At 41.7% G+C, this 51276-nt stretch overlaps 2 protein-coding genes, 1 long non-coding RNA gene and 1 pseudogene across 9 annotated transcripts; 1 reads left to right on the forward strand and 3 right to left on the reverse strand.

Moving 5' to 3' along the window:
• Nucleotides 1-13820: 13820 nt before the first annotated feature.
• Nucleotides 13821-36128, reverse strand: LOC116676239 (major histocompatibility complex class I-related gene protein). 4 transcript variants are annotated; one of them, XM_032507494.1, is made up of 7 exons: nucleotides 19311-19402; nucleotides 18833-19102; nucleotides 17914-18192; nucleotides 17174-17476; nucleotides 16491-16592; nucleotides 16143-16160; nucleotides 15232-15422 (listed from the first exon to the last, which is right to left on the reverse strand). In XM_032507494.1, the coding sequence occupies exons 1-7, from the start codon at nucleotides 19357-19359 to the stop codon at nucleotides 15373-15375; spliced, it is 1071 nt and encodes a 356-aa protein (XP_032363385.1). In that variant the 5' UTR covers nucleotides 19360-19402; the 3' UTR covers nucleotides 15232-15372. The 4 variants fall into 4 exon arrangements, with proteins under 4 accessions (XP_032363387.1, XP_032363385.1, XP_032363389.1 ...); XM_032507498.1 differs by lacking the exons at nucleotides 18833-19102; nucleotides 19311-19402 and adding an exon at nucleotides 36084-36128; XM_032507495.1 differs by lacking the exon at nucleotides 16143-16160 and having other exon boundaries at nucleotides 19311-19401.
• On the reverse strand, nucleotides 23272-34879 carry LOC116676238 (major histocompatibility complex class I-related gene protein). 4 transcript variants are annotated; one of them, XM_032507490.1, is made up of 7 exons: nucleotides 34782-34879; nucleotides 34394-34663; nucleotides 33462-33740; nucleotides 32509-32811; nucleotides 30085-30192; nucleotides 29477-29494; nucleotides 28549-28739 (listed from the first exon to the last, which is right to left on the reverse strand). In XM_032507490.1, the coding sequence occupies exons 1-7, from the start codon at nucleotides 34828-34830 to the stop codon at nucleotides 28690-28692; spliced, it is 1077 nt and encodes a 358-aa protein (XP_032363381.1). In that variant the 5' UTR covers nucleotides 34831-34879; the 3' UTR covers nucleotides 28549-28689. The 4 variants fall into 4 exon arrangements, with proteins under 4 accessions (XP_032363384.1, XP_032363381.1, XP_032363382.1 ...); XM_032507491.1 differs by lacking the exon at nucleotides 29477-29494 and having other exon boundaries at nucleotides 34782-34878; XM_032507492.1 differs by lacking the exon at nucleotides 30085-30192 and having other exon boundaries at nucleotides 34782-34877.
• LOC116676240 (uncharacterized) lies at nucleotides 27732-35307 on the forward strand. The gene is made up of 3 exons (XR_004328617.1): nucleotides 27732-27742; nucleotides 29679-29685; nucleotides 35253-35307. It is a non-coding gene; the product is annotated as an uncharacterized LOC116676240 (long non-coding RNA).
• A 6697-nt stretch (nucleotides 36129-42825) lies between the features above and the next one.
• Nucleotides 42826-50858, reverse strand: LOC116676241 (uncharacterized; annotated as a pseudogene).
• Between the last annotated feature and the right edge of the window lie 418 nt (nucleotides 50859-51276).

Genomic DNA, 51276 nt, shown 5'->3' on the forward strand with positions numbered 1-51276 from the left:
TTTTTGCATTTTGGAAAACAGTTTCAGAATTTGACATAGACCAATTTGGTGTTGTTTAAATTGCCAAATAAATCAAGGGGCTTCCTCCACAGTTCCCATTTGCCTTCTGTCTCTGTTTGGCGCCATTATGTTTTAAAACGATGATATTAAAAATGTAAATCCTAACTGCTCTGTAAAAAGGAACATTTCCTAAGCTTTTCACTCCACATCTAAGTTGACTTGAAGACAATATTGCTCATTTTACATCTTTTTGTTCTGCGACAACTAAAAGCTTTAACCAGAAATATTTTACAGGCCCAACTTGAAACAATCAGAATCTGAATCTAGTTTATTGCCAAGTAGGTTTGCAGGTACAAGGAATTTTCTTTGCTGTATTGGTGCATGGACAAGAAACTTTGACGGAATAGGAAAACAAAACGACAAAACCCTAAAAATAAAAAAATACAATTCTGCAGGTGGATTTGTGGCAGAGGTTTTGACCATGATGTCTGCAGCCTCCTGTCAGTGGGGAGGGATTCTAAGAATTTTGGTCCATGGTGCAAGGGGTCGGCCTCAATCTTTACAGGTCGTGAAGGCGTTACAGGCGTACAAGTCCTGGAGGGTAGAATGCAGCCAATCACCTTCTCCACAGAGCAAATGATACGCTGCAGTCCATTGTCCTTGGTTTTGGCAGCAGCGGACCAGATGGTGATACAATACTGGTCATTTGGAAAAAAAGTTGAGCTGACCTCCAAAAATATCAAGAGACGCTCTCACAGGCTTACATTTACATAAACACACACTCTCCCTTATTCAATATCTCCCTCTCTCTGTTTGTCTTTTTTTCAGTGTCTCTCGCTCATCCACCCACAATGCCACACAGTTTTATCCGTCCATGGTGGTCTGTCCCTTGCTGATTTTAGAGGTCAGGGGCATGATGTCCATCCACAACTCCTGGTTTCACAAAGGCAGACGCAAGAATTGCGTTTGGACAATCAGCTCCGGACCTCCATCTTTCTCTTGGTTTGTCGGCATGTTCGCACACTCACGCACACACGGATGCTCAGGCGGCTGGCCTGGTTCGATGACTGGTGATTTAAGAGGTTCCTGAAGTAAATTCAGCTTTAACTCAATAATGTCAGAGAGTGAATGGGTGCCATTCCATCCAAATATCACTTCCTCCATCTGCTGAAGTTGGGTTTGAAAACGGTATTTGGCCTCCAGCGTGCTTCAGATCAGCGCCTACGGATGGAGACGAAGGAAACGATGGTCATACTAGAACAGAGGAATGAGCGGGAAGGCAAAGAGAAAGAAAGAAGAGAAAAGGGAGAGGGAGAAAGCTCTAACTCATGCCTGTCCTCTGTGTGGGTGACACCATGATGAACGAAGGGGTCACCACCCAGGGGCAGGCTCGTCCAAAAGGAGCCGGCGGTGTGACCCTGTACAAAAGAAGGAGTGGGTCCCCCAACGGTCACACGGATCAAAGAAGACAAAAGCCTGAGATGATAACTCAGCGCAGCAGTAGAGCGCATTATTATCAGACACATGAGCTGTAGTAGTAGTAAATTTAACTGAGTCGGAGGCAGGAAGGTGGGAGGGGGAGAAAACCTGCAAACGAAAAAGTAAAGCTCTGACTCCCCCTAATCTGATTTGCCGTACACAACATTTTCTCTTTATCTGATTTGCTCCGTGAGGCGTTTTCTCTTTCTGTGGGAGCCCGTCTTTATCCAAATGATGTGGTCTTTGGTGAGGCCTGGCCTATTCATGGGAACCCCATGTGCTGTGTGCCCACCATTGAGGTGCAGAGCAGCATGGCCACAAAGGATGGCAGCGTTTCAGAGAGTCCTTTCCTACAGTTAAAGACTCTGTTCAGAAAAAAAAGTTTTAAATCAGAGAGCCAGAAAAACCACCACAGAGATAAAAAAAAAAGAAAAAAAAAGAAAGAAAGCCTTCAATTGTTATCTGAATGCTGTAATACAAATATGTGTTTATGTTCTAATAGTCAGTAAACTGGATAACATTTGACTTGGCTCTTCTTGACTGTCATGTCAGGAATGCCAACAAGACAAAAACTTTTTTTTCAGTAATGGAAACTTTGTAACAGTTTGCTGCCTTTTAACGTCTGTATTAAAAACATTGGTATTCTATTATTATCTCTATGTCAAACAAAAATAATAGTATGTTCCATTTTCTTGAAAATAAACCCTTCTGGCTGGTCTTGAACTGGAGGCCCTAAACTCATCTGGTGTACACTTCTCTTTGGGTACTGCTACCACACAGGCTGCTGGACCCCATTTCAAAAAGACTTTTACTGTTGAAAAGTGAAAAGGTGCATAATTGCTAAATTTAACTCAGTTAATGTTAACTCAAAGCATAGACAAAATAAGAACAAAACAAGAAGACAAAAGTGCAGTAGTGCCCAGTATTTGGACCCTTTGGGGCCTAAAATCTGGATCAAGAATCAATGCAAAAAGCACGTGATAAAGTCCCTTTCAGCCACAGAGGATTCATCCTTACATGTGCGACAGACATCCTCTCCTTCTCAATCTTCCTCCCTCCGTTCTGGGTCGAGTTTTAGTTGTATCGCTGTCGACGTCTGACCACACTTGTCCTACTTCTCCATCTTTCACTCTGCCCGCCTCAGCCCCTTCTGATCCTTCGTCCTTCTCCCTCTCCTTCTTCAACCCTTTCTGTCCGGCCCTCCCTCCTCCTTTACATTTTCTTTGCCCTCTCTCTCTCACTCAATGTCCCCGCCCTCTCTCTCTCTCTCTCTCTTTCTATCATTCCCTGTCTCTCGCTCTCTTCCTCTCCTCATTTCATGCAGTGCTGGGGTTACCTAAGAGACTGGGCCTCAATGGAGAAAATCTCCTTTGGTACAATGAACTGGGCGAGAGGCAGAGAGGAGGGGTGTGTGTGTGTGTGTGTGTGTGTGTGTGTGTGTGTGTGGGGGTGGGGGGTTACTGGGTAGGATAAGGGGGTGTTGGACACAGGAGGGGAGGGAGGGGTGAAGGAGGGAGGGAGTGAAACTAGAGGGAAAGATAGTGGGATGCGGATGCATGCAGGGATGGAAGGGGGATATGAAATCTCAAAAATTGAATAAGTGGCTTTTCTTGTGTAATTTGGCCTCAATGGTCAGTTGGCGGTTGTCTGTGGTGCCCCCCCACCCCCACCCCTCCCCACCTGCTCCCCAGTCAGCCCACTTGGTTTAACTAAAAAAAAAACACCCACACACAGAGACATGCATTTGAATTTATTTCATTAAACCTCAATAACATTTCCCCAGATGATTATGTTGTCTTTTACTTAACGATAAAAAATATAAGTTTCACTCATTTCATGCACATTGCCGAAGACAAAGTTAAAACCCTCTTATTAAGCATGAGCTGCAAGACCTCCGTTGTGTCAGTGGTCGCCATTTTGCTTGTTTACTTGTTTGTTTTCTCTCTGCAGGGAGTGGAAGATGAGACCCAGAGGATCAGAGCTCTCTTTACAAAGACAAGTGTTTTCCACAGTGTAAACCCTCTCTTCCTCCACACGGCGCCAACCCCATTCAGCACAAGTAATTACACTATCCCCCTTTAATCCATTCACAGTGTCTATCCGAGAGGTGTTCCCCAAAGTAGGAGACAAAGCACACACAACCGTGTTTAGAGGTTAGTTACTGATTAGCAACAAAACTGTTGCAGTTCATTTTCCTGCTGCACCTTATTGAGCTCCTCAGCGATGGTATTCAGTTTGTCGTTTGTCTCCGAGTTTGCAAACAGATCCCCCGCTGCTCATCTCTGTGTCTTTACAACTCTCCCCCTAGCCCCCTTCTCATCTGAGGATGTGGGAAAACAATAGGACTAATAAAAGAAGCAGAGCGATAATTACCGCACGGTGATGAAGTCAGTGCTAATACGCCCAAACCATAAATACCAGCAGTGTGAAATGGGATAGGTTGTTGACTTTAGGGTGTCTTTTTATTCTTTTCTGTGCCAACAACGGCCAATTATTCTTATTCCCATGTAGGTGCCGTGTACATGCCAGGGTGGATCTGGGATCTCTGTGTTAATGACTCTATCAGACCCTGATACCCAGAGGCCCCTGCTGAGGGACTGCAGCCAAGGGGATTGCGGTTTAGAATGTGGCACAGGAGGTGTCAAAGTTGGGTTGGGGGTGCTGTGTATCTGCGTGTGTGTGTGTCCAAGCATGTGTATGCGTGTGAGACAGGGTAAAGAAGGAAGGGGGAGGCGGGGGGGGGGGCTTTGGGCAGATTGTCCATGGTACTCACCACTCCAGGCGGGGCTGAATGAAGTTATTTCCAGGCCCCTGTCCATCTGTTACCGTGGCAGCAGCAGTGACCAAGGTGTTGCCATGGTGCGCTGGACACAAAAAGGCGTGGCGTGGGAACAGGTCCAGGGGTCAGGAGTGAGGGTCAGGGGGTCAAGGGTCACAGCCAGCTGGACAGCACACAAGAGGAGGCCAGGGTGAGAAAAGAAGGAGGGGAAAGTTTGGTTTTCTTTCTCTTTTTCGCCCTTTCTTCTCTGGGTTTTTGATTGGGAAGGAGACGTCCGAGGAGTGGACACCACTGGACATTAACATTGAACTGGGGCGGTGAGATGAAAGGGAGTGGGGGTTGTGGAGGCTGAAGGGGAGTGAGAAGGGCCATGGGGTTCTCAGAGTGGGGCCCCTGCAACGTCCAGGCTTTGGTAGGCTCGCCTGCATTAGGCCTCATACCTACTGGTGTCTAATCGCACATAGCAGTTGACAGGCAATTGACTTTGTTCAATGTACACGCAAATGCGGCTATTGAGAGGATGTGGACGGCTGCATGTGCTTGTGTGTCTGTCTGTGTGGCCGCGGCCTGCACTTTAGCCAGATAAGTGATACCCCGAGAAAACAAAAGGCCATTCCACGATTTCATTCCGGTCATTTTAAGCTCCAAAACTGCTCCCAGACAATGAGACAATACAGACAAACTGAAGGCGGGTAATGAATCAATTTTTTTGCTACACATGGGAAAACATTTTGTATTTTGTAAATCTAATTTATTTACACCTTGTATCTTCGCCTAGAACTTCTCTATCATACTATTCGTTCCATCTGCTATCTCAACACTTTGTCATCTTTTGTAACAGTTGTGTGTATGCCGTCAGACAACGACGTTTCTGACGTCAGCAGCATCAGCAATTTCAAAAGTTTAAAACACTGATCAAAGATAAAATGATCACATTAAGGTGCTTCTTCCTACGGACCTACTACTGACTACACACAGTTAAGCCATGATGTAAAAGTCCTGTTTCACTGGCAGAACTTAAAAAGTAAAACTTTGTTCCACAGAGCCAAATAGGAGGAAACAGACATACAAAGTTACAGCTGTGGAACGACACGGCGTTTTGCTTGGACAGTTGCTACCATTCATAGTCTAGTTTATTTGTGTGCATGTAGTGATACAATCTGTTTAGTTTTTTTTTTACATTTCACAGCTAATGATGAATGGAATTGTTGCAAAACAAATCTGAATCAAGTCAAATCACTGTTGGATTGAACCCTTATTTGAAATGTTGCATGTCCAGAAAGACATTTACTGTAACATGCTGTGCACATATTGCAGGGCACTTTGGGTGAGAATACATATTAAAATGTGCATTAAAGGGGCGACCCCTAGCTCACCCAGTAAGAGCGTGCGCCCCATGTAGGCTGAGTCCTTTGCAGCGGCCCGGGTTTGAATCCGACCTGCGGCCCTTTGCTTCTTGTCACCCCCCGTCTCTCTCTCACGTTTCCTGTCTATCCACGGTCACCCTATAATAAAGGGGAGCAAAGCCCATAAAATGAATCTTTAAAATGTTTATTACGAAATAAATGGAGAGTATTGGATATTATTTTGTCACTCAATCTACAGGTGTCCATAGATTGACTGTGCAGGATTTAGTTGTGCTGTCCTGTTCACATCCTATGATCATTTTAACTTTCCACTTTCCCCAATTCATTAACACCAAGTATGAATGGCCTTTTTTCTACAATATCACAAGTTTGTCTCTGCTGATAGAGCTGATTATCTTCTTGTGGTCACTGACAGATAATCTATTATCGGCCGAGGTGTAAAGATTCACAAAACTTCAATTTCAATATATGGGGTTTACCATTCATCTTTATAAAGCTACAATATTTCATACTACTACAACTTTTGCACAGATGTGGTGACAACAGATTTGAATAAAAGGCCTTTTCAGTGGTGTATTGTGAAAAATCTCAAAGAAAACCTCTGCAAAAATTGATTTTTAGTTTTGGAAGATACTTATTGTGCTTATTTTATGTCCCATTCCTGCGAGACATTCCAACGTACAATACATAAAGAAAATGATTAAATAAAAAACTTTTGTCATTGCACCATCAAATACTCTCCAAATTGAAAGATTTGAGATGAAGGTTCATCGTAGATGGATCGAACGTCTAGAGTTATACTGAACTACGGCAACAGGAAGATTGAAATGTCCACCTGCCCCGCAGCAAACTGAAAAAGACGGCAAAACCTTAAGCCGCATCAGTGAATAACACATTATGACAACGTGGATAAGAAGTCGCTTACAATGCAATTACACACACAAGAACACACACACAGACACATATACCCACAAGTAAATACACCGGGCCCCCTTAGACTTTAATAGTTGCTGGGATCCATGCTCCTCTACAGCCCACAGTAATAGGATTAGGAGCAGGCTCGGGAGGACATGGCAGGCCAAGTCCAACGCTCCGTTTGACACCTTTTGTCCACGAACCCTGAGACGCAGATCACAGCAATGGGATGAGGGACAAAGGCTTTTGAACATTGTGTTGTAGCTACAAATATACCCTGATGGGAGACCGCTGAGCCCTAAGTTCCACAGCAGATAAATTAAACCGACAGCAATTTTGACAACTCAATCAATTTTTAGGACGATCAAGTGTTAGAAAAACCGTCTTTTCTCCTTCTAAATTAATTAAAATGTTGTCTTGTAACTTTACCAGTGGAAGCAAAATACTTTAATTCAAAAGATTTTATTGAACAAAAAAAATATGCTCTATAAAAATGAGTTTAAGCGATCGTTTGGATGTGAAATGTTAGGCCCCAAGAAACTTTTCGCAATTCAAAAGTTACACTGATTACATGGATGTGAATATATTTTTTATCCAATAGCACAGAAGTATTTTCTAAACTTTTGCTACCTGTTAACTCGTCTTAAGTTTTACTCTGATTTACTTATGAGACAACAATGTTATTTGAATCCTTGTTATTGTAGGACATATAGACAATTTTACAGTTATAGTCTGTTGTTTGGATTGTCTACTCGTAAAGTTTGAGTTTATGTAGGTGGCCCTCTTTTCTTTGTCTATCTGTTGCTTTTCTAACTGTGCAGTACTTCTTACTGCTTATTCTAAACAAACCAGAAAAATAAAAAGAGGAGTTTCCTAGATGACTGTAAGTTGTAGCAAAAGTGTTAAATATTTCTTCCAGTTTCTTCTAATTTCTTTTTATTTCTTCAACTATTGATTGGTAAGACAAAACATTTCATGGTCAGTTTTTCCTGCAAACTGCATATAATACAGATATCGTCTTGTTTTTCAGTAACACACATTTAGCAAAGTTATCTCCACTGAACACGACGGTATAGCCACGTGTGACACCTTTATGACGTGTAAAATGCGTTACTTATAATTTTTACTTTGGATTTAATCACAAAACAGGTAGGCCTAATCATGCCATAGTTAACAGTTGTGTGGTTGATTTATGAAGACTGTGGTTAACTGCTGCTACTTTTAAACGTACAAATTCCAACAAATCAAGTTCCTTCCCAAGCGGCACTTTAGCTCCGTCCCATGACCATTGTGATTGGTGGAGACGTGACAATCACGTGTTGCTGTGTAGACACGCCAGACCTTCCTCCGCAGCGCTGTGGAGATTGGTCTGGCAACGTGAGACTAATATCTCAGAGATCTGTTTTTACATTGTCTTCAAAGCCTTTTTCAGTCATATAAAGTTACTTTTGAATTTAAATTGACACTGTTTTTGGAATTAATGCCATCCTCCATTCCTCTCAGCAAAGATATAAAAAGGCATGCATCAGCTTTATGATGTCATTGCTTTATTTCGCCACAATTGCATTTCATGAATCTTAAACTGATATTCAGCTGGTTCTGTTGCACTGAGAGAGGGCATCAGCTCGTCCTCGGTTCGAGCGATTATTGGCATTCCCAGCGATCTCCTCACATCCCGTGCCATGGCGAGGTGACACAGAGATTCTCTGTCCTCTCCCCTCCCAGTGCACCCTGGGAGAGCTACCAAACCAGTTTTACGACCAAGAGCTACTGACGCTCACTTCCTGCCAAGAATCACAGAGACAAGGTTCAAAGTGATCAGCGGCACACATACAACACACGTGCGATAAGGAACGCACATAAACACGCCACAAGACTTTAAGGATTTAGTTATGGACGAGATCACACCATCACATTCACGATCAAGCCTGAACTGCTGAATATTTTTGTCCTTTCTAAAACCCTGTTCATGCATAATTCTGACAATGGATGTTGGAGAAATTTCACTAAGGTACAGCCAACAAGTGGACATAAGAAGTCCATGCTTGTACTCTGGGGGCTGGCAAAAGGTATTCTGGGAAACGTAGAAGATGTAGGTGGATCTTAGACCTCAACACACTGCAAATTAGGGAAACACATGCAAATAGACACAAGACAAGCAAATTAAGAAACATCTTCAACAACTTGACAATATAAGTGCAGCATTTGGAAAAAGCACCATGGATACTTTTTTAGGGACACTAAAAAGTGATGCAAACCGGCTGGGATGTGCAGCTCTTTTATTGAAGTTGGATATGCATTCAACTAGTATTGAAAAATGTAAGTTTTTTTTGGCTTATTTTAACTTTGGGATTTCGATATAATTACCTTTTCATTAGAGTATCTGAATCATGTGATCACAACGATGGACAGTTTAATAACATAAGCCATAAACCATGGCAACAAGAAGTGTGTCCCAGCAGTTTGCATGTCCCCTGGAAAAAGTTTTGAGCTTCTTGCAGCACCATTTCTAAATGCCGTCAACTATGGATTTTTATTTGTCGTCAAGTTGGCGAAGATGTTTCTTCATTTGAGTGTGATTTCTTAATTTGCAGTATTAATTAATTTGCATTGGGCTCTCTGGGCCGCCATAAGAGTAAGTTGAAGAAGAGAGTCAATTACAGCATCTTATCACAAACTACCTACAGTTAAGCAAGTGATTTTTCATTTAAAAAGGGAGTCAACTATATTTATAGAATTTCACTTGTTTGCTTTAAAACCCAGAGACACATAGTAGTTTAATGTAGTGTGGCCCCCAGAGGCTACATTCACCTGGCTACATGTAGCACACAGACTTCAATAAGAGGGAATAGACAGTTAACAGTACAGAAACCCTACAGGGAAAGTATCTAAGATGCTGCATGCTGTTTTTTTTGCAAATAAAACACAAAACAAACTCCATTATTGCTCTTAAAACCCCACAGTGTCTTGTTTTTACAGCTGTTTCTGCATAATGCTGTATAACTTAGTCAGAGACACAATATCTATGAAATGATTATGCAGTACGAATATGATTATAGACAAAACCATACATGAACATTAAATGGAGGAAGCTGCAGTAGAAGACGTCATGAGACCTTCAGCAGAATAAAATATGGTCACATTACATTGATCCATCCTTTATGCAGGAATGATTCAAGGTAATTACAGTATAATTTTAAACTATAACTAATGGCAAATGTTGGTTGAGCACTGATATGAAGTTTCACATCATGCAGTCAACATTAAATTGGTTTAAAATGATAGAAAAAACTTTTATCATATGACAATAACAAGTGTCTTCTAATTCAACAAGGAAATGGGCAGAAATGTCACTACTTTTATGTGTTGTGCAGTTTTCTTAAATAGTTAATGTCGAACATGCTGCATTACCAAAACCAAAATCTTAAGATTAGCAGTTCTAACAGCAAGTTCTGGTAGATTTCATAGCATGGGCTTTCCGTCTTTGCATTGTGTGTGGTAAGGCTCAGCACATGTTGCTTTAAACTTCTTGACTTGCTCACTCTCTCTCTTCCCAGCACTGAAAGAGAGCCTGATGAATCAATAAGAGCGATAAATAAAAGAGGGAAATTGTCTGAGTGGCAGAGATGTCGGAATAAGAGCCAGCGGTAAGAATTGATTACAATAGAAAAGCTCCAGAGAGTGTGTCTGTGTGTGAAAAAGTATTTTTTTAAAAGAGCGGTGCATGTGATTATTGGACAAGGGCCGGACAGGGACCAGGCAGGGCAGCCCGCAGACGGACCCAGAGAAAGGGACATTTACCTTGAACTCCAATCGGCCCATCTCTGGGGCGGGGGCAGGTATTGTAGCCGGGCCTGACAGGGTCAGGAGGGGACAAGAGGGAGAGACAGGGGTAGGCTGGTGGGGACAAGGGACAGGGGCTGCCCCTGGGGTCGTGGGGCGCTACCTCTCTGGGGGGGGGAGGGGAGTCACAGAATGTGGTTGCTTTGGGGGGGAAGGAGAGTAGGTATTGGCAGATTTTCATAGGGTGCAGATGCTCAATATGCAGATGTCTAATCGAATTGTGCGACAATGAATTGGTTCCCCCCCTGATTTGCATCAGGACAATCCCTGGCAGTGGCTCAGGGGTCAGCGGAGTTCCCTCGGACAAAATGAGCAGCCGGCTGCAGACGCCTCAGAGAACGTGTGAACTTGAAGTAGACTTTACTCAATGACAAGGATATTGATTGATTCAAATTTCTGTCTGTCTGTCTGGGAGTGCGTGTGGCATCTGTCATCCCAGTGAAGATGTGGCTTTTCAAAGTATGAAATGGATAAAACATTTATTGCTTTTTAGTATTTGGCCAGCACTTTGCTTTGGAGCTAGACCTAAAGTATAAACCTTTTGCTAAAAAAACTTTAAAAAAAAGAAAGAACAGGACATTCAGATGCTGCGATCCAGGCTAGGTCTCCATTTTTTTGTATATGGTTTCTCTTTTAAGAATAAATATAGTGGGAAAAAAATAATGCCTCAAAACCAGAATGAATGTCTAACTTTTCATCTACTTGAACCGGTCTTCAGAGGCAGCAGGACTCTAAAGCAGACGGAGGTTACAAAGACCAAAAGACCAGAAAGCAGCCAGTTCAAATAAAGAGGTTGGGAACCTCGGTGTCTTCTCTGAAAAATAGAGAGCCCCCACAGATACAGCCTCACCATGATGAACTAATTATCTTTATGCCATGTAGATAACAAGCAGAGCGCAACTGCAGACAATTAAGATGAGAATTTGAAACACCAATGGGGCCGATTTAAAGGTCTAATGACATGGTGCTTTTTGGATGCTTTTATATAGACCTTAGTGGTCCCATAATACTGGATCTGAAGTCTCTTTTATATAGACCTTAGTGGTCCCCTAATACTGTATCTGAAGTCTCTTTTATATAGACCTTAGTGGTCCCCTAATACTGGATCTGAAGTCTCTTGTATATAGACCTTAGTGGTCCCCTAATACTGGATCTGAAGTCTCTTTTATATAGACCTTAGTGGTCCCCTAATACTGTATCTGAAGTCTCTTTTATATAGACCTTAGTGGTCCCCTAATACTGGATCTGAAATCTCTTTTATAAAGACCTTAGTGGTCCCCTAACACTGGATCTGAAGTCTCTTTTATATCGACCTTAGTGGTCCCCTAATACTGTATCTGAAGTCTCTTTTATATAGACCTTAGTGGTCCCCTAATACTGTATCTGAAGTCTCTTTTATACAGACCTTAGTGGTCCCCTAATACTGTATCTGAAGTCTCTTTTATATAGACCTTAGTGGTCCCTAATACTATATCTGAAGTATCTTTCCCAAAATTCAGCCTTGGTAACAGAATCACATCCAATAGAGCCAGTCCCAAAATGAGCTTTCCTTAGTATGTGCCATTTCTGAGTCTGTAGCTTTTGAGGAGGAGGGGGGGGGGGGGGCGAGGTTGAGGGGGTGTGTGGCCTTGACCAACTGTTTGAAATCAATGGTGTCTCTCTCTCATGGGTGGGCCAAATTCTCTGGGCGGTAAAAAGCAGAGAAAGGGGAAGTAACCTTGCCCCTTATGACCTCATAAGGTGCAAGAATCAAGATCGGCCCATCTGAGCTTTCATTTTCTCAATGGCAGAGCAGGATACCCAGGGTTCAGTTTACACCTATTGCCATTTCTAGCCACTGGGGAACCATAGGCAGGCTGGGGGAACTCATATTAATGTTAAAAAATAAAATGATGTTTTCATGCAGGGATTGATTGTGATTGTGTACGCAGTCCAAACAGAGACAGTAAAGAGTCCAGAGGTAGCAGGAATGGAGAGGGAGGGGTGCAGGCAGGCAACAGGTCCAGGTAACAGAGGCTTGAAAGCAAAAGCAAGAAACAACAAAGCATCTATGGTCAAGAGTGAGCAGGACAGAGACAGCTGAATCTCCTCAGGGCTGAAGAGGAAAGTGGGAACAGGTGAGCAGGTGGGCGAGGAAGTTCAGGAGACTGGAGGGAAAGTTGTTTAGTGACTGGAGCGAATGGCTGGATGTGGGAGTAAAGGGACTGGGATGGGAGTAAGGTCAGAGGGCATCTGGTGGATAGGGAGACAACCCTGAAGAACGGGTTTGAGGAAGTGGGAATGTTGCTGGAGGGACAGACAGGAAGAATGGGACAAACACCATTTGGAGCGTGATTTCTGTCAACTCCTGCTTGAGTAATGTTTGCATAATAAAATCTCTACAAGATGAGCAACATGTACACAGCACATGCTTTGTCTCCTTTGTGGGACCTTTCCCAAGACACGTTAAGAAAGGTCCTTGGGAAAAACCTCGATCGACCAACCGACCAAATGGTAAATGTTTATTAATTGATATAAAAAGGTATCATGTTTTTTTTAATAACTAATTTTAAATCGTTTAATAATTTACTCTCTTTACTGATCCCCAGTGGGGGGGATTACAATTTCCACTCTGGAGAGACGTCAGAGTGACTGAGCTGTGGGTGCTGGACTGGCTGTTATGGAGGAGTGGGGATTGGACCCAAATGCAGAGATGAGGACAGCAGGCAGGCAGGTGGTTGGTAACCAGGAGTTTATTGTCCAAAAAACACAAAATAAGCCTCAACGAAACTAACCACCCAGAATACAAGGCAAAAAGCAAACATCCAAAAAGGCAAAACGTATAATCACCAGGACCAGGGAAACAGGAACAAACTCAGGGACAAAGCGACGTGCTGACAGGCGAACAAACAGAATGATCCGACAAGAGACAAAGGAAACACTGGGGTTAAATACAAGAGGTAACGAGGTAATGGGGAACAGGTGAGACGTCAGGTGGATCACATTAGGGCGGGGCAGGACAATCAGACAAATAAAGTAAAGCTAGACTAAACAAGACAAGACAAGACAGGAAGCTGACTACCAAAATAAAGCAGAAGCATAACAAACACACAGGGAAACACAAGACAGAATCTATGACACCAGACTAGGGAGAAAACCGGGACGAAAACACAGGGAAGGCCAAACGGGAAAATAACCCCCAAACAAAAACCCCAACCCACAACACTGGCGCCCTGAGCAGTTGGGGAGGTTTCAGTGCCTTGCTCAAGAGCCCCTTGGGGCAGTGGCCAGGAGGTGAACTGAGGGGGACTTGAACCAGCAGTCCTCCGGTTCTACTGCCACCCTCAAACCACTGTCGGCAGGATCCGAACGGTGCGGGGAGACCTCAATGGATTTCCAGATCTGTAACCATTAGAGTTTATCTTAAATTGTTCTACATCCTAATATCAATAGCATAATGGAAACACATTTACTTAAAAGTTGTACAGATTGCAGAAAAAAATTCTGTTATATTTGAAAAATGAACGTGAGGAAACCCGTTGACATGCTGGAGCTGGTGCTGGTGTTCTAGCAGCTGGTTTCTCTGCTCACTTCTCTCACAGCTGACTCAGCTCAGAGGTCTGATGCTCTCTAGTGGAGACAGAAGGAAAGACACTCACTACTCACTAAACCAACAATGGAAGATCTGGATTGCAGTGTTCCTTCATACTCACACATAACTAAAAAAAAGTATGTTTTAATCTAGTTATTGTTATGTTTCAGGTCTGATGAACTTATGCAAATTCATCAAATACAAAAACACAATAAATCCTATGATCCCCATTTGAACCTATATACACAAGTATTTTAGAAGTGGTTTAACGAATGGTTTCTTTTTTTTATGACTTTAGTTGGTAGCTGCTGTAGTGATCCCTCTCCAAAGGACACCAGCATCGGTTCTTTCCAGATGTTACCTCAGCGATGCTTATCAGATCATCACATCATGCAGAAACATTTAAATATGATTCATGAATTTACACCTGGCCATTTTGACGTATCCTGTGACTTTCTGACAGGTCCTATCACTTAATATCATAATGTTGGGTTAAACAAGTTTTGTTAATGCATACTTATGATGCAAAATAGTTTCAAATATTGATTGTATCCTCTTAATCTAAGCCGTTAAGACTTAAGAGACAGTAAGAAATTCAAAAGAACCTGGATTTAGTTTTCATTTTATTTAATATTTGACTTCATAATGTATGCAGTATGATTGATCCAAAATTTTAAATTTTCAGTCCAAATTATAATCAATGCATTATTGTAGTTCCAGCTGTTTCCTGTAACTAGTTTGGGATTCCAGAAGAAGCAAAAAAAGCCTGATGGAGTGTTTCACTGTGGGACACACAGGTTTTAGCAGATCATTCTGTTGGATAACTGGTTGTCAAATCCTAAAGCAGTAAACGAGTTAATAACAGCCCTATTAATACTTTAAGGATTATTCAATTCAAAAGTGTCTTAAACAAAGAACACGATGAGGCCAGTAACTCACTCTCAGGCCACACCTCATGAGAGTATTCCTGAAAAAGCACTTTACTTCATTTCACACCTCACAACACAAGACATGTTTACTACGTTTCGTATTAAAATGAAATACACATTTAAAGTTACTTTATGTTTTTTTTGTTTAAAGGTTGTTAATTAACAAACAAACATCCAACACATGTAAACTTAATGAATGAGTCCCTCAGAGTAACAGAACAAGGCTGTGTAATGACATAACACAGTAGAATCTACCATTAAGAATACATACGAGCGAGTCGCTGGGGAGTAATATTTAATATGTTGTCATATATAATTTCACCGCTAGATGGTGAAAGATTCTCACACAATGTAGCTTTAATATAAAGGTTTGTTGTAGGAAGCTCATAATTTCAGGTGTTTAACTGGAGATGATCATAGTCCACGTCACAGCATTTACTGCTTACCGTCTCTTCTGAAGCAACTCAGTGTGCAGGAGGGGTTTGTATCTCAGAAGTTTAAGCCCCTTGCCAGAGAGTTCATACAGATGTTGTCAGGAGCTGTAAGGAAGAACACACCGTTACTGAGCTGCCTTTCAGAAACAGAGGAGGATGCAGCCTGTCCAGAGGCTGGTCGTTCACATTAACTCTGCACATCCACCAAAAGGTGTTCAGTACTTCCAGCCTCTGAAACAGGTTTAGCATCTGATGTTTGATCCAGAACCAAGACACATGCTCCATCTGTCAGAATCAATGAGCTGACTCCACAACCTGAATGGGACATGTGCAACCAGCAGCCTCCAACCCAGAGAGCTCTTTATATATGCTTCTTTACATATGTTTGTCTTTGTGAAGCTCTTGTTTGCTTTTAAAGTGCTATATAAAAACAGAAACTTAACATAATGTTAACTTTAAATTGCATATATATATATATATATATATATATATATATATATATATATACACATACATATATATATATAATCTTTTATTGCTGTTACACAAACATCTAATTATTTTGCAAATCTGGTTTTGTATTCCTTTTAATTTAATTCCATTTTATTTATTAAATATTATTTAGTACTCCCATCTACAGTAAGTCCAGGTCATGTCAAATAGTCATTGTATTTGGTCTCTCTGTTAGGGAAGAAACCCCTGAGTGAGTAAATAATTAACTAATTTATAATCTCCATGTCTTTACTGAAGTCTGTTTTGCAGTAACCCATCCTGGTAACAGCACATCAGACCAGAGACAATAGAATAAAAACAAGTTCTACTCACATGGTGGAGGGAGTTGGGCTGAAACAAGATGAGACGACAAATCATTTCAGCTGTCACAGTTGGAAATGCCAGAACATCATTTGTCACCTTTTCCCCATCAAATCTGATCCTCTCCTACTCATGCTCCTACTTATGTTTAATAAATCCTATCCTCTTCACCTTTTATATTCATCATCATCATCATCATCATCATCATCATCATCATCATCCTGCTACAGTCTCTCTGCTGGTTGCATGTTGAAAGTAAATGAGAAAATTATTTTTCTCCTTTGGTCTTTCACTTTTCTTCTTTTTGTAAACTACAAATCCAAAAGTAGGCCTGATAACTTTCCCATTCTCCTCTCTCACCTTTCTTTCTTTTGTAAAAAATGAATCCAGTGGCAGCGGCGAGGACGACAGCAAGAACAGCCACTGCAGCAGTGATGGGAATGGTCCTGTCTGAAGGATTCTCTGTTCAACAAATAACAACAACATGTCTACAACCAGGTCTACAACCAGGTTAGAACAGAAGGACATTCCTCTGTTTATCATTCCTACTGTACACACAGGACTTATGAAATATTTGCATGTTGGTTTGTCCTGCAACGGATTGTGTGCATTGGTTTAGAATCAAAAACTAAAAAGTGACTGACTTATTCCATAATGAACCAAAAGCTAGTTCAACAAAAACACACCTCTGTTAGAGCCTCACTTTGGTGAGCAACATATATTTGTGCCAAACCATCATGATAGTGCTGACTCGGAGGAACAGAGTAAAAATAGATGAAGCTGTAATGGTTTAGTTGGCATCAGTCTTAAGACAGCAGTCAACTGTACAGATGTGTTTCTGAAATAAAGGCTGAAGGAGCTAGACTGCTAAGTGCTGGTTTAGGCCCTTTGTGTGTATGTGGTAGTATGGCCACAGATATCAAACAGAAGGCTTACACAGAGCATCAGAAAGGTGAAAAATCAATAAATCAATAAATCATAAACTTCAGGACAACTGAAGTAAACTAAACACATCTTTTGGTCACTTCCTATTCCAGTCTCACCTCTGTTGGTCCTGATCTCTGCTTTGTCCAGTTTGGTGACGATGTCGTCCTCCACACCAGAGAGCTGAAACACACAGTCGTACCTCCTCCAGTCTTCAGCTGGGACTGATGAAAGGTCCAGGTCTACACTCATCTGGAAGGATCCATCGTGGTTGGGGAGGATCTCTCCGAGGTCCACGTCCTCATGAAGCTCCTCTCCATCTTTCCTCCAGAACATCATGGCTCTGTCAGGGTAGAAACCTGTAGCGTGGCAGCTGACTGGAGAGGACGGAGACTTCTGGAGGAGAGACACTGAGGGACGCTCTGCAGAGAGAGAGAGAGAGAGAGAGAGAGAATACACTGAAATCAACTTATAAAAAGATTATGTAGCTGAGGCTGAGCAAATGTCATTAGTTTTGCAGGTATTTGGTCATAAATTAAATTACTGGCTAAACAGAGAGATTTGACCTGATGATGGCGTTAGCTGAAAAGTCAGAGGTTGAAAGTTTTTACAATTGATTCTCCATGCTAACTGTACAGTGGCGATCATTGGCTATTGATAGAAAGTAATGTCAGAGCACTCTAACTTGTGGGTCTCTACTGATTGAGGAGGGCTAGATCAAATCTTACCACCACAGAAAACAGCCAAAAAGAAGGTGATGTCAGACTGATTGGAGTGATAATAAAATGGCAGGTCAGTCTGAGCAGACTGGAGGAACACTGTTGTGTTCATGAAACTACATCAGGAAATGGGATTCTACCTTTTCTCAGCAGATAGCTCTTGCCGTAGTCCACATTCATCTTCAGCCATCCCAGATAAATCTCAGTGAGGCGAATCTCAATTAATTTTATTCTAGCTATGTCAGCATCCCATCTTTGTTTGATGATGTCAGCTTCTGGTTTCAGAGCGATCCATGTCAATGTCTTCAGGTCCAATGATATGAAGTCTTCTCCATCATAACCATACTGATTAAAACCATTGACCTCTCCAGTCTCATTGTCCCACTCACAGCCAGTAATCCTCTGGAGAATGTGGACACCTGAGAGACAGAGACTGTCATTACAATAATGCATACTACTACTAATAATAATAATATAACTTTTACTCCTTGGATTACAACAACAGGGTGAAGTGGGTCAGCTGAAGTTTCTAGAGTCAGTTAGTTGCTCTCCACCGACTGAAAAACTCCAGTGCATGATGGGAAACAGCTGGGTTTCCCCTGATCCAAAAGCACATTGTCTCAGATGTTTGACCACAAACCTTACATGTTATAAAAATTATTATTTCATAATTAATTACTAATAAAGACTTTGAATTTATTAGTCTGATTTTGTGCGACTAAAGTTTTGTTAACAAAATATTTAATAATTACATGACGAAAACTTTAAGCCTAGACAGGCTGGTAAAGTTAATTCCAAATATTCCAGACAGCATCAAATCTTAGTTATTTAATATTTTAACAATTATACAAACAGACAGAGCCCTCAGTCTCGTTATCTGACAGGTCAATGAAGGAAATAAAGGATGTCTTGTATTACTGCTTTACCTCTTCCAGTGTATGTGAAGATATTATGTTTTGATGTTATGAGTTTCATTATCTCAAAGTGGAGATGAGTTTGGGTCACTTTAATATAAAATGAAGATGTAGAACAGTTTAGCAGTAAACAGTGAAGTATTACCTCCAGTTTGGTTGAAGCTGTGCGTCATGTTATCCATCACGGCTTTGAAGAAGGTAGGCTGAACCTTAAAACACTGTGTTGTGAACATTTCCCAAAGCTGAGGATTGCTTTCTAAAAATGTTTTCACACAGTCCTGTTTGGGTTCTAGTATCTTTTTGTTGGTGTGGCAGTAACCCACTGGATGATCATCCACCTCTCCAGTAACCACAAACTCTGGGAGGTTTGGGATTCCAGAAGATGCAGTGGAGAAAAACTTGAGTGAGTGTTTCACTGCAGGACAAACAAGGTTTATAGATTCAGTATAAATAGACAGATACTTTATCATAAATACGATGACACTATTATAATTCAGTTAATCTAAGACATGATAGTCTCAAAGTAAAAGTGAAACTTAACTCCAGCTGAGTTCCAGAGCTACACAGGAACAAAACGCAGAGCTGAGTGGAAAGTAAAGAAAATAATTAAAATGTGATCTTACCTGGAGATGAGACGTGACAGAAGAGAAGCAACAACAGAAACTTCTTCATCTTGTTCTGATAAAGACGTGTCCGAGGACGGAGACGGTTCAGATGTTTTGTCTTCTGGGATTTTTCTCTGAGGAGGGACAGGCCCGTTCGAGACGAACTGCGCCTCGCCTGGAAAATGGACGAGAGCAGGCGGTGGGTGGCAGCGGGGTGGGGGGGACAGAAAGCTGCAGTCGGAAAGTTTCCATCCGACTCCAGCAGCTTTCAGGCTGGATAGCAAGTGACAGAAACACTGTGGTGCGATTCAGATTTAATGAAATACAATCAGACCCACATATCAACTGGTTTAATTATGACAGAGTAGCTCTCTATCGCAATCTGTTGCTGATTTTAATTAACAACAGACTGGAGATGATCAGTGATCTGAACAGATTTAGTCTTTCTGACTTCTAAACATCACTATCAGCCACACAACGTGTGTTCTGTATAGAATATGACTTTAAAACAGACAAATAGCGGTTAAAATCCCCCCCTTTCAAAAACAAATAAAAAGTTTAAATAAAACGTCATCATTTTCGGTTGATTGTGAACCAATCAGCTGTTAATTCAGCTGAGAGTGTTTCCCAGCATGCTCTGGGTCCGACTGGCTCTTGCAGTTTTTTTTTGTCCTTATTGCAAAAATAGGAAACATTACACAAATGACATACAAAAGTATACAAATTAACATATAAACATACAGAGTTAAACAGAATACAATCCAGTTTAGCCAGGGGAAGCTTAAAGGCTTTACAGAGACGAGGACACGTGCTGACAGTTTAACTGTCTTCTTGTTGGAGACCAAAGTCAGATGTATATAAAGCACAACGTCATGGAGATAAGGTACAAAAGTCAATTTTTTTAGTGCTGAATTTACATTTATGAATATGAAACTTTGCCAAAAGAATTAGTACATTTATAAAACATTTTTTTACTTGGAGTTCTATAAAAAACAAAATACAACATTCTCCCACAATAAGACAAAGTGTTTATACAGTGGTGTGAAAAAGTGTTTGCCCCCTTCCTCATTTCCTGTTCCTTTGTATGTTTGTCACACTTAAGTGTTTCGGAACATCAAACCAATTTAAACAATAGTCAAGAACAACACAAGTAAACACAAAATGCAATTTGTAAATGAAGGTGTTTATTATTAAAGGTGAAAAAAAATCCAAACCATCATGGCCCGGTGTGAAAAAGTGATTGCCCCCTAAACCTAATAACTGGTTGGGCCACCCTTAGCAACAACAACAACTGCAACCAAGCGTTTGCGATAACGTGCAATGAGGCTTTTACAGCGTCCTGGAGGAATTTTGGGCCACTCATCTTTGCAGATTGTCCTAATTCAGTTACATTAGAGGGTTTTCGAGCATGAACGGCCTTTTTAAAGGTCATACCACAACATCTCAATAGGATTCAGGTCAGGACTTTGGCTAGGCCACTCCAAAGTCTTCATTTTGTTTTTCTTCAGCCATTCGGTGGTGGACTTGCTGGTGTGTTTAGGATCATTGTCCTGCTGCAGAACCCAAGTTCGTTTCAGCTTGAGTACACGAACAGATGGTCGGACATTCTCCTTCAGGATCTCTTGGTAGACAGCAGAATTCATAGTTCCTTTTATCACGGCAAGTCTTCCAGGTCTTGAAGCAGCAAAACAGCCCCAGACCATCACACTACCACCACCATATTTTACTGTTGGTATAATGTTCTTTTTATGAAATGCAGTGTTCCTTCTACGCCAGATATACTTGGACACACACCTTCCAAAGAGTTCCACTTTTGCCTCATCGGTCCACAGAATGTTGTCCCAAAAGTCTTGGGGATCATCAAGATGTGTTGTGGAGAAATTGAGACGAGCTTTGATGTTCTTTTTGCTCAGTAGTGGTTTTCTCCTTGGAACTCTGCCATGCAGGCCCTTTTTGCCCAGTCTTTTCCTGATGGTGGAGGCATGAACGCTGACCTTAACTGAGGCAAGTGAGGCCTGCAGTTCTTTGGACGTTGTTGTGGGGTCTTTTGTGAGCTCTTGGGGTAATTTTGGGCGGCCGGCCACTCCTGGGAAGGTTCACCACTGTTCCATGTCTTTGCCATTTGTGGATAATGGCTCTCACTGTGGTTCGCTGGATTCCCAAAGCTTTGGAAATGGCTTTATAACCCTTTCCAGACTGATAGATCTTAATTACTTTCTTTCTCAATTGTTCCTGAATTTCTTTGGGTCTCGGCATGATGTGTAGCTTTTAAGGATCTTCTGGTGGACCTTACTGTGTCAAGCAGCTCCTATTTAAGTGATGCCTTGATTGTGAACAGGTGTGGCAATAATCAGGCCTGGGTGTGGCTAGAGAAATTGAACTCAGGTGTGGACAACCACAGTTATAGTATGTTTTAACAAGGGGGGCAATCACTTTTTCACACAGGGCCATGATGGTTAGGATTTTTTTTCACCTTTAATAATAAACACCTTCATTTACAAATGTCATTTTGTGTTTACTTGTGTTGTCCTTGACTATTGTTTAAATTGGTTTGATGTTCCGAAACACTTAAGTGTGACAAACATGCAAAGGAACAGGAAATGAGGAAGGGGGCAAACACTTTTTCACACCACTGTAGATATGGTCAATGATGAATCTGCTGAGGTTTTGCCAAAATCTTCTGGTGTGTGAACAATACCAAAAAAGGTGAAAAACAGTTTCTGGGAGATCTTCACAGAAAGAACAGTTTGTATTGATGTCTCTTTTAAATTTTAGCATGTAATGACTCGCAGGGTAGTATCTGAATTATTCTAAATGATACTTCTTTCACCTTGTTTACTATAAGTATTTGTGAGGAATCATCCAAATCTTTTTCCAGTCAATGTCATTATCAAATCAGTTCCAATAAAATGTAACATTTGGAATAGAAACAATTTCTTTCTGAAATAAAGCACGGATGTTCTTATTATTTCAAGGAAGTTGGGAAAAACAGATTTTTCCAGCTGGTGATTCAGCCACAGGGGGGGGGGGGGGGGGACAGTAGTAGGAGGATGTCTACCAGCATATCTGAAAAGCATCATTGTGTCTGATGGAATGGTGTCAAATACAATGGTGAATTCTCTCGGCGTAACAGGAATGTTATATGTTGATAGAAACTCACTGTAAGTGAAAAGATGCCCATCTCCATTAAACAGCTGATCCACCAGCAGAATCTGATTAAGGACCCAATCCTCAAAGAAGAGTGGTTTGTTTTTATTTAATAAATCTGTTATTCCAGATTAGGTATCTGGGAGGTGAGAAGTTATGGTTATATAATTAGACACCATGCTAAAAGGACCTGCTTGTGGAAGGTGGACAGTTTTACAGGGAGTCTGTCTACATTATAGCTACAGTTCAAAATAAAGCCCAGACCACCGAAGAGAGAGAATATATAGTGGGGAATAAAATTCCAGATTCAGACAGGGTTTTTAAGAAAATACTTAGCCCAATTAATCTTAAAAGTATTATTTAGAGTATTGAAGTCCAAAAAGTTGAGCCCACCAGATTCATAATTATTCATGACAACACTTTTTTTTAATATAATGGATAGGATTTTTCCAGATTAAGTAATTTCTATCAATATCTTTACAAATGTTCCTGTCCAGGTGTAAAGAGAGAGCTGCGTATGTGAGCCGGGATATCTCCTCAGCCTTGGTGAGTAACACTCGGCCTTTAGAGATAAGTCCCTTTGCAACCACTGGTTCTGATGGCAGCATTCCCCCCCCAGATCACTTGTTCCCCAAAGCACTTACTGTTATGCAGTCCCTGTGAGGAATTTTGATTCTACCTTCTCTCAGCAGAGATCTTGCCATTCAGGATCCACTTTAGTGAGGAAAATCACTCATGGTGTTTATTTTTTAGATTTCTCAGTTTGGTGATTCCAGACCTCGGCAACCTCAGTGGGTAAACGTCCGTGCCTTCTCAGAGGTAACAATAAGATTTGATCATTTCTGATCTAGTTGTAAACAAGTTGGTCCTAATCTCTGCTTTGCTGTTGTTGTTAAATGTACTTTTTAGTCCTTAATCTTTAAAAACTTTAAACAAAATATTAGCTGAATCCACTGCAGGACTTTTACAGTCAACTTAATATGTGTTTCCTTCCTCACTTCTGATTCTAGTCCTAATTTTGAAACACCAATAAATCAGGAATAAAAAAAGGGCTGAATTACTCCACCAGCGTTGAACACTGCCATGGGTGAGGGTGAGGAGTAAGACCCAATGCAGACAACTGGACAGCCCGGAGACAGTTTAGGGATTGATGGTTAAGGTGCACATAAGCATACTGGCCAGTCCAAACAGAGATAGTAAAGAGTCCAGAGGTAGCAGGAATGGACAGGGAGGGGTGCAGGCAGGCGACAGGTCCAGGTAACAGAGGCTTGAAAGCAATAGCAAGAAACAACAAAGCATATATGGTTAAGAGTGAGCAGGACAGAGACAGCTAAATCTCCTCAGGGCTGAAGAGGAAAGTGGGAACAGGTGAGCAGGTGGGCGAGGAAGTTCAGGTGACTGGAGGGAAAGGGGTTGTTGCAGGACAGAAGGGAGTGGCTGGATGTGGGAGTAAGGGGACTGGGATGGGAGTAAAAGTCAGAGGGCATCTGGTGGATAGGTAGACAACCGGGAAGAACGGGTTTGAGGAAGTGGGAATGTTGCTGGAGGGACAGACAGGAAGAATGGGACAAACACCATTTGGAGCGTGATTTCTGTCAACGCAGCTTGAGTAATGTTTGCAAAATAAAATCTGTACAAGATGAGTAACATGCACACAGCACGTGCTTTGTCTCCTTTGTGTTGCAGGGAATGTTATCCTCCAAAGATCCATTTCAAAAAGAAAGAAGATTGCCGCTCAATCTTTCCACCTCTGCATTTTTGGTCCCAGGGACCTTTCCCAAGACACGTTAAGAAAGGTCCCTGGGACAGACCTCGATCGACCGACCGACCAAATAGTTAAATTTTTAATTAAATGTTATAAAAATGTATTATGTTTTTTTTAATAACAAATTTTAAATCATTTAATAATTTACACTCTTTACTGATCCCCAGTGGGGGGGATTACAATTTCCACTCTGGAGATGTCAGAGTGACTGAGCTGTGGGTGCTGGACTGGCACCCTGAGCAGTTGGGGAGGTTTCAGTGCCTTGCTCAAGAGCCCCTTGGGGCAGTGGCCAGGAGGTGAACTGGCATCTCTCCAGCTACTAGTCCACACCCCGTAAGGGGGACTTGAACCAGCAGTCCTCTGGTTCTACTGCCGCCCTCAAACCACTGCGCGGGGAGACCCCAATAGATTTCCAGATCTGTACCCATTAGAGTTTATCTTAAATTGTTCTAAATCCTAATATCAAGATAAGATAAGATAAGATAATACTTTATTGATCCCACAGCGGGGGAATTCCTTAGTTACAGTAGCATTCTCAACAATAACAGCAAAAAAACAAAAACAAACAAGTAAACACAAGAAAGACAGGCAAACAATAGACAATGTGCAGAAGGTAGACTGAAGTAAAGTGGCGTCTAATAAAGGTTTTGTAAAGTGCGGTTGCCATAGTACAAAAAAACAATATTGCAGTGTAAGTAAGTGACTTTAAAATTAAATTGAATATGTAATTATAGTTATAAAGCTATAAAGCAAAAGTAGGTAACCATAATAAGTTGTATTCACCAGTGACCATGAATAATATGTACAAATTAAGTAATTGTTATCAGAAAATATAAATAATAGATGATAGAATGATAGAAACACATTTTCTTAAAAGTTGTTCAGATTGCAGAAAAAATGGTGTTGTATTTGAAAAATGAACGTGAGGAAACCCGTTGACATGCTGGAGCTGGTGCTGGTGTTCTAGCAGCTGGTTTCTCTGCTCACTTCTCTCACAGCTGACTCAGCTCAGAGGTCTGATGCTCTCTAGTGGAGACAGAAGGAAAGACACTCACTCCTCACTAAACCAACTCAAATGGAAGATCTGGATTGCAGTGTTCCTTCATCCTCACAAATATATCGCTTTATTGTTAAGTTTCAAATCCTTTTATCAAATACAAAACGATGAAGCCCCTAATTCCCATTTGAACCTATATAAACAAGCATTTTAGATCTGGTTTAATGAATGGATTCTTTCTTTATGACTCGAGAAGAAGCAGTGAAGAAAGCCTGATGGAGTGTTTCACTGTCAGACACACAGGTTTCAGCAGATCATTCTGTTGGATAACTGGTTGTCAATATTCCTAAATCAGTAAGAGAGTTTATCAAAGCCCTATTAATACTTTAAGGATTATTCAATTCAAAAGTGTCTTAAACAAAGAACACGATGAGGCCAGTAACTCACTCTCAGGCCACACCTCATGAAGGAATTCCTGAAAAAAACTTTACTTCATTTCACACATCACAACACGTTTACTACGTTTCATATTAAATGTATGAAATACACATTTAAAGTTATTTTATGTATATTTTGTTTGAAGGATGTTCATAAACACACAAACATCCAACACATGTAAAATTAATGTGTCACTCAGAGTAACAGAACAAGGTTGTGTTATATTATCCAGCTCTACAGGAACTGGCAAAGGCATTTTACCTGGAGATTAAACATTAAACAAGAGGAGCAGGATATATAAATACATCTTGTTCTTAAATAAAGAAGTAGAGCTGGAAAGCTCAACTCATCTTCATTCCAAAGTTGTTTCCTGGTTTATGAAATGTAAATGTTTCACCTGCAGCATAGACTACTGAAAATACTGAGCACCCACGTATGCCAGAAGGTTACATTCATTTAAAATTAAACATTGTAGTTGGAGCTAAGTGGAGCGTCTGTCACAGTGTGAGTGGTTATGTCGCTGTCAGTGTGTTACGTGTCAGTTAAACTTCTCATCTCCTATCCTATCTGTATTTGTGAGAAGTGGTGCTGTCCTGAGTTGAAAGACAGCTTTATTATTGAGTTAATGGCATAATAGGTGTGTGTGTGTTGGTGTGTGTGTGTGTGTGTGTGTGTGTGTGTTGGTGTTGGCTGCTATCCATTTCCTTTGGTTCAGAAATGCCAACATATTTGATTAATTTTTTTTATTAATGCACCCGTGAGCACCCACGGAGGAAAACATAAAATCAGCGCCAATGACCTGCAGTATGAGGTGTGTTCCCCTGTGAATGACTCCTTACTGGTGAACAAGGACTTCACTCTGACCTAAAGGGATTTTAGACATGTTCTGGTCTATCAGAGTCTCTGTTACCTGTTCCTGCCTGCTTCCACTAAAGCTCTCTGCTTGTGCTTGTCTGCTGCTAAAGTCCAAAACACATTGTATCATGTAACACAACATGAAGCTAGTTATGAGTTCCCTTTCATTTAGTTCTTGCTCCTGTAATAAATAAGTGTCCTGTCAGACTCTAACGGCCTCTGTGCTGCTTCCTTTTCCCTACAGAGACCTGGGTTGGAACAAAGGTTTAGTGAACTGAAAGATCAGACGCTGAGTCCAGAAAACATCTTCTGTCTTCTACGTTTGACTAATAAAGTTTAAAATCTTATAAATCTGAGTTTGACGTGTTCACACTTTCTTACTCTGACAACAGAAAAAAACTGAATGATGCATTTTAAATGTAAGAGTCATTTTATTTCACATCAATATTACTAAAATAAAATACAAAATATAAGAATATCAAACATCTGAGTGTTGGCTGAGATTCTTAAAGACCAAAACCACACTTTAAAATAAATATATAATCAGAATATTTACACAACGTTTTTCTTGTAATTAAGCTAAATAATCAGGATGTTGATGTCAAGTTGTCAAACACCAGAGAGGACATTTTATTTACCCCTTCTACATTGGGATGGTTCCATACATGTTACAGTAGTTTATCTATAAGACTCAAACTATATGCATATCTAGATAGAGTACAAATAGAGTTATATAGAGTTATATAGTATATGAACTGAATGTTTGAGTATACAAACCTATAATACAGGAAGGATGTTAATCACACACACAAACATATCTTTCACCATTAAGATGTTCAATTCCACATAGCGACAAACTACTAATGAAGAAAATTAAAGTATTTTCTTTTTTGCTTGTTTCATGTTATAGTTGTTGAAAGCAAGTTTTTTAGGGTCTTTAAAACTCCATTGTGTAACTTTTTGAATTGATTCTTAGCAAAAACCCTTTTGCTCTTTTACAAATATGTGCTCATTCATGTGTAAGTACTTCAACCAATCAAAGTATTCTCGTAAGTGTAGAATCTACCATTCAGAATCATTCAGAATACGTACGAGCGAGTCGCTTGAATTTTAAAATACATTAGCCAAAGAGGGACATATCTCCGCATTTTGCGCTTTTACACTCAGTGGCACTGTGACGAAGGCCAGGGAGGAGGAGAAGATTACTCACGACTACAAGTAATCTGCCGGCAGGTTTGAAAGCCTGTTGTTATGGAGGATCACGCCAATTCTCTAGGACGTGTAACGGAATCGCTAAGGAAGTTAAAAAAAGAATTAAAACGACAATGTGACAGGCAAAGCAACAAGTCCAACGTTAACATTGGAGTGGCTTTTCCAAGATGGAAAGAGCTCATATAGGGGCAAGGATTTTAAAAGAGACACCAAAGTTTCCTTCTTTCTTCTCTAATGGTAATTCTGCCTTTTTGTGTAAATTTGTTTTATAGTTGCTACTTGCTTGGTTAACTATAGCATGGTTGTACATAACGCTAGATCGAAATCTAGGAAACTTTTCCTCGGGTCAATGATGAAAAAGGATTGTCTAGCCTACCCTGTAAGATAAATGTAATCATGTGTTGTCATTTCCCTGGCAGACAACTCACGTCATGTAACACAGACCAGCTACAGCTAGAACTAATCATTTGGATTTCATTGACATTGTTCATACTGCTTAGAGAGATATATTAAACACACAAACCTCCATTGCTTCTCTGCTACGCTGTAAACATTGCCTTAAACTATTAATCTCGTACAATATACAGAATGACAATAGCACTGATACTTTACTAACACTGGGTTGCATATGTATGGGAACCTGATTGGGTACCACAATAACGTAAAACTAGTATTACACTGGAAGGATCATTCACTGTCGAAGTCATACTACTTAGAATACTTACTAGAATAATATGGCCCCCGTAAAGTTAAAATGCACTTGGAATGGGAGGGGCTATAGAGTAATATTTAGTAGGTTGTCATATACAATTTCACCCCTCGATGGTGAGAAATTCTCACACAATGTAGCTTTAATGTAAAGGTTTGTTGTAGGAAGCTCATCATTTCAGGTGTTTAACTGGAGATGATCATAGTCCACGTCAAAGCATTTACTGCTTACCGTCTCTTCTGAAGTAACTCAGTGTGCAGGATGTGTGTGTTAATCAGGTCTCTGGATTGAGTCTCTCAGAGAGCTCAGAGCTGTTGTCAGGAGCTGTAAGGAAGAACACACCGTTACTGAGCTGCCTTTCAGAAACAGAGGATGATGCAGCCTGTCCAGAGGCTGGTCGTTCACATTAACTCTGCACATCCACCAAACGGTGTTCAGTACTTCCAGCCTCTGAAACAGGTTTAGCATCTGATGTTTGATCCAGAACCAAGACACATGCTCCATCTGTCAGGATCAATGAGCTGACTCCACAACCTGAATGGGACATGTGCAACCAGCAGCCTCCAACCCAGAGAGCTTTTTATATATGCTTCTATACATCCGTTTGTCTTTATGAAGCACTTTGATGCAAACACGTTAGCTTTTAAGGTGCTACATGTATGAAATAAAAAGAAACTTAAACTTCCCCTTTCAGTCTTTATTTCATTTTATTGGTCATTTATATTTTGCCAATTCTCTCTATTTGAAGAAAGGATAGTGAAGTTATACTTTCAACTTCCGCCATTTCCACAATCCACGCAAGAAAACGTACTCTGCTATTGCTGTCACACAAATATCCCATTATTTCTAGTACTTCATGTTGTTTAGTACTACCTTCTACAGTAAGTCCATGTCAAACAGTCATTGTTTTGGTCTCTCTGTAAGGGGAGAAATCTCTGAGTGAGTAAATAATTAACTAATTTATAATCTCCATGTCTTTACTGAAGTCTGTTTTGCAGTAACACATCCTGGTAACAGCACATCAGACCAGAGACAATAGAATAAAAACAAGTTCTACTCACATTGTGGAGGGAGTTGGGCTGAAAGAAGAAGAGACAACAAATCATTTCAGCTGTCACAGTTGCAAATTAAAGCTGTAGTGCGTAGTTTCTGTCGTCCCCAATGAGGAATTTTAAGTAATAACAAAAACACTATCGGCCAAGGAGGACACGGAGGATTAAAAGAACACGGACTCTTCAGAAGAGGTCATTATCGTCACTCAAGTTTTTGCGTAACGGACGCCACAGTCTTCTGAACATAGTCATACTGACAAATCCAGAGAGAGAGTTGTGAGGAGCTGATAGACTTCATTAGCTTTGTAGCAACTCATTTGACAACGGCTTGGATGTAACAGAGGTTCATTAATGTCAAAAGGTTACGCACTAAAGCTTTAACATAAATGATAATGAACATTTGTCACCTTTTCCCACTGAATTTGATCTCTTCTATTAATCATTCTTCTACTAATGTTAAATACCTATATTTTACCCTTCTACTCTTCACCATTACATTTACATTACATTTATCATCATGCATGCTACAGTCTCTGTTGGTTGCTTTACAATAGTTTGTTTTAACTTTTTAATTTATAGTAAAAAATAGGAAATCTTGCAGTTCTTTAGTAACTCACCTTTCTTATTTTTGTAACGATTGAATCTAGCAACGAGGACGACAACAGCAAGAACAACAGAGCAAACCACTCCAGCAGAGATGTGAAATTTCCTTTCAGAAAGCTTCTCTGTTGAACAAAAAACAACGTTTACAACAATATAGACAAAGTAGTATTGAACAGATCTATCTATTTATTTATCAACATCTGTACACACATTATTTATGAACCAATTACATGTTGGTTGGTCCGGCAAAGGATGGAGTGCATTGGTTTAAAAACTAAAAAATGACTAACTTATTCCATAAATCAAAAGCCAAAAGCCAATCCAACAAAAACACACCTCACTTTAGTGAGCGACATATTTGTACTTGTTAGCCAAACCATAATAATAGTCAGAGATGGGAAGTAACGAAGTACAAATACTTTGAAAAATGTACTTGGATATATTTTTACTTTACTATTTATTTTTGTGGCAACTTTTTACATTTACTCCTTACATTTTAACAAATATCTGTACTTTCTACTCCTTACATTTTAACAAATATCTGTACTTTCTACTCCTTACATTTTACTGACTCGTTACTTTAGTTTTGTACTAAAGCTCGTCTATCAGGAGTGATTGTGGGTGCATGTCGGAGAATAGCGTGGACACGCGCCTCACACTGCGAGCGCCACACAAAGTGAGAGAAAAGAAAAAGTACGGAGCCCAGCGGGGGTCAGCTGAGAAAAGGAAATCTAAAAATGAGCATAGGAACGATATAGTAGGTCCTTGTAAATTCTGGAGTGTAGTCTAGACCTACTCTATCTGTAAAGTGTCTCGAGATAACTCTTGTTATGAATTGATACTATAAATAAATTGAATTGAAATTGAATTGATATTCTATATGTATGTATATATTACCTTACCTTATTACCTTAATTATAACTTGTCTCCTCCTAGTTTGACTACAGCACTTACAGTTAAAAGTAAGTTTGGAGACACTACCTTATTTAATCATTAAATTAACAGATATTTGTGTCTAAGTTTTAGTTTATAGTCTAAGCACCGACGGCTGCTGCTAGAGACCAGTCTTATTTCTCCAGGTTGGAGGACGACTCGTTTTGATAAAAGTGTGTTTATAGCTCATTGTTAACCTCACCACAGTAGGAAAGACGAGTTATTTGTGATTTAATGTCATTTAGCTGTAGAGTAATTGATCCCAGAAGTTTGAATCTGTGAATATCTTTCCTACTTTGCTCATGTTTATTAAGATTATAAATCCATCCGCACAGTTTGTTAAACCTCCGTGCTCTTGGTTTAGTTTAGTTTTTCTCAGCTGACCCCAGGGGGCCTCCGTAAAAAAGCAACTAGCTGTCCGGAGGATAATCAGTTGAGATTGTGTGTGTGTGTGTGTGTGGTGTGTGTGTGTGTGTGTGTGTGTGTGTGTGTGTGTGTGTGTGTGTGTGTGTGTGTGTGTGTCCTTGAGAACTGTAGTCCTACAACTTATGCTGTCAGTTCATTCATCAGCCTGTTGTTGTATCTGTCTATACTTCTGGCACATTTAAAGTAAGTAAATTTGTTGCACTTGATGCATAACTACAACTCAACAGATTCCCAGTCATCCTTGTACTTCTCTAAGAGAGATGTTTGAGATAGTAGACTATGAATCAAGAATGACTCCTGGCCAATGTGCTGCATAATTCTAAATATATATAAATATAGGGAACTTCTTAATTAATGTCAGTTTAGTCATTCATATTTTATCCTTTATTTTCTTTTCAGAAGCAAGATTTAAGGCCACACACATACATGTAGATTCATTTAAATGTTAAAAAATAGAAACTGGATCTGTGAATTCTCACAGAATCACAACTGAATTTATATTTTGCTGCTCAGTCAGAATCTTATTAACCTGGAGTCCCAGTCTGTCACAATAATCATATATATGATGTTGTAGGCCAATTGGCAGATATCCATTTAAAATGTAGTATAATGGTATATCAAGAATGAAGAGCCTTTTCCCATGTCCACGAGTTTCTCAGCTTGCATTCTAAAAAATGGTTGTCATTTGCAAGGTTACTTTTATACTTTAAAAGCCTGTACTTTGTTACTTTTATTCGAGTATTGTTTAACAAAACTACTGGAGTACGGAAAGTGAGTACTTTTGCCATCTCTGATGATAGTGCTGACTCGCAGTAAAAAATGGAGGGAGCTGTTGGTTAGCGGTTAACTGCTCTGGGAAATGGTTTAGTTGGCATCAGTCTTAAGACAGCAGTCAACTGTACAGATGTGTTTCTGAAATAAAGACTGAAGGAGCTAGACCGCTAACTGGGAGTTCAGGTTTTGTGTCTATGTGGTAGTATGGCCACAGATATCAAACAGAGCATCAGAAAGGTGAAAAATCAATAAATCATGAAGTAAAACTAAACACATCTTTCAGTTACTTCCTATTCCAGTCTCACCTCTGTTGGTCCTGATCTCTGCTTTGTCCAGTTTGGTGACGATTTCGTCCTCCACACCAGAGAGATGAAACACACAGTCGTACCTCCTCCAGTCTTCAGCTGGGACTGATGAAAGGTCCAGGTCTACACTCATCTGGAAGGATCCATCGTGGTTGGGGAGGATCTCTCCGAGGTCCACGTCCTCATGAAGCTCCTCTCCATCTTTCCTCCAGAACATCATGGCTCTGTCAGGGTAGAAACCTGTAGCGTGGCAGCTGACTGGAGAGGACGGAGACTTCTGGAGGAGAGACACTGAGGGAACCTCTGGACACGGGCACACACGGACACACATCAAATGTGAATGGAAAGAAAACAATGGAAAAAGAAAAATGAAGAAAAGACAATGTGGAATTGTTAACAGAAGGTGTTAATTCAAATAAAATAAATAAGTAAATAAACCTCAAACCACAACACTAAGAGTGTGAAGCCGTGTGAAGAGAATGTCATTAGTTTTGCAGGTATTTGGTCATGAATCAAATTACTGGATAAACAGAAGGATTTGACCTGATGACGGCGTTAGCTGAAAAGTCAGAGGTTCAAAGTTTTTACAATCGATTCTCTGGGGACCGTGAATATATGTACAGTATTTTACAGCCATCCAGTGAGTCTGTAACAAGCTGAAGGACAAACGGACCAACTGACAGACCACCTGTCAATGCAGTTCAACTTACTCACCGTATGCTAACTGTGCACTGGTGATCATTGGCTATTGATAGAAAGTAATGTCAGAGCACTCTAACTTGTGGGTCTCTACTGATTGAGGAGGGCTAGATCAAATCTTACCACCACAGAAAACAACCAAAAAGAAGGTGATGTCAGACTGATTGGAGTGATAATAAAATGGCAGGTCAGTCTGAGCAGACTGGAGGAACACTGTTGTGTTCATGAAACTACATCAGGAAATGGGATTCTACCTTTTCTCAGCAGAGAGCTCTTGCCGTAGACCACAAACACCTTCAGCCATTCTGGAAATATCTCAGTGAGGAGAATCTCAATGTATTTTATTCTAGATATGTTAGCATCCCTTCTTTGTTTGATGATGACAGCTTCTGGTTTCGGAGAGATCCATGTCAATGTCTTCAGGTCCAATGCTAAGAAGTCTTCTCCATCATAACCTAACTGCATAAAACCATTGACCTCTCCAGTCTCATCGTCCCACTCACTGCCAGCGATGCTCTGGAGAATGTGGACACCTGAGAGACAGAGACTGTCATTACAATAATGCATACTACTACTACTACTACTACTACTAATAAAACTTTTACTTCTTGGATTACAACAACAGGGTGAAGTGGTCCAGCTGCCTGTCAGTTTTGAGAGTCAGTTAGTTGCTCTCCACCAACTGCAAAACTCCAGTGCATGATGGGAAACAGCCGGGTTTCCCTGATCTAAGAGCACATTGTCTCAGATGTTTGACCACAAACCTTACATGTTATAAAAAGTCTTATTTCGTAATTAATCACTAATAAAGACTTTGAATTTATAAGTCTGATTTTGTGCAATGAAAGTTTTTTGTTAACAAAATATTTAATAATTACATGACAAAAACTTTAAGCCTAGACAGGCTGGTAAAGTTAACTCCAAATATTCCAGATTGTATCAAATCTTAGTTATTTAATATTTTAACAATTATACAAACAGACAGAGCCCTCAGTCTCGTTATCTGACAGGTCAATGAAGGAAATAAAGGATGTCTTGTATTACTGCTTTTCCTCTTCCAGTGTATACGAAGATATTATGTATTGATGTTTTGAATTTTATTATCTCAAAGTGGAGATGAGTTTGGAATCGATTTAATATAAAATGAAGATGTAGAACAGTTTAGCAGTAAACAGTGAAGTATTACCTCCAGTTTGGTTGAAGCTCTGCTTCAAGTTATCCATCTCGGCTTTGAAAAGGTTAGGCTGAATCTCAAAACACAGTGCTGTGCATATTTCCCAAAGCTGAGGATGTTTTTCTAAAAATGTTTTCACCCAGTCCTGTTTGGGTTCTAGTATCTTTTTGTTGGTGTCGCAGTAAGCCACCAGAAGATCATCCACCTCTCCACTAGCCACAAACTCTGGGAGGTTTGGGACTCCAGAAGATGCAGTGATGAAAATCTTAACTGAGTGTTTTACTGCAGGACAAACAAGGTTTATAGAGTCAGTATACATCCAGCTGAGTTCCAGAGCTACACAGGAACAAAACGCAGAGCTGAGTGGAAAGTAAAGCAAATAATTAAAATGTGGTCTTACCTGGAGATGAGACGTGACAGAAGAGAAGCAACAACAGAAACTTCTTCATCTTGTTCTGATAAAGACGTGTCAGAGGACCGAGACGGTTCAGATGTTTAATATGTGTGTTTTTTCTTCAAGGAGGAAGTGTCTCTGTTCTCACGTCACTGAGGCTTCAGTTCCCTTAGGTTTACCACTTAAACTTTGTCATTGGAACGTCACTGGGATGAGAAGAGAGAAGAAGACGTGCCCACAGGCCGACTGTTTCTTGTTTTGCTGATGGTAGCATTTGTTACCAGAACAATAGTTCCCCAAAATACTTACAAGGAACCAGATGCACTTACTGTTATGTAACCCCACTGTGAGGAAAAGGGATTCTTTTCTCAGCAGAGATCTTGCCATTCAGGATCCATCTTAGTGAGGAAAATCACTAATGGTGTTTATTTTTTAGATTTCTCAGCATCCCATCTCAGTTTGGTGATTTGGTTTCAGGGCGATCCATGTCTCCGTCTTCAGGTCGAATGCTAGGAAGTCTTCTCCATCATAAAAACTGCAAAAACCACTGACCTCTCCAGTCTCATCATCCCACTCACAGCCAGCCACCCTCTGGAAAATGTGCACACCTGAGAAACAGACTAATTATAATTAAGTAGTACATACAAATAATATTACATGATATTCATAGAGTACTTTTCATAGTCCTCAAATACACCTTGCATGAATTGAAATCCTCATATATTAGACAACAAAGCATTTGGATTAAATTAGACAGATAAGCAAGTGGTGTAATCTACGTGATACGCAGGTATACCAAGAAAGCTCCAGGACTTCCATATGCACACACTTCAAAATAACGAAAGATGCATAACATACTTTCCATTATGTTTTTGATATATTTTGAATTGTCATCCGTGTTTTTCTTCTTCACATAAGCTAAATAAAGGCATTTCCACCGTAAATTTGTGCATAACATATCAAGTTGTTGATGCTCAAAACTTCCTAGGGGAAAGATCCCCAGACCCCCACTCTGATAGGTCTCCCCTCTCCCCTAAAGACAAATTCTGGCCAATATACAGTATATTCACACAATATAGTATACCCACTAAAATACATTAGACTACACCACTGTAATAAGCCCTCAGTCCAATTATCTGACAGGTCAATGAATTAAATGTCCTGCATTTCCCCTTCCTGTGTGTGTGTTTTTGTGCAGATATTTTGACTTTTGGTGTTTTAAATTGCATTGTCGTAGGGTGGGAATGATCTTATGTCACTCTACAGTTTGGCAGTAAACATTAAATGTAACATGCATAAATACTGTACCTCCACTCTGCTTGAAGCGTTGCTTAAAGTGATCCATTTAGGCTTCCACAGTAAGGAAAGTAAGTATTTGAACACTCTGCTATGTTGCAAGTTCTCCCACTTAGAAATCATGGAGGGGTCTGAAATTGTCATCGTAGGTGCATGTCCACTGTGAGAGACACAATAAATAAAAAAAAAATAAAAAAATCCAGATATCACAATGTATGATTTTTTAACTATTTGTATAATACAGCTGCAAATAAGTATTTAAATACCTGTCTATCAGCTATAATTCTGACCCTCAAAGACTTGTTAGTCTGCCTTCAAAATGTCCACCTCCACTCCATTTATTTTCCTAAATTAGATGCACCTGTTTGAGGTCGGTAGCTGCATAAAGACACCTGTCCACCCCATACATAAATACACCTGTCCACCCCATACAATCAGTAAGAATCCAACTACTAACATGGCCAAGACCAAAGAGCTGTCCAAAGACACTAGAGACAAAATTGTCCACCTCCACAATGCTGGAAAGGGCTACGGGGAAATTGCCAAGCAGCTTGGTGAAATCATTAGAAAATGGAAGAAGCTAAACATGACTGTCAATCTCCCTCGGACTGGGGCTCCATGCAAGATCTCACCTCGTGGGGTCTCAATGATCCTAAGAAAGGTGAGAAATCAGCCCAGAACTACACGGGAGAAGCTGGTCAAAGACCTGAAAAGAGCTGGGACCACCGTTTCCAAGGTTACTGTTGGTAATACACTAAGACATCATGGTTTGAAATCATGCATGGCATGGAAGGTTCCCCTCCTTAAACCAGCACATGTCAAGGCACGTCTTAACTTTGCCAATGACCATTTGGATGATCCAGAGGAGTCGTGGGAGAAAGTCATGTGGTCAGATGAGACCAAAATAGAACTTCCATCCATCCATCCATCTTCGACCGCTTATCCGGTGTCGGGTTGCGGGGGCAGCAGCTCCAGTAGGGGACCCCAAACTTCCCTTTCCCGAGCCACATCAACCAGCTCCAACTGGAGGATCCCGAGGCGTTCCCAGGCCAGGTTGGAGATATAATCTCTCCACCTAGTCCTAGGTCTTCCCCGGGGCCTCCTCCCAGCTGGACGTGCCTGGAACACCTCCCTAGGGAGGCGCCCAGGAGGCATCCTTACCAGATGCCCAAACCACCTCAACTGGCTCCTTTCGACGCGAAGGAGCAGCGGCTCTACTCCGAGCTCCTCTCGGATGACTGTGCTTCTCACCCTATCTCTAAGGGAGACGCCAGCCACCCTCCTGAGGAAACCCATTTCGGCCGCTTGTACCCTGGATCTCGTTCTTTCGGTCATGACCCAGCCTTCATGACCATAGGTGAGGGTAGGAACGAAAATTGCCTGGTAGATCGAGAGCTTTGCCTTCTGGCTCAGCTCCCTTTTCGTCACAACGGTACGATAAACAGAATGTAATACCGCACCAGCTGCTCCGATTCTCCAACCAATCTCACGCTCCATAGTCCCCTCACTCGCGAACAAGACCCCAAGGTACTTAAACTCCTTCACTTGGGGTAAGGACTCACTCCCTACCCGAAGAAAGCACTCCATCGGTTTCCTGCTGAGAACCATGGCCTCAGATTTAGAGGTGCTGATCCTCATCCCAGCCGCTTCACACTCTGCTGCAAACCGATCCATTGAGTGCTGAATATCACAGACCGATGATGCCATCAGGACCACATCATCTGCAAAAAGCAGCGATGAGATCCTAAGCCCACCGCACTGCAACCCCTCCCCGACTACGCCTCGATATCCTGTCCATAAATATTATAAACAGGATTGGTGACAAAGCGCAGCCCTGGCGGAGGCCAACCCTCACCTGGAACGAGTCCGACTTACTGCCGAGAACCCAGACACAGCTCTCGCTTTGGTCATACAGAGATTGGATGGCCCTAAGAAGGGACCCCCTCACTCCATACTCCCGCAGCACCTCCCACAGTTTCTCCCGGGGGACCCGGTCATACGCCTTCTCCAGATCCACAAAACACATGTAGACTGGTTGGGCATATTCCCAGGCTCCCTCCAGGATCCTTGCGAGAGTAAAGATCTGGTCCGTTGTTCCACGACCAGGACGGAATCCGCATTGTTCCTCTTCAATCAGAGGTTCGACTATCAGCCGAACCCTCCTTTCCAGCACCTTGGAGTAGACTTTACCAGGGAGGCTGAGAAATGTGATACCCCTGTAATTGGCACACACCCTCTGGTCCCCCTTTTTGAAGAGGGGAACCACCACCCCAGTCTGCCACTCCTTCGGCACCGTCCCAGACTTCCACGCAATGTTAAAGAGGCGAGTCAACCAAGACAGCCCCTCCACACCCAGAGCCTTCAGCATTTCTGGACGGATCTCATCAATCCCTGGGGCTTTGCCGCTGTGGAGTTGTTTGACTACCTCAGCGACCTCCACCAGGGAAATTGACGATAATCTCCCATCATCCTCCAGCTCTGCCTCCACCACAGAGGACATGTCAGCTGGATTTAGGAGTTCCTCAAAGTGCTCCTTCCACCGCTCTATTACCTCCCCAGTTGAGGTCAACAACGTCCCATCCTTACTGTATACAGCTTGGATGAGTCCCCGCTTCTCCCTCCTGAGGTGGCGAACGGTTTTCCAGAAACACCTTGGTGCAGACCGAAAGTCCTTCTCCATGTCTTCTCCGAACTTCTCCCACACCCGCTGCTTTGCCTCTGTCACGGCAGAGGCTGCAGCCCTTCGGGCTCGTCGGTACCTTGCAACTGCGTCCGGAGTCCTCTGGGATAACATATCCCGGAAGGCTTGTGAGTATCCCCAAACCCGCCCGGCGCCTCACACCCTGGGCAACTCCGGAGTAGGACAGAGTCCAACCCCTATCCAGGAGTACGGTTCCAGAACCGAGACTGTGCGTAGAGGTAAGCCCCACCAGATGTAACTGGTAGCGCTCCACCTCCCGCACAAGTTCCGGCTCCTTCCCCCACAGAGAGGTGACGTTCCACGTCCCCAGAGCCAGCCTCTGCCGCCCGGGTCTGGTCCGTCGAGGCCCCTGACATTCGCCGCCACCCATGTGGCAGCGCACCCGACCCCAGCGGTTCCTCCCACAGGTGGTGAGCCCATGGGATGGAGATGGGGGTGCCACGTAGCTTCTTCGGGCTGTACCCGACCGGGCTCCGTGGCAAACCCGGCCACCAGGCGCTCGCTGACGAGCCCGCCATCTGAGCCTGGCTCCAGACGGGGGCCCCGGGCCTCCTCCGGGCAGGGTCACTCCCTCTCTTCCTCGGTCTCTCATGGGGTTTTTGAACCATTCTTCGTCTAGCCCCTCACATGGGACCTCTTTGCCATGGGAGACCCTACCAGGAGCACACAGCTCCAGACAACACAGCCCTCAGGTTCATAGGGACACACAAACCTCTCCACCACGATAAGGTGATGGTTCCCCGGAGAATATAAAAATAGAACTTTTTGGTCATAATTCCACTAACCGTGTTTGGAGGAAGAAGAATGATGAGTACCATCTCAACAAGACCATCCCTACTGTGAAGCATGGGGGGGGGGGGGGCGGAAGCACACAGCCAGGAGAACCAAGGAGGGGCTCTGGAAGAAGCATATCAAGGTTCTGGCCTGGCCTAGCCAGTCAAGGTTCAGAATTGTAGCTGATAGACAGGTGTTCAAATACTTATTTGCAGCTGTATCATACAAATAAATAGTTATAAAAATCCTATTGTAATTTCTGGATTTTTTATTTGATTATGTCTCTCACAGTGGACATGCCCCGATGACCATTTCAGACTCCTCCATGATTTCTAAGTGGGGGAACTTGCAAAATAGCAGAATGTAAAACTAGAATGTACCACTCCAACTGGTGAAGATTGTTCTCACCCAGTCCCGTTTTGGTTCGATTATCATTTTCTTGATGTTGCAATAACCCATCGGAAATTTGGCAATCAATTCAGCACTCAGCAACAATAGCTCCGACAGGTCTGGGACTCCAGAAGATGAAATCACGGAAAGCTTCATTGAGTGTTTCACTGCAGGACAAACAAGGGTCAAGCATTCAGTATAAATATAAAAACATTACCCTCGTGGGGAATATGATGCACGATATTGAGAGGTAAAAGTGAAACTAAATAAGTGTGAACAGATATTTCTAAGCTACAAGGAAACAAAAGGCTGAGCAAAAAAGTGAAATACAGATTTAAGAAGTGATCTTACCTGGAGATGAAACGTGGCAGAAGGGAAGTAACTTCATATTGAATATATCATATTCAATATGATCCGGTTTTTACAAATAGTAATTTTGAAGTAGTCTACGGTGTGTGGGGTGTAGCCAGCCTGTTACTCTACAGCGCTGTAGGTAGGTCTGTCAATGCCTAGCTCTTTCAACACAATATGCTCACTGACTACCTCAGTACTATGAGTACATTAACACAAGGGTAAACAGTGATATCTGGTGGCTTCAGACATGGCAGCTGAGAGCCGATGACACATCACCTAATGAGCAACACTCAGTTACGTAGAAACGTCATGACATGTTTAGCCACCCCATAATGGTGGACAATAGTACAATTAACAATACACTATCAAGTTAAATGTCAATGCACATGAACAAAGTCAAGGTGGAATGCAATAGTACTATAGCACGACAGCATATGAACACATGGTACGCTAGTCTCCTCAGGAGGTTTGAACAGAAATGGACCGTTTCATCTGCATAGAAGGATTAACTTTAAAGGATGTTCAACACATTTGATTTGCTCTTGCAACAACTGCTGAGCCTCAAAATTTGCTTTTCCTCCCTTATTAGCATATCATGATCACATCATGCAAGAATATGGCATGACAGGGTAAAACACTACAAAAGAGTTCCTCTTGAAGCCAATGTTTCATTTTATTACCTCTGCCAGTCATCGTTTGAGAGAAGCTTTGAGTTGAGCCGCTGCTCCTTCGGGTATAAAGGAACCAGATGAGGTTGTTTGGGCATCTGTAAGGATGCCTCCCTAGGGAGGCGTTCCAGGCATGTCCAGTTGGGAGGAGGCCTTGGCGAAGACCCAGGACTAGGTGGAGGGATTATAACTCCAACCTGGCCTGGGAACGCCTCGGGATCCCCCAGTCGTTGCTGGTTGATGTGGCTCAGGAAGGGGAAGTTTTGGGTCTCCTGCTGGAGCTGCTGCCCCCACGACCTGATACTGGATGGACCTCTGCCATGTTTGAAGGTATCTTTTACAGAGCCATTGCCACCACATTTCCAGTGTTCATGCTAAGCTAACCTTGTCTGGGATCCAATTCAGCTCAGAATTGACACCAATATTGATCTGCTCTCCCAGCTCCTGAGAAACACTGAATGTTCAGTTTAAAAGTTACTGCAACAATAGTCAAAGATGACTCACAGTAAAAATCTAAATCAGAAATGCAAAACATCAGCACCAAAATAAAGCATTACATTAGATCTTGATCAGGCTCCGTGGTAAACCGGGCCACCAGGCGCTCGCTGACAAGCCCTCCATCTGGGCCTGGCTCCAGACGGTGGCATTGGGCTTCCTCCGGGCAGGGTAACTACCTCTTCCTCGTTGAACCAGTCTTTATCTGGACCCTCACCTGGGACCACTTCTCCATGGGAGACCATACCAGGAGCACCAAGCTGCAGACAACACAAACCTCTACCCCATGATAAGGTGATGGTTCCTGGAGATCTGGACATTACTTCATGCCTATTGATACACAGTAAAATGTGCTAAAAGTTACAGAATATCTACGAGGCCTTCATTAGGTCCTGTAGTGACTGTGGTAGTGAGCTCTGACAGGCGACATTATTCTCTAACCCTGTCTGAAGGAATCTTTAATCTTCCTTTAAATCCATCACACACAAGCAAAGAGCCATTCTCTGCTGCTCATCTAACTTGTATCCACTCAGACTAAACTACAGAGGCTGGAACCAGACTGGTCTGATGGGCACCTTCATGAAGGATAAAATCAAATACTGAACTTTACATTAATGCCATGGATCGCTGAGAAGCAACAAGCATCACTGTGTCTGGCTCCACTAGTCTTACCCATAATCAATAGTTAGCAATAAGGAAAAACATTTGAGTTGCATCAAATGATTTATCCCAGATTCTATACGTCCAATAATCCAGGAGGTGATTTGGAGCATCATATTCAGTGTTTACATCAAGTTATTCTAAAAGCTTTTGTTCAAAAATAATTTAGACAAAGTCTACTTAAGCATCTAAAAAGCAAATCACATTTACAATCTCGAACACATACATTTTAAACTATAACTTCCCTTTACTTGCAGGAATTCTTTCACTTTGAGTTCTGTAAAGTTATTTAAGATCACAAATATTATATCAGAGTTGACCATTTTGAGAGTCAGGTCTTTGGATTCAGTTTCTCAGAGCTGCTGTCAGGACCTGGAAGGTCAGAGACCCTGTTAGTGTGCAACTGGAAAGCATTAATCTTCTTCTGAACCTTTATAAACAGTAAATGCAGGAAACAGTCTTATAAAAGATAAATCAGCACAATTATGTGAAACCTTTTAATCTACAACAAAGTGTCGGATCATTAAATAGAATAAAACTTGATTTTACTTACAAGATCGAGGGCATTTGGCTGAAATCAAAATTAGATCATTTTACAGCTGGAAATGCCAGAATCTCTCAATAAATGTTTGATTATTCTAGTCAAACTAAATTAAATCCCTCCCAGCTTTCAGTTGTTGGATTTGGAAACTGATGCTTGTTTCAATTTAATTCAAACGCAGCCTGGATTAAAGCATCAACACAAACATTTCAATTAAACTACTGAAAAAAAGTTACTTAAGCAGATGATTTTTCCCATTTGTCTCTCACCTTTCTTCTTATTGTAAACGATAAATCCAGTAGACAGCAATGAGATAGAGAACAACCACAGCAGTGATGGGACGATCATGTGACTGGACTTCTGTTGTAAAAGATAAAAACTAAAGACCTGCACAGATAAATCAGGTTAGAACAGAAGTACATCCATCTGTTGAATATACATGTTTGTTCCTGTTAACTATAAGGCCAATCAGCTCTGTTGATTTAACATTCATCATTCATGTGGGTTTGTTTCTGTTAATCAGCTATTATCTTAAAGTTTACGTAAAATTATACTAGCCTATGTGTTGGATTTGGAAGATCGACTCTTTGTTTGGCAAAAAGCAACGTACAAAAATAACAAAATAACTTTAAGTCCTGATGTGTGTGGGTGTGGCAAAAACGACATGCTTCTATGACTTTAAAAATCCAATAATCTTGTTAGGGTCTCAAAATGTTGATGAAGATGATGTGTTTCGTGCATTGGTTCAATACATTTAATTGGTTCATGATTTTTGGTTTATGGTATGGTTTATTAAAAAGCAGTCCCTCGAACCACAGTCTAATCTCAGTCTCACCTCTGCTGGTCCTGAGCTCCGCTTTGTCCAGTTTGGTGAAGATGTCCGGAGGGGGGCCGAGAGGGATCAACAAAAACCTAAACGCTACAACACAAATACTAAAGCTACAAAACGAATGAAAACCACCAACCTACACCGACAGGAAGTAGTCCTACCCACAATGAAGAAACCACATCCGGGGTCCCAGTGAGCTGGCCGCAGGTAGGCCTAACTCCAACCAGCCGCTGAGCCAACAGGTGCCGCGTGGTGCCCAATTACCCCCCAATCATTATCATCCGCTCCACCTGGCTACAATTACTACACCAGCAGATATGTAGTAGTCGGCATTTCTCTCTATCTCTCTCTCTCTCTCTTCCCAGTTTTTACGGTTCTGCTGCCCTCTAGGGGAAGTTATTGAGACACGTGGCTGTGTATGATGGCCTATGGATGTTGTGTTCTTACAAAATGTAATAGACATTAAACATTGCTTAAATATACATAGGCTAATCTTTGACAAGGACAATAACCCAAGTGGACTATTTAAAAGACCTTGTTCAATATCTACAATTTGGGAAAAGGTACACAAATAAATATTTAAATTAAATAAAAGAGAAACATAAAAACAATATGTAACACATTAAATGATGCTAATATACTAATAAGTTAAAAACTTTTACTTTTTCCGTTGTACTCCATGCTATAGCAGTTAGTAAACCTTTTTAATTGGCCCCTAAAAGGGTCATCCACCCAATCAGTGGCCTGCAGTGAGAAGATCCACTCAAACAAGAACAAATGGCTGATTTTAACTCAGGATCTGGGTTTATTAAGCAGAATAAAAACAATGTTTACAATATTACAAAAGTTTTACTTTTTTTGTTGCTCAAAACAAAGCTAAAAACATCACTGTAAATATATATAAATAAAGTATTGATATTTTGGTGGGGTTTCTTACATAAAAATAAATGATTGCATATCAACATCTTCCCTATGGAGTATGTCTTGTCATGTTTCTTGTGGGTTTACATTTCAGTCTGTGATCTAACTCTGGCAAACCGTATTTATCCCGTGTTGTACTACAGTCCAAACTACTGAAATACTGATACAATATGCTGAATCACAAATATCTAACGCGTTGGCACATGGCAGAGACAAGGATGTGAAGGGTGGTGTTAATCAGAGAAATGTAACCATTGTTCTGAGGAGGACAGGAGGAAAAGACAAAGACAGGCAACGTGTTTCAGTCCCTCAGGATGTTTCAAGCAAGAAAATACAAAAATATACAAAGTTGTGGTTTAATTCAGTCACTAACTTCAGTTGTTACCTTGTCCTGTTGACTGGTTTTTCAGGAGTCACTTCTGTCTTTAACATATTGAGGTGTGGCACTATACGCACTTACACTCACCTAAAGGATTATTAGGAACACTTGTTCAATTTCTCATTAATGCAATTATCTAATCAACCAATCACATGGTAGTTGCTTCAATGCATTTAGGGGTGTGGTCCTGGTCAAGACAATCTCCTGAACTCCAAACTGAATGTCAGAATGGGAAAGAAAGGTGATTTAAGCAATTTTGAGCGTGGCATGGTTGTTGGTGCCGGATGGGCCGGTCTGAGTATTTCACCACCTGCTCAGTTACTGGGATTTTCACGCACAACCATTTCTAGGGTTTACAAAGAATGGTGTGAAAAGGGAAAAACATCCAGTATGCGGCAGTCCTGTGGACAAAAATGCCTTGTTGATGCTAGAGGTCAGAGGAGAATGGGCCGACTGATTCAAGCTGATAGAAGAGCAACTTTGACTAAAATAACCACTTGTTACAACCGAGGTATGCAGCAAAGCATTTGTGAAGCCACAACACACACAACCTTGAGGCGGATGGGCTACAACAGCAGAAGACCCCACCGGGTACCACTCATCTCCACTACAAATAGAAAAAGAGGCTACAATTTGCAAGAGCTCTCCAAAATTGGACAGTTGAAGACTGGAAAAATGTTGCCTGGTCTGATGAGTCTTGATTTCTGTTGAGACATTCAGACGGTAGAGTCAGAATTTGGCGTAAACAGAATGAGAACATGGATCCATCATGCCTTGTTACCACTGTGCAGGCTGGTGGTGGTGGTGTAATGGTGTGGGGGATGTTTTCTTGGCACACTTTAGGCCCCTCAGTGCCAGTTGGGCATGGTTTAAATGCCACGGGCCTACCTGAGCATTGTTTCTGACCATGTCCATCCCTTTATGGCCACCATGTACCCATCCTCTGATGGCTACTTCCAGCAGGATAATGCACCATGTCACAAAGCTCGAATCATTTTAAATTGGTTTCTTAAGCATGACAATGAGTTCACTGTAATAAAATGGCCCCCACAGTCACCAAATCTCAACCCAATAGAGCATCTTTGGGATGTGGTGGAACGGGAGCTTCGTGCCCTGGATGTGCATCCCACAAATCTCCATCAACTGCAAGATGCTATCCTATCAATATGGGCCAACATTTCTAAAGAATGCTTTCAGCACCTTGTTGAATCAATGCCACGTAGAATTAAGGCAGTTTTCAAGGCGAAAGGGGGTCAAACACAGTAGTAGTATGGTGTTCCTAATAATCCTATAGGTGAGTGTATTTTTTCATTAAATTCTTTCTTAGTTTATGGTCTGTCCATCAAATTTCATTAAAAAACTGCTACACAATTTATGAAAACATCTGCTATTTAAACAAACAAAAACACGCTGAATATTCAAGCAAGAAAACAAAAAAAAACAAATCCTCAAACATATTTTTTATAAATTATTGTAAATAATTCAAAGAAAGATTTCCACGTTCAAAAAGGAGGACAAAGAAGTTTAAAATACTTGTCTGGTCCTACCCCCTTTTTCTACTTAGTCCATTAGTTATATGCAAACATCTTAATTATTCACTTATTTATATATGTATACAAACACATACATGCATATCTACATACTTACATAACACATTAAACATTTATTTTCCTTTTCCAACTATCACCGGTGTCCAGGTTTCAGTCAGTCAGTTAAATCAAACTGAGTAATAACCCATCCAAACTAGACATTCATTCATTCATTCATTCATTCATTCATTCATTCATTCATATAAATATGACTAGGAACGATGCAGTCAGAACACAATACAATCACCTCCAGTCCTTCTCATATCCATCCATATTCATGTGTTTATCATTTAGATTCTGGATTCAGTTTCTCAGAGGACTCAACACTGTTGTCAGGAGATGGAGGGCGTATGGCTGAAATATAAAACAAAAGACAAATCATTATAGTTCTCACAATGGTTACTTCTCCCCCACTGGATATGATTCCCTCTTCTAGTCACTCATACAGATAAATACATCTCTTCTTTTCTCTTTAATACTATAATCATGGGTTTTATTAAGCCATTTGTTTCTTGTACAAAAATAAACTCGACAGAGATAGTTCCAATAGAAAAGTAACTAAGTGTTCCTTAAGTGCCATTTAACTGCTGATAGTCTGCAAGGGACATGAGTGTATCTTAGTGCAGTGCGTCCCAACAGGTACCCCCCCCCCCCCCCCCCCCAGCCCTGTCAGATGACTCACGTACCCTTCATCAATTCCCAATGAATGTTCCAAATGTATAACACTTCATTATATAAAACAAGTTTTCATAAAGTTGAACTGTAAATATTAAGGTTGGTTTTGGTCGGCAATACTACTACTACTAGCCTACTACTACTACTACTACTACTACTACTACTACTACTACTACTACTACTACTACTACTTCTACTTAGAGTGAAGCTGAATACTTCAACCATTTATCCACTATCATTTCTTTTAGCTAACTATTTCTAACATGCATTCAGTACTTTACTTATAACTAATCATTTGAATTATTTAAATTTTAACCTGTGCTCACTTGATAACTAGTTTTCTCTTACCTAATTGTAACATGTGGTGTTGGTGACTTAATGCTAATATCTGGATTTTTTTTTTTTTATTCAAATTATAAATTTGTAAATGTTCAGTAGAGCTCTACAATCTTTCCACGTAGTCCCTGGCAACAGCAGCGGTACCCCTGTGGTACACATACCCCTGGTTGGTGAAAACTAGGGATGAGCCGGATACTCGGCTGAAACGAGTATCCAGTACGGATAAAGCACTTTTGCCGAGTACTAGTATTATACGAGTAATACGAGTCAATATCTGTACTTGGATTGAATAAATCCTCAGGTGACCGTGTCTGCTTCTGTCATAGTCACAGCCCCCCCCCCCCCCCCCCCACGCTCTGCTCAATCTCAGATCACTGAGAACAGCGCTCCTCCCTCTCCTTCTCCCTCCCTCTCCCAGTCAGGTCCGCGGGTCTGTTCCGTTAACGTTTCAGGTTTCTTCAGCTTCTTTTTAACTTCGGTTTGTAGTACTTACATAGTAACCAGTAGATTTCGGGGAAACGTGGGGGTTCTGCTTGGTAGAATGCGACTCGTGTTGCGTCTCTCGGAGATTTTTTTTTTTTTTTTTTTTTTTAAATGTCAGCTGGCTTCATTAATGTCAATGCAGATCTGTGAAACAGCATCTGCGTACACACACACACACACACACCACACACACACACACACACACCACACACACACACCACACACCACACACACAACACACACACCTTCAATTCATAATTCATAATTGCAACTGCATGCAACTTGTCTGTATACATTTGTTACCATGACAACACCATTGATCTGAAGTTCAATGCTGATGCTGTCGTGTAATAGTTTTCTAATCAGCAATAAATGTAACAATTGTAATCATCTCATATCAATTGCCTGCTTATAACATACTGGTTAAAGCCATGCCCATTTCAAGACAACCCGACCTACTTCCGGGTTACATTATGTCCACTTCCCGGTTAGGCCCAGCCCAGTCCGAGTACAGATACAGATAATTAATGTGGTAAACAGATACAGATCATGCTGTACTCGCTCATCCCTACTAATAACTATCCTAGTGTATACCAGGAACACACTGACAAACAAATATACTCATTTTCTAAAGGTTAACCGTCTTTAAACATACTTTATGAAAAGCTGAAGCAAGTAAGATGAAATGTTAACACATAAATAATAAACTGTTAAACCAAAATATGAATTTGGTTCTTCTAGTCATCATATTATAATTATACTGCAGCTCTGAGCCTCACACCGCTTACAGCTGAACTTTGAAGATCCAGACTTTAAAGTCTAAGTCAAAGCGCTCATTTTAATCTAAAATCTAAATGCTGAGAAAAAATGAGGCGATCTCTCTGTTTGAGTCTCTCACCTTTCTTCTTTCTGTAAACTAGGACTCCGATCACACTAGCGAGGAGACGAGAGCGAGAACACCACTGCAGCGATGACGGGGACGGTCATGTCAGGCTTCTCTGTTGAGCAGAAAACAACAAAAATAGTCCCAACCTGAACAGATGAAGCAGGTTAGAAGAGAAACCTCCATTTATCAACCAGACCACAATCCTGGATACAGACATTATCTGTTTGTCCTGCTGTTGTTGTTAATGTCATTTTAATACTTAACCTTTAAAAATGGTATATAAAATATTAGATAATTCAACTGCAGGACTGTTTAGAGGAAACTAAATGTGGTTTCCTTCATCACCTCTGACGAAGTCTCACCTCTGTTGGTCCTGATCTCTGCGTTGTCCAGTTTGGTGACGATGTCGTCCCTCCACACCAGAGAGATAAACACACAGTCGTACCTCCTCCACTTCATCTGGGACTGATGACGGTCCAGGTCTACACTCATCTGGAAGGATCCATCGTGGTTGGGGAGGATCTCTCCCGAGGTCCACTCCTCATGAAGCTCCTCTCCATCTTTCCTCCAGACATCATGGCTCTGTCAGGGTAAAACCTGTAGCGTGGCTGACTGACTGGAGAGGACGGAGACTTCTGGAGGAGAGACACTGAGGGAACCTCTGCAGAGAGAGAGGAGAGAGAGATAGATAGAGAGAGAGAGAGAGAGAGAGAAGAGAAGAGAGAGAGCTCAATGTGAATGGAAACGAAAAGGTAAAAGAAAAATAAATAAGTAAATAACCTCAAACCACAACACTAAGAGTGTGAAGCCGTGCTAGCAGCTCTGAGGTTGTTCTGAGGTACAGCGACGCTTTGAGCTCATTTTACCACATGTTGATGTGTGGCAGGTTATAATCTCAGCTCTGCATGTTAGCTTTCTAATATTTCCTCATTAGCGCTAAACCTAAAGTACAGCTGAGGCTGAGAGAATGTCCATTAGTTCTTTTTCTAACTTCGTTCGGGTGTCACTATGGGAATCGCCTCGGCGTGACCAACTATGGAACTCCAATGACACCACGTCTGTCCGTGACAGACAGGTCGAACTGTGCTGGGGCCACGCCCCCCTCAATATAACACAGTCGACCGCTCCTTACAAATCATTCTCGCTTTTCTTCCCGTGAAGAAACTATACTAAGCTCCCTCAGCGCTTCTGGGCTAGTTTGGTTGGTTATCTGCTAAACAGTTCACAGACGGCCGTTAAGGACCACGTCGCCGAACGCAGTTTCCCGACCCAGTCTGGATTTGCTGAGTAAGTACTTCGATTGAAGTTTTCACCTGTAATTACACAGTTAAGCAGTGTCCGCGTCACGGCGAACTGTCTTTTTCTGCCACTAGTCGGTATTTGGCTTATCGGCTGCTAGCGGGTAACTCTTATACCCTTTGGCTAACGCGTTACGGCGAGCCCCCTGAGTGTTTGGTTAGCATTTACTTGGTAACCGAACCGTGTACCGGGAGTGAGCTAACGTGTTACAACGGGCTAACTCTTTCGGTATAAGGTTAACGTTAGCGCGGGCTAAACCCCGGGGTTACTTTATCTGACAGGCTAACGTGTTACGACGCGCCTGTAAGGGCTGTATCGTTACGCCCGTCTTTTCTTCCTTTCCAGTATGCCCTCAGCCGCGGCCCCACCAAAGGGCCGGAGCCGAAGGCGAGTGAGGCTGTATCCCGCCCGTGCCCCGCGGTCATGCGGGGCATCCATATTGGCAGGGACCCTCACCCGATGTGCATAGCCTGCATGGGCGCTAAACACGCTCAGGTCGGCGCTGGCTGACCCCCCGTCGTGCGCCCACTGTGCAGCTATGTCGGAGAAAATACTGGAAAGACGGCTGAGAGTGGCCGTGGCTAACAGTCAGGACCCATGTCTGTCGGGAGCCACCCCTAAGGCCACAAGCAAGCACCCATCTCCGCGAGCTACAGCTAGCTGGGCGGACATGATGGACAGGAATCCCCGTTCATTCCTCCACTTTTCGAGGACCTCCTCGAAGTGGGCCCGGGCGGTGAGGACTCGGATGGTGATGCAATCTCCGATCTCCTCGAAATAGATGGAATGGAGGAGACTCCACATTCCCCAATTCCCCAATCAAGGCCCCCTAGTGCATCCGATACTGCTCCCCCATTGGACAGTAACTTGTACGAGTCTGTAAACGGGCAGCGGCTATTGGGAATACAATGGCCGGCAGCCCAGGACCCCGAGGGGGCGGTGAGAGACCTGTATGATGGCAAGAGGCTCCCCCAGCCCAGCCACCGGCAAAGCAGCTTCTGCCGGCTGTGCCTGCCTGTATGAAGGATGATGAGCCGGTTCTGGTCCAGCCCTTTTAAAGTAGGCTCCCAACCAGGGCTAGCTCTAAGCTGGAGATCTTCGGATGGGTGAACTGGGGGCTGGCCGAACCCCCAGCGGTGTGAGCCTTCAGTGGCTCACCACCCCCCCAACCACCGCCGCTCCTCTCTCTAGCCTCCCACAGCATTCCTCTGCCTAACAAGAC

Source organism: Etheostoma spectabile, unplaced genomic scaffold (genome assembly GCF_008692095.1).
Source record: "Etheostoma spectabile isolate EspeVRDwgs_2016 unplaced genomic scaffold, UIUC_Espe_1.0 scaffold00002903, whole genome shotgun sequence".
Lineage (NCBI taxonomy): Eukaryota > Metazoa > Chordata > Actinopteri > Perciformes > Percidae > Etheostoma > Etheostoma spectabile.

What these genes read in the sequence shown, in the direction of transcription:
- LOC116676239 (XM_032507494.1), bottom strand. Translation starts at nt 19,359, where the DNA reads ATGAAGAAGTTTCTGTTGTTGCTTCTCTTCTGTCACGTCTCATCTCCA. An exon ending in CAGCTTCAACCAAACTGGAG is followed by an intron (nt 18,193 to 18,832) that starts GTAATACTTCAC and finishes TCTGTCTCTCAG; the next exon opens with GTGTCCACATTCTCCAGAGG. An exon ending in GAGCTATCTGCTGAGAAAAG is followed by an intron (nt 17,477 to 17,913) that starts GTAGAATCCCAT and finishes CTCTCTCTGCAG; the next exon opens with AGCGTCCCTCAGTGTCTCTC.
- LOC116676238 (XM_032507490.1), bottom strand. Translation starts at nt 34,830, where the DNA reads ATGAAGAAGTTTCTGTTGTTGCTTCTCTTCTGTCACGTCTCATCTCCA. An exon ending in GAGCTTCAACCAAACTGGAG is followed by an intron (nt 33,741 to 34,393) that starts GTAATACTTCAC and finishes TCTGTCTCTCAG; the next exon opens with GTGTCCACATTCTCCAGAGC. An exon ending in GAGCTCTCTGCTGAGAAAAG is followed by an intron (nt 32,812 to 33,461) that starts GTAGAATCCCAT and finishes GCCCGTGTCCAG; the next exon opens with AGGTTCCCTCAGTGTCTCTC.